This window comes from Aplidium turbinatum, chromosome 1, assembly GCF_918807975.1.
Source record: "Aplidium turbinatum chromosome 1, kaAplTurb1.1, whole genome shotgun sequence".
Classification (NCBI taxonomy): Eukaryota; Metazoa; Chordata; class Ascidiacea; order Aplousobranchia; family Polyclinidae; genus Aplidium; species Aplidium turbinatum.
In genome coordinates this window covers 28,680,135-28,734,362 of record NC_137472.1, presented here as the reverse complement: position 1 = coordinate 28,734,362, position 54,228 = coordinate 28,680,135, and the positions used below count along the sequence as shown (strand labels likewise).

General features: G+C 38.5%; 3 protein-coding genes and 1 long non-coding RNA gene across 4 annotated transcripts; 3 read left to right on the top strand and 1 right to left on the bottom strand.

Moving 5' to 3' along the window:
• The first annotated feature begins 14,103 nt into the window (after nucleotides 1-14,103).
• On the top strand, nucleotides 14,104-16,780 carry LOC145772739 (small ribosomal subunit protein mS29-like). Its single transcript, XM_082584618.1, has one exon. The coding sequence runs from the start codon at nucleotides 14,162-14,164 to the stop codon at nucleotides 15,458-15,460; it is 1,299 nt and encodes a 432-aa protein (XP_082440744.1). The 5' UTR covers nucleotides 14,104-14,161; the 3' UTR covers nucleotides 15,461-16,780.
• Nucleotides 16,781-36,222, top strand: LOC145772749 (galactose mutarotase-like). Its single transcript, XM_082584629.1, has 8 exons — nucleotides 16,781-17,049; nucleotides 17,249-17,403; nucleotides 22,887-22,930; nucleotides 29,774-29,936; nucleotides 30,174-30,261; nucleotides 34,720-34,864; nucleotides 35,643-35,814; nucleotides 36,029-36,222. Exons 1-8 carry the CDS (start codon nucleotides 16,863-16,865, stop codon nucleotides 36,104-36,106), a joined length of 1,032 nt encoding a protein of 343 aa, XP_082440755.1. The 5' UTR covers nucleotides 16,781-16,862; the 3' UTR covers nucleotides 36,107-36,222.
• A 53-nt stretch (nucleotides 36,223-36,275) lies between these two features.
• On the bottom strand, nucleotides 36,276-39,416 carry LOC145772759 (uncharacterized). Its single transcript, XR_014289318.1, has 2 exons — nucleotides 39,280-39,416; nucleotides 36,276-36,365 (listed from the first exon to the last, which is right to left on the bottom strand). It is a non-coding gene; the product is annotated as an uncharacterized LOC145772759 (long non-coding RNA).
• A 1,757-nt stretch (nucleotides 39,417-41,173) lies between these two features.
• On the top strand, nucleotides 41,174-41,629 carry LOC145764464 (protein CFDP2-like). The gene has a single exon (XM_082576081.1). The coding sequence runs from the start codon at nucleotides 41,174-41,176 to the stop codon at nucleotides 41,627-41,629; it is 456 nt and encodes a 151-aa protein (XP_082432207.1).
• Nucleotides 41,630-54,228: the final 12,599 nt, after the last annotated feature.

Sequence of the window (54,228 nt, the reverse complement as noted above, 5' to 3'; positions counted from 1 at the left end):
AGAATGCCGCTTCGCTGTCCGTCAACCATTTATCTACTTTTGCTGTGTAAAGTCTGTCATATAGTTGAGTGTTAGTAGCTGAAAATCAACAGACTTAATTACGACTTCAAAGCCGACATAACGATCTACTTTTATGTGAAACTTAAACGGACCAATGTCTTTTGTTTGAAATGTTTTTGTTTGCCCAGTTGCTTGAAGTAGGTCCATAGGCCAGCAACTGCACATGTTATTTAATATAGGCTAATAATAATTGTAGTCCTTTGGAATTGCTTTGAAGACGTTTTTATACGAAAGGAGAAATGTTCACTAAAATGACAAGCTATTTCCTATTAGTAATTTATTTCTCACGATCTCATAATCGGCCTACGTTGCTTTATTTTTGAAGAAGTATGCGATAAGTGGCAGATCTAAGCATAATTTTTGGAGGGCAACCACTAAGGCTGTTCGAAATCTTGTATGTGGCAAAGTTCCGTTACATCAGGGTCGATGTTTTGCCAGTAACTTAAACGGAAGTTTTTGCCAACTGTTTTATTCTGTCCACACCACAATGTCCCTGGTGAAGTAGTTGATGGACGAAGTTTGAACCTGCTGATCACAAAGATGGCTTTCTTGAACTTGCGTCATTGGCGTCGTGGCTTGACCTACCACAACGGTATAGCATAACCCTAGCATTTTTCTTGATTAGCCAACGTGCATCTGCACTAACTTGTCAACATGGCCTATAGCGCTATACTTTTCTTGGGGTGAGAACTCTTGTCGGGATTCGAATTTTGTGAACAGTTAGTGGTGTCGTGTCAAACTCCGTGTCCTTGGTGAGTGGCGGCTAGTGAGTTGTGAAAGTGGGGGTGCGTCTTTGCTGAAGGCGAGTAAAACAGGGGACTTTCCCCCAAAAAAAATTGAAATTTTTTTGGTGCATTCTGAGCGTATTTTTAGTTCTAAATTGTGATGAAAAGTCAAGACAATAGTTTCATGTTTTGAACTTTATTATGCAGAGACAACTCAAAAAAAATTAGTTAAATTAAGCCGATTTTTTTACCAATTCCTTTTCACCGTTTTGCCAGCCGCAAAGGTAAGCCCTAAGAAGTGTTTTCAGACAAAGGTAGCAATTTTGTTGGGGCCGACAGAATTTTGCGAGAATCTTTTCAATCTCTTAATCAAAAAAATCTAAGAACGTTCTTTCAACAAGAAAAAATACAATGGAATTTTAACCCACCAATAGCCATATTGGAAAGAATAGTTCGTTCAATCCGCCGAATTTTTAGTCCCAAACTCTTACAGATGATGTTTTACACACCTTATTCCTTGAAGGTGAGAAAATTCTTAATTATCGTCCTTTAGTTACTATCACTTTGACCCAACCGCCCACAAGATGCTTACGCCAAACCACTTGTTATTAGGCTACTAGATCCAGGGCCGGATTTACCATTAGGCTAGGCAGGCTGAAGCCTAGGGCCTCAACATCCAGGGGCCTCGAAATTCGGTTTCGAAGTTTGTAATTCTTTTAAAAACTTGACAAGTTGACAATATTCTATATCAAGCTATTCAGAGTAGAAAATTCTATATACAACTGGTTTCAACCACGTTGTAAACAGTCATTATTACGTCAAATACATCATAATAAAGGCAATTATTACGCGCATTCTGCTGGAAGCTTCTATGAGAATCTATGTTAAAGCACCGTAGACTTCTCTGCAAAATCTTTCTCAAGGCTCAAAAGCATCAAAAATAAACTGAGATCGACAATGTCTCAAGAAAGGTTGTCCGCACTGAGCATTCTGTGCATTGAGAGTGACACACTTAAACAGATAAATTTTGATGAACTTTGCATGATTTTGCTTTGACGAAAGCTAGAAAAAAAATTGGTAGCCTAGTCTTACTCTATTTGATGGCTGTAACTATTTCTTATGTCCTCGTAAATAAACTTTACGATTATTGTAACGGTTGTTTCAAAGAAATTAAAATTAAAAGCAAAACTGCCTTAACTAAATTTTTATTCTTTTAATTAAAAATTTGCACCCATGAATGTGGAAAATTAAAAGAACGAAGAGTTTAACCCTCTGTCTACAGTGGGGTCCAATGGACCCCAAAACAAATTTCGCTCTGCGATTTCTCAGGACATGTAGCAGATGCGATATTGATATGCCTTAACTTTTCACAGCTTTGCTTGATCTTTAGCAGAATATAGTAATTATTGATCTCAATCAGTGGCGTAGCTAGGGAATGTGCCGCCCGGGGCGGATTCAGATTTTGCCGCCCCTTCAAGAAAAAGCATGTGAAAACGAAATGCGTTTTTTATCAGATTATAATCAAAATCTAAAATCGTAGTCTGAAAGTGCCGCCCCCAGACGTGCCGCCCCCCGCTCCCCCCTAGCTACGCCACTGATCTCAATCAAAGGTTGGCAGCATAGAAAAAAATAATAGCATCTTTTACCGTGGGGTTCAATGGACCCCAAGCCTGCTGCATTCGAAGTAATCTTGTATTACAACAGCATTGAAAGAGGAGTCAACACTATTGACAGAATGCTTAGGAAATACACTTCCAAAAGAATGACGAGAAGATGGTCGATAGCTATATTTTACAAAATGATCGATGTCACTGCTTTTGTGACATGGCATCATTTGCAAGGCGAAAATAGCAGCACAAAAATCTGCATCAAAGAGAAGAACACTTTAGATCCAACTGGGAAAAGAGCTTGCTAGATTACCAGCTTCGACTTCAATACCAACAAGACATCCAACTCCGCAACAAAATAAAAGAAACATCTGTTGAAGATCAGGCGCCACAATCAAAGAAGGCTAGATGCTATTTTTGGGAAAGACACAAAGACTGAATATGCAGACAATAATATTCTGTACTAGGCTACTTGGAACTCAACGTTTGCCAAAAACATTTGCAATGAATGCGATAATATATAAACTCACATTATTTCTTGTGAACTATTATGTAGACCTAATAGATGCTTTTTTTAGCCAAATCTCTCAACAGTTTGACCATTGCTCAAGAAACCAATTCCGTATCAGTTTGGTTTGCGCATGGGCTACTGTAGGCCTATGACTTGTTCGTTAAATTTCGTGTATTTTTGTTTTTTCTGCAGTGTTTATAAGTTATGATTTTTGTAGTCTGTTACGTCCGACCTTTCCTATTGAGCTTTAATTTCATCATCGGAGGTGTCATTTTTTTGTCCAAAACAAGTAGGCTACTTTAAAATTTGGGGTCCAATGGACCCCAAAGGTAAAACTTGGCATATTTTTTTCAGTAGACAGAGGATTAATGCACTCATATTTTTAACATTAAGCAATGACATGTGATGTTGTTTAGAGAGAAATTCTGAGCTCAAAAATAGGGAGGGGCCTCACAAATGGAATAGCCTAGGGCCTCTCATGGTCTAAATCCGGCCCTGACTAGATCCATTTTTTTTCTGATCTAAAAAAAAATTTTTTTGACTTTATTTTTGTCAAATTTTGATTATTTCAACCTAACGAAATTGCTTATTTGTAGACGCCACAGTTCTTTCTTGAATTGATACCAGATTACTAGTTACCCAAACATAGGCTAATATTTTGTCGATTTCAGACCCTAACTTGTTTAATAAAAGGAGCTTGTTCAATAAAAGTTTGCCTTGATTGCGATGCTTGTTGTCGCTCCAATCCAGCTTAATTGGTGGCATTTACTTTTCCTGTGGCTTTCAACAAAATACTTTTTATCTCACTTCACCACAAACTCGCAAAATTGCACCTTAAATCACCCCCGGAAGTCGCATTAAATTCATCAGGAAAATCTCGACAAAGTTGTTTAACTTTTGCTAAAAACGATTTAGCTTGCTTAGGCATTTTTGTATTACAGAATGTCAGTACGGTATAGACTATTCCTAAAATCCAAACTGTTGATCTTCAAAAAGACCACGTTTGTGAAGAGGAAGTGTTTTATAGCCTAAGAATAATTAAATACGTAGTTTATGTGAATACCGTACGGCAACGCGTACCTACTGGCAGTTGCGTACGCAGGATTTTCTCAAGGGGAGGGGGGGGGGGGCATTGAGAGTAGCGTAGCCAGGAATTTTGAAAGGGGGGTTTTTGACGACTGGCGGGCGAAGCCCGTTGCCGTTTTCTCATAAGAGGCCACCCAGCGGCGGGGGGTCTGGGGGGCCTCCCCCAGAAAATTTTGAAAAATTACTTTGAATTTGGTGCATTCTGAGAGCATTTTCAACAAAAATGTGGGTATGAATATTCCTGTAAAATGGTGCTGTCCGGTGGCATAGCAAAAGGATAAGATCATGTTTTCTTCGGGATTTTTCGGAAATAAAGCTAAGTCTCTATGTTTTCTTGTTGTTAATTCCTGGCTGAGATGTTTGAATGTTTGGTATTGGCAAAACTCGCTCTTTTAATGCAGTTTTGTTTAAAATTAGGCAATTTTTTTTTAGACTGAAAGCATCATTCCCAAGCATAAAGAGACTGAAAGCATCATTCTCAATATCGTGACGTCACACACGTGCCAAAGGGGGGGTTGTAACCCCCAACCGCCCAATGCCCCCCCCCCTGCGTACGCCACTGCCTACTGGTATTGTCTGTAATTTTTAGCATGGGTACAGACACCCCTACCCAAAAAACAGCAAATAATACAAATTTTGAGCGCTGGCAGACATTTTCAAGGGTTGTCAGACTATAACTTCAACTCATATCATAGTCTGAAAAGCTAGTTCGTTAGAAATTTGCCAAGTGAAGAGTTCGGTTTATCAGAATAACCCTAACTCGAAAGTGAGGTTCGGTTTATCAAGTATTATTTTAAGATACTTAGCGTGGTCAACTGTTTCGGCAACTCCAATCAAGGACTTCGGCACTTTATTTTTTCTCTCGACCTTTTCAAGGGAAAAATTTTGAAATGTTTGCGGCAACTCCGATTAGCGACTTCGGCTCTTATATTTTTTCCCCCATTTTTTCGGGGGACGAAGTGTTCAGGGGATGAAACAGGTTGCACCCACCAGTAGTGATGCAAACCACGCCGCGCACGCGGCCGCTTTTTGACTTTTTTGCCGCGCGCCGCGTGGAAGGTTGAAATGACAAACCCGCGCCGCTTGCCGTGTAAACTTTTTTTTTTGCTGTGTTTGTCAGAAATAAAAATAACTGAACTGAACATAAAACTTCAAATTTAAATTGGAAACCCTAAGCTGGAAAGCTATGCAAATGAACAAAATTATGTAAAAGGCAGATGTTAATAAGGGGTCCTAAAGTGTGGCATGAGGTCCCAGGTGATCTCAAAGGTCTTTCTCCAACTTCTTTTAAAAGAAACTTTAAATACTACCTTCTTGATTTAAACGCCACTGTTGAATAATAACTGTTTTGTCTATATAATTACATTATTCTATTTGCTCATCTCTTTGGTATACGTTGCTTTTTATCTTTTTTACTGATTAAAATTGTCGATTGATATCTTCTTAAAATAAAAGAACTTCTTCTTAAGAACTTCTTCTCTTAAACTCCACTCACAATTAATTCATTCAGTAGCACGGTAAACCTGCTTAGTTTGTTTGCTTTTTTTTTTTTTTCTCTTTTGCATAATGAAAACATGTGTATCTGTATCACCAAATGCTTGATTTTCTTTTTTTGTATGTGTGTTTGTGTATTTACTGTAGGCTATATATGTCATTTAGGCCTACATCACCAAGCTTGAGGTGGCTGCTGACTAGATGACCGTTTGGTCTTTTCGCAGTCTCCTCGTCATATGACACACAACCGATTATTATTGTATACTTTGTATTCTTTTCATGTTTGTGACAAATAAATAAATGAACTGAACCGAACTGACTTGACTAATGGGAAGGCACTTTAACATGCAGATATCCAATCTATGGACTTCTGTCCAATCCAAGTATCCAACCACGTACCAATGAGATGCTACGTTATCTGTCCAATTGTGACCATTCCAGCATTCAGCCAGAGAATTACATGTAATTATTACTTTAAACTTTTTTTGGTAATTACAGAAGAAAAAAGGGTGCTGGTTAAACATCAGCCGCCTTGGTCAGTGACGTCATGAAAATGTATGACGTCATGCAAACAAACGCAACTACTTTTATGAAGGGTGCAAAAACGCGGAATAGAAAAAAAGCGGAATGGCTATTGATTTTTAAATATTTGTAAGGAATAGTGCCTCCAGCTTTCTCATTTCTGCTTATAGTGCCTCCAGTTTTCTCATTTCTGCTTAGATCGTTGGAAAGCACGATGCTTCATCTACCCGAATGAATTAATTGCCAAGGCGATTCGATCATTGTTCATCATAAGCCGCCACCCGTTTGCTGTGATCGGTGAATAGTGCCTCCACCAAATATGCTGTAGCTTTCTCATTTCTGCTCGGATTTTAACAATTTTCCTATCGTTGGAAAGCATGATGCCTCATCTACCCGAATAGAGTAATTTCCAGTCTAAAGTAGGCATTACATTTATGTAGCGCTAACTTAAACTTTATTATTTTGTACCAATTCTTAGCAATTCAATTTTTAAAATAAAAATACCAAACCAAAACAAATTAAAAGAGTATGTCTTGCTTTATTCATCTGTTAACTTTCACGTTTATATGTTATCTACAAAACGAGAAATCGTTGTTCAAACATAACCGCTCAACGAAGCTTTTTACCAAAACAATGCAAACACAAAGCGATCAATTTCGAGTGTTCATTATACGCCGCCCACAGTTTGATGTGATCAGTAAATACTGCCTCCACCAAATATGCTGTAGCTTTCTCATTTCTGCTTGGATTTGAGACATTTTACCATCGTTGGAAAGCACGATACTGCATCTATCCGAATTCATTGGTTGCAAGTTTAAAGTAGGCTATGCATTATATTGATCTAGCGCTAATTTAAACTTTACTATTTTGTACCAATTCTCAGCAATTCATTTTTTACAATAAAAATACCAAATCAACACAAATTAAAAGAGTATGTCTTGCTTTATTCATATGTTGTTAACTTTTACATTTATATCTAATCCACAAAACGAGCAATCGTTGTTCAAACGTAACCGCTCGACGAAGCTTTTTTCCAATGCATTTTTCAAGGCGATTCGATCGTGGTTCAGTATAAGCCGCCCACAGTTTGCTGTGATCGATGAATACTGCCTCCACCAAATATGCTGTAGCTTTCTCATTTCTGCTCGGATTTTAACAATATTCCTATCGTTGGAAAGCATGATGCCTCACCTACCCGAATGGATTAATTGCCAGTCTAAAGTAGGCATTATATTTATGCAGCGCTAACTTAAACTTTACTATTTTGTACCAATTCTCAGCAATTCATTTTTTACAATAAAAATACCAAACCAACACAAATTAAAAGAGTATGTCTTGCTTTATTCATATGTTAACTTTTACATTTATATCTAATCCACAAAACGAGCAATCGTTGTTCAAACGTAACCGCTCGACGAAGCTTCTTTCCAATGCATTTTTCAAGGCGATTCGATCGTGGTTCAGTAGAAGCCGCCCACAGTTTGCTGCAATCGATGAATACTGCCTCCACCAAATATGCTGTAGCTTTCTCATTTCTGCTCGGATTTTAACAATATTCCTATCGTTGGAAAGCATGATGCCTCACCTACCCGAATGGATTAATTGCCAGTCTAAAGTAGACATTATATTTATGCAGCGCTAACTTAAACTTTACTATATTGTACCAATTCTCAGCAATTCATTTTTTACAATAAAAATACCAAACCAACACAAATTAAAAGAATATGTCTTGCTTTATTCACCTAACAACTTTCACGTTTATATGTTATCTACAAAACGAGAAATCGTTGTTCAAACGTAACCGCTCGACGAAGCTTTTTTCCAATGCATTTTTCAAGGCGATTTGATCGTGGTTCAGTATAAGCCGCCCACAGTTTGCTGTGATCGATGAATACTGCCTCCACCAAGTATGCTGTAGCTTTCTCATTTCTGCTCGGATTCTAACAATTTTACTATCGTTGGATGGAATTATGCTTCATTTACCCGAATGGATTAATTGGCAATCTGAAGTATGCATTATATTTATGTAGCGTTAACTTAAACTTTACTATTTTGTACCAATTCTCAGCAATTCATTTTTTACAATAAAAATACCAAATCAACACAAATTAAAAGAGTATGTCTTGGTTTATTTATATGTTAACTTTTACATTTATATCTAATCCACAAAACGAGCAATCGTTGTTCAAACGTAACCGCGTAGTAGCTGTGATCGGTGAATACTGCCTCCACCAAGTATGCTGTATAGCTTTCTCATTTCTGCTCGGATTCTAACAATTTTACTATCGTTGGATGGCATTATGCTTTATCTACCCGAATGGATTAATTGCCAATCTAAAGTATGTGACTTTGGCCACTTTTGTATGATGTTAATCAACTTTTTATCGTTTATTACAGGATATTAGTTGTGTTAGTGATCCATTTTCTTCAATTTTGGCTTGATGGAGTGCAGATTAATATTTCAAAAATTGACATGCCTATAGGAAATACAAACGGAAACCAGGTGCCAGGCCATATATTAGTGGTACATTTTCGTTCGATTAACTTGATATTTGATACATAATCACGAGTGCTGATTGTTGAAAGTATTTTAAAAACTCTAAAAGGGGCCAGTGACACCCGTTTTTGGGGTTGGCAATGAGCATGTCTTGAAAAAAGATTACTGCTTATAGTTTTTTTTAAAACACTGGAGTGAAAACCACTTATAGTTTTTTTTTTTTTTTTTTTGATACTGTACGCATGGATCAAATGACTTCAAACTTGGTAATATGTAAGGGCTCTTGATAGCCCTCAATATCGGTCATAATTAAAGTTTTCTCCCAGAACCATTGTAAAATTAAAGTAAGCGGTGTCTCATAATTAGCGATGTTAAACTGCTTGAAGACGTAAAATTTGATGCTGTTAAGAATACTGATTTCTGCATCATTAAAGGGTTTCTTTTGTTCAAACTTGAAAACTGGTGTTGCTGCGTTTGGCTAAATGTGTAGCCTACTATTTTTGCTTGACCAACTGAATCTTGACTTCAAAAACTGCGTAGGCCCAGCACATTGATCCAACATGTCTGGAATAATTAAAAATGTTCAAGCAAGATTCAATTAAAGGGAATTAGTAAACACTTTTTGCCTATTGTCTGCTTATGGACATCATTGCTTAAGTCTGTTTGGAGTTCATGGTATTGTCCAAATGTCATATCACTTTCGGAGTAATTGATGTTATAATAGTGAAGTTTAAGTTAGCACATAAATATACTGTATACCTTGGACATGTAACCAATTGATTCGGGTAGATGCAGTATCGTGCTTTCCAACGTCAGTAAAATTGTCAAAAAAGCTTCATCGAGCGGTTACGTTTGAACAACGATTGCTCGTTTTGTGGATTAGATATAAACGTGAAAGTTAACAGATGAATAAAAGAAGACATTTGTGTTGGTTTGGTATTTTTATTGTAAAAAATGAATTGCTGAGAATTGGTACAAAATAGTAAAGTTTAAGTTAGCGCTACATAAATATAATGCATACTTTAGATTGGCAATTAATCCATTCGGGTAGATGAGGCATAATGCCATCCAACGATAGTAAAATTGTTAGAATCCGAGCAGAAATGAGAAAGCTACAGCATATTTGGTGGAGGCAGTATTCATCGATCACAGCAAACTGTGGGCGGCTTATATTGAACCACGATCGAATCGCCTTGAAAAATGCATTGGAAAAAAGCTTCGTCGAGCGGTTACGTTTGAACAACGATTGCTCGTTTTGTAGATAACATATAAACGTGAAAGTTGTTAGGTGAATAAAGCAAGACATACTCTTTTAATTTGTGTTAATTTGGTATTTTTATTGTAAAAAATGAATTGCTGAGAATTGGTACAAAATAGTAAAGTTTAAGTTAGCGCTGCATAAATATAATGCCTACTTTAGACTGGCAATTAATCCATTCGGGTAGGTGAGGCATCATGCTTTCCAACGATAGAAATATTGTTAAAATCCAAGCAGAAATGAGAAAGCTACAGCATATTTGGTGGAGGCAGTATTCATCGATCGCAGCAAACTGTGGGCGGCTTATACTGAACCACGATCGAATCGCCTTGAAAAATGCATTGGAAAAAAGCTTCGTCGAGCGGTTACGTTTGAACAACGATTGCTCGTTTTGTGGATTAGATATAAATGTAAAAGTTAACATATGAATATAGCAAGACATACTCTTTTAATTTGTGTTGATTTGGTATTTTTATTGTAAAAAATGAATTGCTGAGAATTGGTACAAAATAGTAAAGTTTAACTTAGCGCTACATAAATATAATGCATACTTTAGACTGGCAATTAATTCATTCGGGTAGGTGAGGCATCATGCTTTACAACGATAGGAATATTGTTAAAATCCGAGCAGAAATGAGAAAGCTACAGCATATTTGGTGGAGGCAGTATTCATCGATCACAGCAAACTGTGGGCGGCTTATAGGCTACTGAACCACGATCGAATCGCCTTGAAAAATGCATTGGAAAAAAGCTTCGTCGAGCGGTTACGTTTGAACAACGATTTCTCGTTTTGTAGATAACATATAAACGTGAAAGTTGTTAGGTGAATAAAGCAAGACATACTCTTTTAATTTGTGTTAATTTGGTATTTTTATTGTAAAAAATGAATTGCTGAGAATTGGTACAAAATAGTAAAGTTTAAGTTAGCGCTAGATCAATATAATGCCTACTTTAAACTTGCAACCAATGAATTCGGATAGATGCAGTATCGTGCTTTCCAACGATGGTAAAATTGCTCAAATCCGAGCAGAAATGAGAAAGCTACAGCATATTTGGTGGAGGCAGTATTCACTGATCACATCAAACTGTGGGCGGCGTATAATGAACACTCGAAATTGATCGCTTTGTGTTTGCATTGTTTTGGTAAAAAGCTTCGTCGAGCGGTTACGTTTGAACAACGATTGCTCGTTTTGTAGATAACATATAAACGTGAAAGTTAACAGATGAATAAAGCAAGACATACTCTTTTAATTTGTTTTAGTTTGGTATTTTTATTTTAAAAATTGAATTGCTAAGAATTGGTACAAAATAATAAAGTTTAAGTTAGCGCTGCATAAATGTAATGCCTACTTTAGACTGGAAATTACTCCATTCGGGTAGATGAGGCATCATGCTTTCCAACGATAGGAAAATTGTTAACATCCGAGCGGAAATGAGAAAGCTACAGCATATTTGGTGGAGGCACTATTCACCGATCACAGCAAACGGGTGGCGGCTTATGACGAACAATGATCGAATCGCCTTGGCAATTAATTCATTCGGGTAGATGAAGCATCGTGCTTTCCAACGATCTAAGCAGAAATGGGAAAACTGGAGGCACTATAAGTAGAAATGAGAAAGCTGGAGGCACTATTCCCTACAAATATTTAAAAATCAATAGCCATTCCGCTTTTTTTTCTATTCCGCGTTTTTGCACCCTTCATAAAAGTAGTTGCGTTTTTTTGCATGACGTCATACATTTTCATGACGTCACTGACCAAGGCGGCTGATGCTTAACCAGCACCTTCTATTATATGCTTATGTTTTGCAAGCTGGACTTAATTCAATTTCTTACGAAACCTCGTATGATTCATTTCGATTTCGAAGCTACTGTTCAATCCACTGACATTAAAATTGCATTATTTTGTTTGTTTGTTTATCTTTATCCTGCATTGCGGGAAAGCGGACTTGAGCGCTATGCATCGGTGTACGTGTACGCCTTCCGACATACACCTGACCCACGCTGCAGCCGACGGCAATGTCTGTTTCCGGTTGTCTACTCTACTTATGACGTGAATTCGGTACTACCCATTACTCGAAATCGATCACTGGGTAGAGGCAATTATCGTAAAGTTTCTTGCCCAGAGAAACAACAGCAAGTGCGGGTGGCTGGAGTCGAACATGCAGGCTCTCGACTGCGAGCCCAACGCGCTAACCACTCGGCCACGGCTGCTTACAAAAAGTGTTCAAAAGTCCTGATGCTGGATCCAGGAACATTCTATTTAAAAAAGCATGATGTCTTAGAACTTAGATGCATTGCTGATAAAACAATATGAGCTGGTTTAAATTCCTACTTATCTAATAGACAACAATGTACTAAAATACTTGGAAATACATCTGATTTTGAACAGGTAAAATGTGGTGTCCCTCAAGGCTCTGTTTTAGGGCCATTACTCTTTCTGTTATATGTGAATGACTTACCAAATGCAACAAATTTTAAAACAACATTATTTGCTGATGACACCAATTTACATATGACAGATAAAGACTTAACTTGCCTTCAAAAAAGAGTAAATAAAGAAATGAAATTTGTCGATATTTGGATGAGACAAAATAAGCTGTCAATTAACTATTCAAAAACTGCATACATGATAATATGTAAAAATCCTTTTAAAGCCAAATCCTTTCAATTAAGTATTAATGGAAATCCTATTCAACAAGTAGATTCAATTAAATATCTTGGTGTTACCCTTGACAACAAGCTATCATGGAAATCACATTTAACTTGTCTTCGCACAAAGCTAAATAAAACTTGTGGAATTTTATATAAGCTCAGACATTTTGTACCACTTAGTACATTGCGTGTTGTTTATTTTGCTCTTTTTCAATCTCAGTTACAATATTCATTAATAAATTGGGGTAGGGCTAATAAATCTATTTTACATCCCATAGAAGTTATTCAAAATAAAGCTCTTAGAGCATGTTTATTTTACCCTAGACATGCCTCTTTAAATTTATTATATGTTAAATTTGATGTTCCCAAGCTTAATGACTTAATTGAAATTGAGTATGCCAATTTCATGCACAAATATAAAAATGGACTTCTACCTGATTGTTTTAGTGCTTATTTTAATGATTTAAATAATATCCATCAACATAATACTCGCCACAAGATAAAATCCCAATATTTCTTACCCAGAACTAATAATAACTCCGGGCAAAAAATGCTACAGTACTTGGGACCCCAAGCATGGGGTAAGGTTCCTTCAGAAATTAAATGTTTGTCTCCCTTTTCATTCAAAAAGCAATATCAAACGCACTTGGTCGGTTGTTACTCTTGCTAAATGCAACTCTGTTGTGTATTTTTCAGTGAAATTGATCTGACATGTCTGACAACTTTTGGGATCTAATTTGTGTTTTGTTTGATTTCTCTGTTTTTGTTTTGTTTTTTTATGTTATGTTCATATACAATCTTCTCATATTTTGGCTTGCATTTACTAACCCCCACATTGCGATTGTAACCTTATTCAACGTTTCATTATTTTCTCTAAGTGTTTTCAGTATAATTTTCATTGGTAGTATTTTTTTGTAAAATACGGTACTGCCGCCGGGGTGGAAGCTGACTTGGTGACCTCATAAGGTCTTTCGCTTCCTTCCTCTCTCACTTCTATGTAATGTACCAATGTATTTGTCGTGATAATTTGAGAAAAAAATAAACCAGTGATTGATTGATTGTGATTGATTGATTGGTTAGCCTAGTCAATTAGAGCACAACTCTACCGGTAGGTTACCAGCTTTGTCGGCAGCTGTGGCCGAGTGGTTAGCGCGTTGGGCTCGCAGTCGAGAGCCTGCATGTTCGACTCCAGCCACCCGCACTTGCTGTTGTTTCTCTGGGCAAGAAACTTTACGATAATTGCCTCTACCCAGTGATCGATTTCGAGTAATGGGTAGTACCAAATTTAAGTCATAAGTAGAGTAGACAACCGGAAACAGACATTGCAGTCGGCTGCAGCGTGGGTCAGGTCTCAGGTTTACGTCGGAAGGCGTACACCGATGCATAGCGCTCTAGTCCGCTTTCCCGCAATGCAGGGTAAAGATATGAAAAACAAACAAACACAAACAGTTATATGCCATAGGTGCTTTTTGCCACAATAGACTTTCTAAAAAATGACGCATTAAAATATTTTTTGAAAATTTTTGTAATTTGCGGTGTGTGATGCAGTGTCAAAGTTCCAGATAAATTGCTGTGTGCGGATAGGTGATTCAGTTGCGATGCGGTGTGCGGATAAAAATTTTGGGTTTGCTGCATCTCTACCCACCAGAATGCAGGTATTGATATTCATCCACTACTTGTTACAGGTTGACTGTGTTGTGATTAATTAATCCAAACATATTTTTAATGATCTGTGGCTTTGGAAAAGAATGAATTTTATGCATGGAAAAAGTTGTGTATGGTATATCAAGACATTGCTCAACTTTTCAAGCAAAAACAATTTTTCCAAACTGGCAAGTTTATCACATATCAAACGATGCAGTGCATCTACTGTTGCGAAAGTGGATAAATCAGATGCAACTCCTGAAACAAATAGTAGTCAGTCAAGTTTGTTAGAAAGATTTCGTAGCGAAAAAGAAAATCCTGCTGAGCATGGGAATGAAGATTTAAATTTGATGTACACCATCCCTAAAGAACATTATCAACGCATCGTAAACAGTGACTTTAATACAAAAGCTTTTCCACTCAAGTATCAACATCTTGCTAAGGTGTTTAATGAGGCTTGTGTCATGGTAAGAAAACCTGGTCTAGAGGTTGTAAATTATTTAAAAAACACAGATAAAAATGCTGCAATTAATCGATATTTATTGTATGGAAAGACTGGGTGTGGTAAAAGTACAACATTGCAATATGCTGTTCATTATTGTATGAACAGAAATTGGTTGATTTTGCCAAACAACCACATATGGGAGTGGATACATTATCGCAACCGATATAAAGAGCATCGGAAACAAGAAATTCTGAAATCACAATATCATGCTGGGAGAGTTGATCAACCTGAAAAATCAGTTCGATGGTTGGAAATATTTCGGTTGATGAATCACTCTCATTTAGATAAACTTCATACAACCAAGAAATACATTTGGTCAAAACATGAATTCACAGATGAAGGAGCGTCATTTGGCAGTTTGGTTGATCATGGTATTGCTCGTCCTCGCAGTGCTCCTGATGTTGTTGGTTGTATTATGAAAGAAGTTCGTGAACAAGATCACACAACAATGCCTCCAACGTTAGTCTCTGTTGATTGCATAAATGCCCTCTTTGGTATTACAACATTAAAAATAGAGCATGGTGTTTATTTGCACCCTCATGAGCTTTCCTTTTTTCATAATTTGAAGAAACTTGTGACAAACACTTGGAAAAATGGTGCTGTAGTTGCTGCTTTAGATTCTCAAGGAATGCCTCACCACACAAAAAGAGTTAAAAAAATTACTAATGAACATCCATATGATTTATTAGGACATGAAGGATTCGATTGGTTAGATCCTCATATACCTATAGACATTCCAAATTATACTGACCATGAAGTCTTGGCACTTTTGGCTTATTACAAAGATCGGAAGTGGCTCACAGGAAGGAGTTTAACCCCACAAGCAGAAGCAGAGATTATGCAATTATGTGGAAATAATCCAAAGGATTTGATAGATTTTTGCGGAGGATTATACTAAAAATATGGTTTATCAAGGTTTGGTTTTCTTTGGGCCCTTGGCTAGTAGTGTGTATTCTGAATGGAATTAGTCAGCTTTCAAAAGTATTCCTATTGGCTGATCTCTGTGTTTGCTAAGTTGCATACTGTTAAGATTATTCCTTCATCTACTGTGGAGGTGGAGTGTACCGACTACCGACCATAGTCTTGATATGACAAAAATGAATAAGACAAAATGAACATGTTGTTTTTTGCTATCTCAGCTTTGTCATAAATTGTGAGTTTTGTTGCAGAGTATGTGAAGTTCCACAATGCTTTAAAATGTCATGTAACTGACAATTCTGTATGCGGTGAAGCTTGTACTAATTTCATAATTAAACGAGGACAGTGACAGACACTTTATGTATTTCTATTTTATGTCATCAAAAAGTTACTTAATCATAAAGTGAATTTCAATCAACAGATGTTTAACAAGGAATTCCAGTTTGAATTTCTTGCCATTTGGTTTTTCTGCTGCTGAATTATTTTTGTTTGGCTACGTGAAGTCATCTCGGTGATGCCTCGATGGCCTGCTCTGATTTTTCAAGTTTGTCATACCGTATTGAGCTTGATTTGAAACAACTTGTTTAAGATTGCAAGAATAAAAAATATATCTTCTGTATCTCCTGATGTATATACTGTCTTCATTTACTGTATTTCATAAGCTGTAAGTATAAAGCATCTTTATACTGGTGCTAAATGATTTTAATCAAGTTGATCTTGGACGTATGTAATAATCTTCCTCAAATTAGATTACGGTTTATTTCTGAAGATACCCTCATTCGAAACCAAAATCAATGTCTTGGTAAACATGATCAAACAAACATGAGAATGTATTGTATTTATAATTATTTATCGATGTCTTACAATTTGGTAAATTGATATTTTTTGACCAACCACAGTTGCTTTCAGTGAAGGTTATCATGTATATATATGTACTGAAAATTGGCAAATTATAGTTAAATGTTTTGACTTGACCTTTTCTGCATTTGAGCTTGTTTATTGGCATTCCATCTATCAATATGATTTAACATCTCTTGTTCCATGTATTGCAAGGGTTTGATGCCAACAAATCGATACTGACAGTGTATTATGCTGAAAAACTAATCTTGGAAGACTACCACAATAATATGTCAATAAGTAGTCACTTTTTTTAAGCAAGGCTTACTGATGATGAACCTAGATGAGAAATGTAGAAACTAGTTTAAGTCTATTCTTAACTTTGTGTGTTTTTTTTTTACTTTTTATACTTGACTAATAATCAAGAATAATTAACTGTTTTTCCGTTGCATCGTCAGAAAATTTAATGAAAAGGCTTTATAGTCATTAGTCAATAGTCATAACATTGCTCGTTTTGATATCAATTAGTTGGTTGCATGTGAACAATGACAAAGGTTGTATCTTCTAAGTTTGGTGAAACCAGTGATGGGTGCACTGTGAATATATTTAAATTATCTTCAAACAACATTGAAGTGGGTGTCATTAATTATGGAGCTACAATCGTTTTTCTGGAAGTTCCTGATAAAACTGGAAAAATGGATGATATTATAACTGGATTTGACACATTATCTGGTAAATTAAAGTTTTGTGAATATTGTATTCTTTTCTGTAAAGGGATAAAAGATTGGTAATGACAAAATATTTTTTGAATTATGCATTACCTAATTAGTTGAATGTACGGTATCTTGAAAATATACAAAGTGGTAGGCTATAATTGCACATTAAAAAATCGTGTTTGTTTCAACATTTATACATGCACTTTTTTTTCTAGAATACATGGACAAACGTACTTTCTTTGGAAGTACTGTAGGAAGAGTGGCCAATCGTGTTGGGAATGGAAAATTTTCTATTGATGGGAATGAGTATGCTTTACCAATTAATAATGGTCCAAACTGCCTACATGGAGGAATGAACGGTTTTGATAAGGTACCACCAGTATTTTTATGGCATTTTATATTACTGGTAGTTAGCTCAAGATATAGTGTGGGAAGCACTGGACCTCTCTCGGTCTCTCTCCAGTCTCCAATGGTTGGGAAGGTGATATCACCTTAGATCTGTCACTGAGGAGCAATTATTTTCTGGCCTCAGTTTTTTAGTATTATAGTTAGTAAATTTCTTGTCAGAAAACATCCAGTCTGAATTAATAACTTTCTCAAATTCCAGAAAGCTTACTATTGCTTCACAAAGTGTCTTGTGATAAATGTGGATTATATACACAGGCGTCGAAATTGAGTGGGCCGGGTGGGCGCCGCCCACCCGGCCGTGAAACGAGGGTGGGCAAAATATGTTTCGCCCACCCTGTTTTCATGCGGAATGGCCCGTTTCGGCTAATCCGATTCGGCGAGAACCTTTTACGGCGAGTGCCCTATTCGGCGAGTTTTTGAAATTTTATTTTTGAAAGGGAATTATCGGGTACCGTAGCCTAACTGTTTTCACATCGTTTTAACGTCGCTGAACGTGCAGAAAGGAATAAAAGTAAACTGTTTGAACTATTAAATTAAAATTCGTCATGTCAGTTCAGTTATTTTTATTTCTGACCATCATATCAAAAACAATACACGTCAACATGGCAAAGGTAGAAGCGACAAAACGCGAACGCTAAAACGTGCTTGAATTCGTCATGTCCGTTCAGTTGTTTTTAAGGTAGAAGCGACAAAACACGAACGTTAAAACGTGCTTGTGACCGAAGTAAGTTATTGAGTTGAAAGAAATTTGGCAAGGTCGCAACACCTTCAGAAAAATTTAAGATGTGAAGGGAAAATAAACAAAAGAAAATCTTACAAAAAAAATCATGTTTATATCTATAAGTTAGTACTTTTGAATAGTTAAAATGATTAGTTTGAATCAACAAATGTGTGGCCTACAGCTTGGATTGAAAGGAAATTATCGGGTACCGTCGCCTAGTTATCCCTACCAGCAACAATTTGTTCCAAGAACCCAGTTAGCCTAACAGTTTATTTTTACATTGTAGTAACAGAATGAAAAGGCTAACCAAATGTGTGGCCTATCGTTTTAACGTCGCTAAACGTTGAAATCGTGTAGAAAAGAGAACTTTGATGACTAGGATACGTTGCAAGCCTTAAAGCAGCCAGCGGCCATGGCCGCTAAGTAGTGCTTGAATGACCGCCTGTGCTACCTCCTCCGTCGGCCAAGTTTGGCCGCCGGTTTCTTCTAGCCAATTATTTAATTTCGCAATAGAATGATTTGTGAAGGTTGGTGTACACCAAGGATCAGTTTTGTCACCTCTGATATTTGCTATTGTGGTTGACGTTGTAACTGAAGGAGTGAGGGAGGGCTTATTGAGTGAAATTTTGTATGCAGACGACCTGGTCTTGACAAGTAATAGTATGGAGGGGCTGGAGAGAAAGTTTGAGAAATGGAAAGAAGCATTTGAAACCAAGGGTATGAAGGTGAATCTTGAAAAAACGAAAGTGATGGTGAGTGGAGCAGAAGGAACAGTTGTTGAGAGCAAAGTAGATCCCTGTGGAATATGTGGCAAGAGAGTGATGAGAAGTTCAATGCAATGCAAGGAATGTGGAAAGTGGGTACATGCAAGATGTGCTAATGTCAAGAGAGCCGCAACAAGATTGGCGAAGTGTTTTGTTTGTGGGAAATGCAGTAAAGGAAGGAATGAAGTGGAAGGCCATGATGATGAGTTCTGCCATGGCATCGAAATAGTGACAGACTTCTGTTATCTGGGTGATCGGATAAATGGAAGTGGTGGATGTGAAGCAGCGGTGACAACAAGGGCAAGATTGGGCTGGGCAAAGTTCAGGGAATGTGGGGAAATGTTGTATGGCAGAAAATTTTCACTAAGGATGAAAGGAAAAGTATATCGGAGCTGTGTGCGGCCTGCAATGCTATATGGTAGCGAGACATGGGTATTGAGAGAGAGTGAACTGGCAATCCTGAGAAGAACGGAAAGGTCAATGGTGAGAGCAATGTGTGGGGTGAAAACGAGAAAGGAAAAAAGGACTGAAGAATTGTTGGATATGCTTGAGATGAGAGAGACCATAGACCAAATGGCAAGGGCAAATGGAGTAAGATGGTATGGACATGTGATAAGGAGGGAGGAAGGAAGTTTTCTTAGAAAGGCACTAGATCTAAAGGTGGATGGGAAGAGGAAACGCGGTCGTCCAAGAAGAACGTGGAAACAACAAGTGAAGGATGAATTTAAAAAAGTCGGACTGAAGGAGGAAGATGCAAGGGACAGGGTGAAATGGAGAAAAGGGATTAAAACAATTGCTGCGCGGAAACAATCGGCCACCCCCACTAGTGGGGAACAAACCGACGATGGATTATGATGATGAATGATCGTGGATTAAATGTCAAAAATATGTAGTATCAAAGAGTGACGCAGAATTAGGTCAGCGCATCATAGTCACTACTGTTGTATTGAATATATCCAGCTGCGATCACCAGCGCTGTAAGTCTTGTTTGCAATTCCCGATGTTTATTTTAACGAAGTGTTAATCCGAAGTGCTAATTTACATCGGCTGGCAATATTGTCGCTTTTATATCGATTCAATGTTGTCGGACATTGAATCGTTGTTAAAAAGGAGAACTGGGTTAGTTGGCATCCGTGGGTAAAACACGTGTCTGCATAGTTGAGAACGCTGTGGGTTAGTGACTTCACACCCTCAATGGTGACATCATAATGGAATCAATGGTCAGGTTTTATGAAAGGCGGTATGCAGTTGAAACAATTTACTGAGCTGCGAGCAGTGAAAACAATTTAGGGTCGTTAGATGGTCCCGCAATACCGGATTACAATCCTGATAAAGCATTTAATGCGTGGTACAACGATTCTATTGCAGGACGTCGCCCAGACTTCAACAACGCTAAGTGATTATTTTAACATTGTTGCAAGTTTAATGCTATTTACTTGTGCTATCGTTATTGTATTTTGGCCTCCAAGCACGCAGATTTGGCCGCCGAGAAGGAGCTCTCGGTAGGCCACGATGGCTGCCAGAAAAAAACACGAGTTTTAAGGCCTGCGTTGAAACTGAGAAACATTCACAGAAACCCTTCGATACGTTGCATTTTTAAGATAATGTATTCAGACGTTGAATCAATGTACAAATGAACTGTTAGGCTAAATGGGTTCTTGGAACAAATCCAAGGGCTTCTGTGAATGTTTCCCAGTTTCAACGTATCCTAGTCAGCAAAGTTCTCTTTTCTATACGATTTCAACGTTTAGCGACGTTAAAACGATGTAAAAACGGCAATTTCTGCTGGTCGGGATAACTAGGCTACGGTACCCGATAATTTCCTTTCAATCCAAGCTGTAGGCCATCCATTTGTTGATCCAAACTAATCATTTTAACTATTCAAAAGTACTAACTTATAGACATTAAACATGATTTTTTTGTAACATTTTTTTTTTTTTATTTTCCCTTCATTTCTTAAATTTTTCTGAAGGTGTTGCGACTGTGCCAAATTTCTTTCAACTCAATAACTTACTTCGGTCACAAGCACGTTTTAACGTTCGCGTTTTGTCGCTTCTACCTTTTTCTACAACTTTGCTATGTTGACGTGAATTGTTTTTGATATCATGATTAAAAATAAAAACGACTGAACTGACATGACGAATTCAAGCACGTTTTAACGTTCGCGTTTTGTCGCTTCTACCTTTGCTATGCTGACGTGTATTGTTTTTCATATGATGGTTAGAAATAAAAACAACTCAACTGAACTGACATAACGAATTTTAATTTAATAGTTCAAACATTTTATTTTTATTCCTTTCTGCACGATTTCAACGTTTAACGATGTAAAAACGGCAATTATAATTAGGCTACGGTACCCGATAATTCCCTTTCAAAAATAAAATTTCAAAAACTCGCCGAATAGGACACTCGCCGAAAAAGGCTCTCGCCGAATAGGGAACTCGCCGAATCGGACTCGCCGAATAGTAGCAGACCCGTTTTCATGATACGTATGAAGTGTTTGTTACAATTATTTTCGTTTTTTTACCGCACTCCTCTCTTCTAAAAGAACATGTCGTACGTTTCCTCTATTTACATATTGAATATTGTCGCGGTTAGAAACAAAAATCAGCATCCGCAAACTATTTTCAGTACTCACTGCATTGTTGTTGCTACGGCAACTGTCACACGCTGGCAATTCCTAGTGAGAGAAAGCCACGTTTAATCTTTTCTCGGAATGGTCTCACTTTCGTTACGTCACAATCAAACTTCAGTTCCGGGTCAGCGTAAGGGAATATGAATATGACATCATAATGAACATGACAATAAAACAACCGATACAAACTAAACCGTACTGAAACAATCGCTTTTTACAAATCTTTACTCACAAACTTGTTACTGGGTATAAATTGGGGCACCGCGCGATGTTGTCATTTCATTATTGAAAAGTTAAACATGAAGCAAAGTCAAACATCTATTCGCGCATTCTTAAAACTAGCTTCCAAAAGACGTCGAGATGATAACGCTGAAGAAGCCACGTCCAGCACGAATGAACGTAGAGATGACATTGATAAAGAAAACAGTGCTTCGAGGATGGACAGTGGTGAAATCAATGTTTGCAGATTGATTTACTTTCAGTTCCACGGGTCCGTCGCACTACTACTGAAGAAGAAACTGAGAATTTCTACGTGAATCTGTTCAAAAGTGTTTTTAAAACCGCAGCAAGCTCTCTTCGTCGTTTATCAGTCACGTCCGCTGCAGGTTTCGAATGCATTGCGACGCCTTCTGGAAGATCCAGACGTGACCTGGAATATGGCAGACGTTGTGTGAGAGCGCCAGCTTCTATTTGCTCAATGCAAAAGACTTGACCGACCAATCTCAGTGCAAGAAGTTTGTGAACAAATCCGCGAAAATTCTGCTTTAGCCGACATGTCTCCAAATGTCATCTCAGCATTGAAAACTTACATTGTTTTACCAAGTTCTGCGTGCGAAGCGGAGCGTTCTGCGCAGATTGAAAACATATCTGCGTTTCACACAAACGCAGCAGCGCTTGAATGACCTGGCAATTTTGAACACCTATCGTGAACATGCTGAAGCACTTGATCTCGCCGAAACAGTTAATGAGTTAGTTTCTCGAACCCAGTCGCGTCGCAAAAAGTTTGGATGGACTACATTTGTTTAGTTTAGCAGCGCTCATAAGATCGCAAGGCGCAAGAAAGCAAACATCAAACCTATTAAAGCTTAATTGCTGCAGCGACGCTAAACGCAGTCTTTGTGAGAAAGACTGGCTAAATTGCGAATTGCGAACATACACATTCAATGACATCTGTTTGAAAACTCTCGCCCACCCAGAATTCCTCTCTTGTAAGATAAAATCGACGCCTATGAATCATATATAAGAAGCAAAAGAGAAAAGACTTTTCATCATTTTAAAGCTTACTAAGTAAAAGCCTTATTAATATTTTGTTTTTTAATTTTTAGAAAATCTGGGAAGGAGAAATAGAAGGAGAATCTGTTGTTTTCAGGTTAGAAGTGTTTTACTTTTTAGTCTTCACCATTTGTCAGCGTGCTGAGAAAATTGAAGGAAATATATGACATACAAATTTTCTTCTGTGTCTTATATTTGCAATGAGGTGCTTACATACAAGTTCTAAATAATTGAGCGTGATCATATTACCAGAGCGGTGATAGGGTATAACAAAGTTTGTTGCATTCAAGATTTCATCGTTTTTGGTTTATATTATAATTTAAAATCCCGGTATTGCAAAATATTTTTGATACTGAACATCGATTCAACTCCTTGCAGGCATTTAATTATATATTCAATTTATTTTTAAGTATGATGTTTTAATTTATTTTTATTTGTGTGTTTTTTGCCTTACGGTATCTTTTAATTTTAGTAATTTTTAATTTGTATGCAAGTATCCACGTCCAGTTTAAAATTATGCATTGTGAAAGTTACACAGCAAGTTGAAACTGTGATATGTTTTATTTGGGTCTGCTACTATTCGGCGAGTCCGATTCGACTAGTCCGATTCGACTAGTCCGATTCGGCGAGTGCCCTATTCGGCGAGTTTTTGAAATTTTTGAAAGGAAATTATCGGGTACCATAGCCTAATTATAATTGCCGTTTTTACATCGTTTTAACGTCGCTAAACGTTGAAATCGTGCAGAAAGGAATAAAAATAAAATGTTTGAACTATTAAATTAAAATTCGTCATGTCAGTTCAGTTGTTTTTATTTCTGACCATCATATGAAAAACAATACACGTCAACATAGCAAAGGTAGAAGCGACAAAACGCGAACGTTAAAACGTGCTTGTGACCGAAGTAAGTTATTGAGTTGAAAGAAATTTAGCACGGTCGCAACACTTTCAGAAAAATTTAAGATATGAAGGGAAAATAAAACACAGAAAATGTTACAAAAAAAAAAAAATAGATCATGTTTATGTCTATAAGTTAGTACTTTTGAATAGTTAAAATGATTAGTTTGGACCAACAAATGTGTGGCCTACAGCTTGGATTGAAAGGAAATTATCGGGTACCGTAGCCTAGTTATCCCGACCAGCAAAAGTTTGTTCCAAGAACACAGTTCATTTTTACATTGTAGTAACAGAATGAAAAGGCTAAACAAATGTGTGGCCTATCGTGTTAACGTCGCTAAACGTTGAAATCGTGTAGAAAAGGGAGCTTTTGCTGACTAGGATACTTTGAAACTGAGAAACATTCACAGAAGCCCTACGATTTGTTCCAAGAACCCATTTAGCATAACATTTCATTTGTACATTGATTCAACGTCTGAATACATTATCTTAAAAATACAACGTATCGTAGGGCTTCTGTGAATGTTTCTCAGTTTCAACGTATCCTAGTCAGCAAAAGCACCCTTTTCTACACGATTTCAACGTTTAGCGACGTTAAAACGATAGGCCACACATTTGGTTAGCCTTTTCATTCTGTTACTACAATGTAAAAATGAACTGTTAGGCTAACTGGGTTCTTGGAACAAATTTCTGCTGGTCGGGATAACTAGGCTACGGTAGCCTACCCGATAATTTCCTTTCAATCTAAGCTGTAGGAGTGTAGGTCACACATTTGTTGATCCAAACTAATCATTTTAACCATAGGCGCCTAAGCCGTGGGGGCCAGGCCCCTACGCATATTTCCGCGTGGGAGCAACTTTTTATGCGGCATTGATACATAAAACAATAGATGAACTAGCGATCGGCAGCAGAAAAACATTTTTAAATGCAAACCGCAACAGCTTCGCAGTAAATAATCACTAGAACGAGTAGCGATGCTGCAATCCCACCCGACAAAAAAAATCTGTCAGTTTTACGTTGATTTAACGTCTGCAGACGTTGAATCAATGTAAAAATGACTGATTTTGCTGCTTGTGACATAGCAAAAATCTACCATTTTGCGTCGATTCAATGTCATCAGATGTTGAATGCACCCAAAAACAACATAATTTGCTACGTTGACGCAGCGTGCGTTTAACTTAATGCGCTTGCAAACTGCCTCGCTGTCGCTTTCGAAAGTCGAAACCTCTGCAGAGAATTGTCGCGGCAGTGAATCGGTTGCTGTGAAAATGAACTTGAAGTCTCGGCCCGAGGTTACCACTAACCAACGTAACAAGGGCTGGTACAAACCGCACTGCCCACAGTCGCACAAGCGGCATAATCAACACAACAACGGACTCGCGCAAACTGCATGGCGCACACACGTCCGTTGCCATAGAAACCCGATCAAAGGCGGGGAATATGCGCATCTTTTGTTTCATCTGCAACACGAAAACGGGTGTATTACAGCGAATTGAAAGCTGGTCAGTGGTCAGCCATAAGTTACGATATTGTAGTGAAAAGGGAGCAATGTCAAGTCGAAAACTTAATCAAACGTCTCACTGTAACTATTTTTCAAGGGCTGTTTACGGATGTCAGCAACTTTTAAATTTATTAAAGGTGACGTGCTGTTGAATTGATGTAAACATGAATGATTTTGCTTTCAACAGGTATACAGTATTTTCAAGCATATGATCAAGTTAGTATTTTCATTCCATTTACAGTATACCTTTTAGTAAACCTTTTCGTCTCTTGTTGCATGCTAATAAATCTAGTTCGTTGCTAAACTTTATGTTGCGCTTAGCTTAAAGAGTCGCAGTCCATCAACCGCTAGCCAACGCAGACGCATAGCATGTGTTTTGGTCGAGCTTTGTTTATAATAATTAACGGTAGGTCGAACGTAGCGATAACTCCGAGTGTGGCAATAAAAGCAGTCCTAGTGTGACGACATAATTACGTCATCCATCTGCGTGACATTTCGCTGAATTTACGTTGCTGCTGATGAAACACGCTTTCGCCCCCACGGCCAAAAAAATAGTTAGGCGCCTATGATTTTAACTATTCAAAAGTACTAACTTATAGACATTAACATTATTTTTGTTGTAACATTTTCTTTATTTTATTTTTCCTTCATATCTTAAATTTTTCTGAAGGTGATGCAACCTTGCCAAATTTCTTTCAACTCAATAACTTACTTCGGTCACAAGCACGTTTTAATGTTCGCGTTTTGTCGCTTCTACCTTTTTCTACAGCTTTGCTGTGTTGACGTGAATTGTTTTTGATATCATGATCAGAAATAAAAACAACTGAACTGACATGACGAATTCAAGCACGTTTTAACGTTTGCGTTTTGTCGCTTCTACCTCTGCTATGTTGACGTGTATTGTTTTTGATATGATGGTCAAAAATAAAAATAACTGAACTGACATGACGAATTCAAGCACGTTTTAACGTTCGCGTTTTGTCGCTTCTACCTTTGCTATGTTGACGTGTATTGTTTTTGATATGATGGTCAAAAATAAAAATAACTCGTCGTCCGTCGTCGTCTGAGCTTCTGGGGCCGAGGGTCTATCCTTTTACCACCCCAGATTCACGATGTTTCCGGACTACACTGGAAGGCTGCTAGAGAGCAGCCAGTCTTTAGTTTCATCATTCATGACGCGCAGACCTTCCACTCCGTTAGGTGGCTTGAAGATGGTACAGTCATTGATGATGTGGTCTGCGGTCTGTTCCTCGGCACCACATTCACAGGAGGAGGAAGAAGCCATTCCCCATTGGTGCATGGTTGAGCGGAAAAGCCCGACGCCCGTACGGAGACGGTTGAGGCGCACCCATGCCTGTCTCTGTAGTGTCAGGCCGATGGGGCGTGTGTCGGCGTCGGGGATGAATGAATGGAGTCTGGTGGTGCTTGACCTCCATTCAGAATGCCATTTATGGTCCGCCCAAGTAGCCGCAGAGATGTCTTGTTCGTCAGCTTCGTTGATCAGAAGTCGAGCGGCTGGCACGAATGGGTGTCTTGATTTCAGTCGGCGGGGGTGCCCGTTTGGGAAGGCAGAGATCTTGTGGTGGAGAAGATGATTAGGCTCCAGTGCCCGTCGACCGAGGGACAGAGTGGCTTCTTCGCGACGAAGCTCAGCAGGTTGGATGCCAGCGAGAATGGGGAGATTGTCCAATGGTGTGGGACGCAGGCATCCGGTCACTGTGCGCAGGGCGCTGTTTATGGCAGTGTCGATGTTGTGGCAGTGAGCACTGCGGCACCAGACAGGTGCACAGTACTCTGCTGAAGAGTAGACAAGGGCTAAGGCTGCTATTCGCAAAGTGTCAGCCCTCGCCCCCCAGCTAGAGCCTGCCAGGCGCTTCAGTAATCAGTAATGCAGCGCGAGATGTCAGTTTCTTGCGCAGTGACACCAAATGGTGGCGGTATGTGAGCGATCTGTCTAATGTCACCCCAAGATACCTTGGCTCGGGGCAGAAGGACAGAGGTTTTCCGTTGTTGTGGACATGTAGCTCACGATCAGCTTCCCGATTGTGTAGGTGGAAAGCTGCCGCCACAGTTTTGGTTTCGCTGAGTTTCAGTCGCCAGTTCTGGAGATAAGCTGAGATGGTTTGCATGTCCTGGCTCAAGGTGTCTTCTAGATTTTCCCACGACTTTGTGGAGTGGAGAATTGCCAGATCGTCCGCATAAGCGTATTTTGCGGAGACCGTGGTTGGCAGGTCGTGGGTGTAGATGTTGAAAAGAAGTGGAGCCAGGACCGATCCCTGTGGGACGCCGTGTTTCAGGCGTCTCAGTCTGCTTCGCCGTGGGTTGCCGGTGGTGAGGGTGAAGCTTCGATTCCTGACAAGTTCCATGATCATATGGACCATATGTCGGTCAGGAAGCAGGCGAAGCAGCTTGTAAGTAAGGCCGCGATGCCATACAGTATCGTAGGCAGCTGTGAGATCTAGAAAGACAGCGCCGGCCTTCTTTTTTGCCTCAAAGCAGTCCTCGATGTCCTGGGTCAACAGTGTGACCTGATCTACAGTGGATTTTCCGCGCCGAAACCCAGCTTGCTCTTTTGGAAGGAGCGGGTCGATGATTGGGTTGACGCGGGCATAGATCAGTCTTTCGAGGATCTTGAAAGGAACACAGAGGAGGGATATCGGACGATAGCTCTTTGGGTCCTCTGGTGGCTTGTGAGGCTTAGGGATCGCAACTACTAAAGCTCTTCTCCAGATTTTTGGGATTGTGAGGTGGTGCAGGCAGGAAGAGAGGAATCTACGTAACCAGGACTTTAGGGCATGGCCAGCATGGAGCACAAGCTCAGGGCAGATCTTATCGGGCCCAGGAGACTTGTGTGGTTTCACTAGGCGGAGGGCGGTGGCGAATTCCTCTGGAGTGAAGTCTCCAGAGATTGTTTCTTCTGGTGGTGTTTCCACTCGCCATAGGGCAGATACTTCCTTGGCAACAAGGCAGGATGCCTTGCGGTCCTTTGTCTTGTACACCCCGTTCTGCACTAGCTGGGAAGCGATGGCATTAGCAGAAACGGGGCACTGACGAGGGGAGTTTGCTGAGCGCCCAGTGAGGTTGTTGATGATGCTCCATGCTTTGCGGCTTGAGTGTGAGAAGTCGATGGTTTGGACAGCTTCGTTCCACCGCTCAAGCTTCTTTGTGTCCAGCCGCTCAAGTAGTCTGGTGGCGGCGGTGTTAGAAGCAGCACCACTTGTGGCGGCTAGGTATGAGCGGTAGAGAGCTTCACACTCAGAGTCCCAGCATGGTTTATAGCTGGTTCGATGGCCACGTGGTATTGTGGCCTTTGCCGCAGTTATTATGGCATTGCAGAAGTCCTGGTATGCCTCGTCTGCGTTGCATGTTTCAGTCGGTGGTAACTTTGCAGCAGACTCATTGGTCAGGAGGCTGTATTGATTCCAATCGGCTTTTTTGAAGTTCCATCGCTTCACCGGTGAACTCGGGACAGGAGCCACAAGTTTTGGGGCGATGATGAGGGACGGCCGGTGTTGGGACCGCGGGAACTTCTCAAGCACACGTCTGTCTGGAAGAGAGCTGTCGACACTCGCGAAGGCCAAGTCAGGGTTTGTCCCTGTTCCCCAGCGGCCGGAGTGAAAACTGGCTGGTTCCTTTGGATTGAATAGGAGGGCAAGATGGTTTGTAGAGGCCCAGTCAGCCAGCAATTCTCCGTCGCTGCTTGTGTTGTTGTAGCCCCAGTCGATGTGCTGGCAGTTGAAGTCGCCAGCGTAGAGACTGGGGGAGGGGAACGTTGGAAGGGATGATGGCAACATTCGCGAGGGTGGGGGCTTGTAGATGTTGACGATGTTGTAGTCTGAGATACATATGCACACCCACTCAATCTCGGCATCAGTTGGAGATTGGTCGACAAGCGTCCACTTAAGGCTCTCATGCACAAACGTGGCAATGCCGTGCTTCCTGCTTAAGGTAGACCCGGCTAGCGTGTAGTTGGGAATGGCTAGCCTATCTGCAGAAGTGCAGTGGGTCTCCTGGAGGAGGATGACGAGTGCCCGGTTGGTATGGGCAAGCTGCTCCACAACTTTGGTCTTGCTTGTTGTGTAGCCTTCTATGTTGAGCTGCAGAATGGTGGGGCGTCTGAACTTATCAGTTGCCCCTTGCAGCTGTGCCGTCCGGGTGGAGGCTCTTTGTTGACAAATTTCGTTTCTCATCTGGTTGAAAGCAGATGGTACTCACAGGATGGGGCACGAGGAGCCATTTGTCGTCCATCCCAAAAATAACTGAACTGACATGACGAATTTTAATTTAATAGTTCAAACATTTTATTTTTATTTCTTTCTGCACGATTTCAACGTTTAGCGACGTTAAAACGATGTAAAAACGGCAATTGCAATTAGGCTTTGGTACCCGATAATTTCCTTTTAAAAATTTCAAAAACTCGCCGAAAAAGGCTCTCGCCGAATCGGACTAGTCGAATCGGACTCGCCGAAACGGGCCATTCCGGTTTTATTTATGTACTCTTTAAATTCGTCAAAACTAAGTTTCCATTGTGACAAAAATTTCAGGTTGACAAGTCCTGATGGGGAGGAGGGCTTCCCAGGAGAAGTCACTGCTGTTGTTTCGTACACTGTAGTAGAGAATGAATTGGTTATTAAATATCAAGCTACTTCTACCAAACCTACACCTATCAATCTATCTAACCATGCTTTTTTCAACTTGTCTGGTCATGTGAGTTCCATCAACACATTTTTTTAATTCCATTTGTCGTGGTTCTTGTAACTTATCCTGTTTTACAAAATCGTTAAATAATAATTTTGGTTGTTTAGACATCAGTTTTGGTTGTTTAGACATCAGTTTTGTGTTTCTAGATCTTTAGCTTAGAAGTCATTCATATTATAACGGTTTTTATACAATGATTTATTATAAATACAAGATGACAAATTAGTTGTATTGTTGTTGCTGCAGGACAGCTGGGATGCGGATCTTTCAAACCATGAAATTATCATCCCTGCAGATACATACCTTCCAGCTGATGACAACTGCTTTGTAACCGGTGAGGTCTCCATGCAGAATCACTGACCTAATACTTGGTTTTGGAATTGCTATTTACGAGGTCGGGCTAAAAAGAAAGGAGGCTGGTGAATTTTAAAGTTTATTAAAACCCATAGCAAGTGAAGTTCACTTTGAATATGAAGTACAACTCATAGGCGCCGACTTTGCAAAAAACCTTGGGGGGCGAGATAGGTGATGACGTCATAACCATAACGCTATTTTACTCAATTAAAATAGTCTTTGATTAAGCTTAATGTCTTGTTTATATTGACACATAGGTCGCAAACCGAATTTATTAGAACCGCTGCTTGAAACGATTAGTTTTACGCATGCAGTAGGCCTACGCCTAGTAAAATTTTTGATATTGTTAGCTCATAATTGGAACAGTTGGAAAACAAGCCGATCCATTTCCTTTTCGTAACGATCAAAGCACTGAAGTTATCGAAATAAAACGCAAAAAATCATGATCTCAAGCAGAGTGGAAACCCGCTATCAGTTTTAGGCTATTAGCTTCGTTTTGCTAATTACTTACCTTCAAAACGTTAACAACAGCAAAGTGTTTTCTCTTCTGTTTTTTATCGAAAGTCTTTATAGTCTTTTATCGAGTACCGTGTATACTCGAGTATAGGTCGAGATGTTCGCAAGTGATTATCACCTCAAAAAGACAGGTTCAACTTATACACGGGCATAGACTGCTGCGGAAAAATCATTGCCGACGTAGATTACGGAGTGTGTAATGGCGTCGGCCGGACTAAAAGTTTTGAATACGTTTATTTGCAGTGATTCAAATTTAATAATTTTTTGTCAATTTTAAACTTTATGCACTTGTTGAGCAATATGCAAAGCTTACGAGACAAAACAGCAGAAAGAGCTGTTTTAAGAGATCATTTTTTTTATTTTTGCGTGTAGGATATAATCGTTCTTATTACGTAACATTCCATGATCGTTGAAGTCGATGTCAAACCTTAGCGGCCGCATAAAACAATGATGTCAGGTTGGCTAGGTGATAATAGCGGTAAGAGACGTCGTTAATGCAGGCAATATCTGCCAGACTGCCACCTTTTCTTTTATCGGTTTTCGATTTAATTCTCACACATTGCAAACAAAACAATGCGTTCTGTTGAATTGATCTCACAGCGGGAAGACCTCGTTGAATATAGCGCGTCTAAGTTAGCTGGTTTACCTACAGCGTAAGTTACTCTACCATCTACGTTTAAATTTCCATACCGTATGAGACAGCCATGCGATCAACTGCTGTTTTGCGGGCAAGAGCAACGTAGGCTATTTTTCGCTTTCGGCATTAAGTCCGTTTAAATGATCTAAATCTCTTTCGCGAAGTGTTTTATCTTTGAAACACCACTTGTAATAACCATTTTTGTTGCCCCTCAACCATAAATTTACGGGGAGCGCCGCCCCCCGGCCCCCCCGGAAGTCGGCGCGGATGGTACAACTCTAATGTGACCTCTAACGGTCACCTTCAAAATATTCGCCATCGGCTTCCACGCACTTTGTCATTCTTCTTGACCTGAAGCATTCTTCAAATTCCCCTTTTTCTATGGATTTGTGCCATCATGTTAGTTTTGATAACATCAACCCCTTCAAAGCGTGTTCCCTTGATTATCCCCTTCAATTTTGGAAACAGAAAAAAATCACAAGGAGCAAGGTCTGGAGAGTAAGGTGGATGGTGCAATGTGGTGATTTGCTTGGAGACCAAAAATTGCTTCACCATGAGGGATGTGTGAGCAGGTGCACTGTCATGGTGCAAAATCTAGGTTTGCACCATGACAATTCACTTCCTTCAAGTCCTTCAGACAAATTTTATTGATAATTCGACTTAGCATTTCTTTATAAAAGTGCTGATTATCCGTTTGTCCTTGTGGTACAAACGCATGGTGGGCTAAGCGTTAAGGCCTTCCTGATTTGGGATCATCATCCACATCCTCCATGCCCTCCACAAATCGCTTAAGTGCCATTCAAACACTCTTGCTCTCGACATGCAAGAATCACCATAAGCCTCACGCAGCATCTTCAAAGTCTCTGTTGCTGTTTTTCCAAGTTTAACACAAATTTTGATATTGGTTCTTTGTTCAGTTGTCATTTTGCAAAATTGAAAACAAAATCACTTTATTCAATAAAAAAGTTTAATGGAAATTGTTAACAGATACTTTACCACCTTCACTTAACTCTCCCTAAAAACAAACGCAACAATGTCATTGTGACAACACATCTGTCGAACACTCAACAGATGTTATGAAACTCTGTGAAAGCATTGATTCGAGTGAGACTTTTGTATTATGCAATCTGTGGCGTCAGTCTCGTTTCTTTTTAGCCACACCTCGTATTCAATAAAAAAATCTTTTTTGGCCAAAGCAGGGTTGGCATTGACATAGGGCCTAGGCCTTAAAATAAGGACACCCAGAAAATTAAATTTTCATACAAAGCAAACGTTTTTGAATAAATCTTAGCATTTATACGAGCCATGACATTCACATGTCTTGTTTTTTTGCCAGAAACAATTTATTCTAGCAACTCGTTGTTCGTAGAAAATACGGTGTGCATTTCACGACAGCTCAGGTCTAGGTTTATAGTTTCCTAAGTCCGTTTCTTTTCTTCGTCCACTGAGCAGAAAAATGAGAGAGGATGATGCTAACCAGCTTGTAGATAAATGGTAAGGAGTCGTCTCCAGTAAAGATCTTGATCCACTTGTCCTCATGTTTATCCCTGCGAAGCACATCATCTGAAATCTTCTTGAGCAGAGCATTAATAGTCGAGACCTCATCGAACAACTCATCCTTTATTGTCATTGGCAGATCAATTTGCTTTGCCAACCTCTTAAGTTTCTTGTACTCAATTGTTTGATCTCTTAGCAGAGTCCAGTTGATGTGCTTTGGATGCTTCTCCAATTGATACCACTTATATTGTAGATATATTCCAAAAACTGGAAGTTATGTATTGTAATTGTTGAAAATAAGACAAAAGAAGGACATTTTTAAGAAATAAGGACGATATGGTTATAAATACAGTACTGCTAACTGTTAATTGCTACTTGTCGTGTTAATTGCTAATTGCTACTTCTTCATGGCTGCACGATGAGGCATTGCCAATCTAAGCTACTACAAGTCAAACGAGAGAAGAAGAAGAACTGTTAATTTATGTCGAATATACTACCCTGTTTTTAGAAATATAGTTTTTTATACCAGTGTTTACAAAATACTGAATCATTTTTGTATCCTCTTTAATTCTGCGTAGTATAACAAGGTTGGTTAAAAGCGTTGGAATTAAACACTACAGACAGATATTTTTTCCTATTGATTTAAATAGCCTACAACAGGAGTTCTTCATCCCCGACACCAATAACCAGGGGTGTCCAATCTTTTACCCTGGCGGGCCAAATTTGCTAATGCTTAAGTGCCCGCAGGCAAACAATCTATGATAATCTTGTTTTGCTTGAAAACTGTTGCATTATATTGTAATACTGTGTCATTTAATATCATTTTTATACAACAAAGTAATACGCAGGTTTAAGTATTTTGTGATATAAGTGACATATCACGGATGTGATGAGTTAAGTTATTATAAGTTATCAGCTTTTCTATGATAAAGTAAAATATCCAGAAATTTTGTGAAATACAGCTGGAGCTAGGAGGTGAATCCGGCCACCCTCGGTAACGGGGACATCACCGGATTAAAACTGGACTGCTACCGTACTACAGCTGTATTGATGTGAAGGATGAAACTGACGTCTTGATTTTAATACCAGATCAAACTTGGTTCGAGGTTAGGAGTAGACAAGCATAAAATATTACGTATGCGAGAGTCGCTCAGTTTTGATCTCAAGCGGCTTTTGTTTAAGATCATAACCGAGAATATATTGGGCCGAACAAGCTCAACATTTCGTTTGCAAAAGGTTTTCATTTCTGGAATTTTTGTCCAGCTGTTAGTAAAAATGCACGAGGGAAAGATGTTGCTGTCGACATCAGCGTCGCAATGAAGCTCAATTAACTGCTAGTAAGCTGGAGTCTCATCAGGGTTCACGCTGAAAGAAGTGAATAGCAACAAGTCCTTCCAAAAGGACAATAATAGTTCATTTTGCAACTATAATGCAACAAAGGTTTTAAATTTTCTCGCCCACTTTTCTCTTGGCTGTGAGAAAATGTTGTCGTAATTTGTTCTGCTTTTTAAATGCAAGCTGAATTGGTATGATTTCTGTGTGTCTATGAGCCAAAAATAACACATTGTGAAACAGCAGGCGCGGGCCATACAAAAACGTATCGCGGGCCGGACTTTGGACATTCCTGCTATAAACCTTTTAACGGCATGTCTTATTGAGATACCCCTTAGCGATACGGAAAAAACTGTGCTCCATCTTATTGCAGAATTAAACACTATTACCATACTTTGTCAATTTTTTTTTTTGAGATTAAGTTTTCTCAATTGTGTGGAACGTGTTTTTTTTTAGGTGAAATCAAAACCGTAGATGGCACAGTGTTTGATCTTCGACACCCTGTTACGCTGACTGAGGAGATGCTAGCAAGGGCGCCCGGTCTTGGAATCGACCATAACTTTTGCCTTCAACAAACCAAGAAACGTCATCTTGCAGCCAGGTATGTCTGATGTAGCAATACTTGCCAATTGTTGTTTTACTTTGAGCGTCTTCGGCAATCGACAAGCTTCATATTATTGTACAAATATTTAACGCAATGTCAAGGCAAATCAAAAACAGTTAACTGAATTTTTAAATCCCAACGGTTTGGTTACTATTCTTTGTTGAATAAACAGAAATACTGCTTTGAGTAGTCGACTCTTTATTATTGTTTGATTTCTTATCAGTTCAGTTTATTTATTTTTATTAGCAAATAAACAAAAATATACCACACAAAACATTTGCACAACTTGGATGGCAGCGAAAGACCAAAGCTGCCACCCAAGCATTTAAAATTTAAACTGACAACATAAAAATGTTTGGAACATTAATTAAATACCGACAATAATAGTAAAATAACAAAACAAGGCAACATAAGACTATACAAAGATATAAGTAAATGATAGTTTTAGGAGTGATTGTTGATCAAATTCTTTAAAAAACATTTACTGTATATTGTATTTAAATTGGACTTTGTTGTACATTTATTTTGGATAAATAAAACTTATGTTGCCTTTTGCGCATTTTATTATATATATCTATTCTTGATACATAACGACTAACGAGTGTTACACATTATTGCACAATTACGTTTAAGGAAGATTTTCTGCTAAATTTTCACACTATTCAATGTTCATTGTTCATATAATGTAAAATATGTTTAAATGAATTTTTTGAATATTGTTTCGACCTGGGTTGGATTATGCTTATGATATCTTCATAATGTATCACAACGACAGAGTGAAACACTTGACCAGCGGCCGAACAATGACAGTTGAATCCACCCAACCGGGCGTTCAGCTTTATACCGGAAACTTTCTTGCTGGGGTGTCCGGAAAGAAAGGTGTCAGCTATTCGAAACACACTGCTTTTTGTCTTGAAAGTCAAAACTGGCCGAACGCGATCAATCATGTAAGTCTGATTTGATCGATGTTCGAATTAGCTCAATCATAATTAACACCATTTGAGCAAATGATTTTCAATGACTGTGACCTTGGAAAGCTTGAAGAATGTTTGTAATCTTTCATGTCGTTTGTTTAACGTGGTAACTTAAGGCTTATCAATGATTCTATCCAGCTACTGTTTGTTTTGTTTGCTTTTACTCTTAAGAGCCATTTCGTTGCAGAAAGAAACTTTTCCTGATTGTATTCTGTTCCCCGGTAACCAATACAATCACTCGACGTGGTGGAAGTTCGAAGCATAGTCCGCGCGCACATTCCGGTTGGCAATCATGCTAAACTTTTGTTAATCCTGCAATTTGTTTCATATCAACGCACGCAAATATTAATTTTTGGAGCGTACTGAAAAGTGTATTTAGAATGTGCTAGTCATATATTGGTGCTTTTATACGAAGTTTTTTTTTGTTATCATGCTGCTACATTATTTTGTATCTTTGGTTATGTTTTTTGACATCTTGTGTGTTAAATTTTATTGTTTCGTCACCTCGTAACCTACCAGGCTACCTTTTAGGGTGGAGTGAAAATTTTTTTTTCTTTCAAATCAAAAAGTCTAGTTTACCAAAATTCGGTGTTGACCCCAAAAACACCTTCAAACACAATTTTGGGTCGGTGCCCCCCAGGGGGTGCAGGCACACCCCCCCTAAATTCGAAAAACCCCAATTTTATAAAAAAAATTAATATCTCATTAACCACAGACGATAGAAAGTCGGTTGATGGCTCAAAATCATCAGAAGGTACAAGTTTATATTACTTTTAAGAGAAGTGTTTTTACTAAAAGCACTATAAAGTGGTCATTTTTGCAATAATGTAATTTTAGTCGTAAATTTACGTCAAATTTGGTCGATTTTGTAAATTAAGTTAATCTTTGTGCTTAGTATACTGTGTCATAGAAGTGAAAAATCAAGCAGATTCATTGTCATTTAACAATATGAATATCATAAAATGGTAACTGTAATGCAGCGTTCGCTCTAAGGTGCAAAGTTGAGAAATTATTTGAGCAATTTTTTCCTTGATTTGAAAAATGTGAAGATAGATTTGTGTGAAGTTTTGGCATATTACTTCAAAAATTCGTGTGTTGAAGTAAAAGTATGGGCAAAATTTTTCTAAAGCAGAAAAAAATACGTTGGGCAAACTTGTACTTTAATCTACTTTGGGAAAATACTTACTTTACAATTTTCTTAGCGAAGAAAACTGCTGTAAGAAATGCACTTAACTACAGTGAGCTGATGTAAAAATGTTCAATTACGTGTAAGTTATACGACCAAGTTTAAATTTATCATAAATCAAATTTCAGCAAATTGTTCATCAGACATTAAATTGATTTTTGGTATTGAAGCACGGCATTAGCATACGAGACTTAATTTTTTGTCTGATCATGCCATCTCGTCTGTGAAAACCTTCAACGCTTGCAGCAGCTTCAGTTACCAAGTGCACATGCCTTTACACTGCCTGGTTATGGCAGGGATGGTTTAGCTCAAGTTTATCTGTGATAATTTGTTGCACAGCTTCATTCGTCATGTTTCTGACTGCAGGCGGCTCGTGAAAATCGGAAAGGTCCAAACTTGACATATCGTAATAGGCTTTGGCTCCCGCATCTAACTTCGGAAGAATGAACTTTCGTATCTTAGCTGAACCACTTTCTTGATGGATGCTTTGAATTCTGCTTTGAAGAATTTTGTTTATTGCAGTGATACGAACGCTTCGGTCATCATCTCCCAGCATTGCCAAAATTATGTTTTCATGGTGGGCAAAAAAAGCATTGTTTTGCAAAACTTTAAGTCCAACATTGTTTACCAGTACATTTGGAAAATGAAAAATGGCATTTAGCATAAAGAAAAAAATTTTGGACTTGTCTATAATTCTATGATGATATTTGATGCGGAACCAACAGGGAAAATAGACTCGAACAAGGTATTCAGTCAAAGTGCGCGAATTCTTTGAAGGCCTCTTCTTTGAAACGTAATAACGTAGGATTCGACATCCTAAGGTCCACCAACGGGAATGGCATTATCCACCAACTTCAAGGTATTTCAAATCCTGTGTAACAACGCCTGTCATAACAGCTTGACACATTTGCATAGCATAATACTGATCACTGCTGAGACTTTCAATTACTTCATCAGGAAGAATAGGAAATTCGTCATTTAAGATAGGCAGAAAATTCGCCACAGCCCAAGCTGACACTTTTCCATTCAATTGCTTGCCAATTGTTCCAGAAAACGATTCTGGACCACTTGTTGAACCATCTAATTCTTGAAATATATGCCTTAGAACCAGAGGGAGCTCATTGAGATGCAGCAAGCACACCACCCATTGCAATGGACGCCCAAGCTTTTTTCAAGGGAAGTAATGAAACCAGATTTTTTCCCTGTCATAGTTGCTGTTCCGTCTGTCCCAATGATGTTTAGCTTGCTTTCCATTGCTGTGCCTTCAATTGCACCATAGCCTACACGGCTTGAGCAATTTGTTGACTAGTTCCATTTTTTGGTGTGATATGAGTGATGTAAAATTCAAAGGGTTCACCGACAACTACATAGTGCTCTTCAATGATTCTGGTTCGATGATAGTTGCTCCCTTGTTTCACACTGGTAATGGTGGCATCCTTTCGTCCATCAACATAAAGTCCATCCACAATATCGAACTGCAATTCTTCTTCCTTCTGAATTTCTTTTCTCTACTTTTGTCGTTCTCTCCTTAATTTACTTCGGTCAATAACTTGTGATTTATCAATGTCAGTTACTATACCAAATGCTTTGAGAGTGGCAGTAGCAATAGCAGCACCTGCTCTATCCGAAATTCCAAATCTTTCACAAGTTATTGCTACTTCTTTTAGAGATGATCGGTTTTGTGTGGTAGATTTGGTTGGCAATATTGACAAAGCTGAAGAACCTCGAGTACGTAATTAATCTGAACAAGTGAACATAGATTGAAATAAACTTACAATTATTGAAGCTACATCCTTGCCTAATCATAACAGATTAGGACTAAGGGAGTCATTAACAATGCGGTTTTGTAGCCAAGCGCCACTGTACGCATTTACACCGTACTAAGCTTAAAATATCAACTGAATATACAAAAATCGACCAAATTTGACGTAAATTTACGACTAAAATTACATTATTGCAAAAATGACCACTTTGTAGTGCTTTTAGTAAAAATACTTCTCTTAAAGGTAATATAAACTTGTACCTTCTGATGATTTTGAGCTATCAACCGACTTTCTATCGTCTGTGGTTAATGAGATATTAATTTTTTTTATAAAATTGGGGTTTTTTGAACTTTAGGGGGAGTGTGCCTGCACCCCCTGGGGGGCACCGACCCAAAATTGTGTTTGAAGGTGTTTTTGGGGTCAACACCGAATTTTGGTAAACTAGACTTTTTGATTTGAAAGAAAAAAATTTTTTCACTCCACCCTAACCTTCATATGTAAGAAACATCCATATTTCTTCAAGGTGCGAATGAGATATTAATTGAAAGCTTCATGGAGTCTAAAACGAACTTTTATTGTGACAAATACATGTATTACGAGTCAGAAATAGGCCTACATAATTCTTCCATCGACATGGCGAACATATAGAATATTTGTTTTTGTCTCGTCTGTTAACCGGCTAATGCACAAATTATTTAGACTATGCAGACAATCGATTTTCCAAAATTTATGCAATGATTGATGTAACGTTATCTGTGACATAGTTTTGTTGTAAATTCCCTCATGCATAAAAGTGGACAAGATACGTTAAACTTAAAAATGGAGCAATTTTAAACATTCATTGCTTTGCAACACATTTCTTTTGCATTTCAACACGATTTGTGCAAACGAGACTGCAGTGTTGTGGCAGAAGATTTTCATGCACTGATCAGAATACTCGTTTTCGCTTAAGTAGATTACATACTTACATAGGTACTAGGCAGACATTTGCTTTATTTTTTTTTTCTGTCCCGATTGAGTAAGTTAAACTCGTTTAATTGGATGCTATAAAGATATACAATACACATACCGTAGCCTACAGTAGTTTTAAGTTAGGAAAAAACTTTATGTGTTTAAACCTTCTCCACATAGCCTACCTATAGTTTCAAATCACTTATTTTGTATCTTTGTGTATATGCAATTATGCATGCATTTTGTTGTCCGACTTACATCGTAGTCATAGTTACGAGACATTAAAACGTAAAAAGCTGTCTTTAATGTTATTTTATTATCCGGTTTACTAAAAATATAACGAGTTTAATAGCTATTAATATCCGGATAAAATCTAACAAAAACCAATTATGAAAACCTATGCATCTATTCTTTATATTGTATATTTACTTAATTCATTATATAGCAAATACATTTGGACTGGCATTATACATTAATTGATAAATAAAGGTTACCACACATTGAAATTGAGCAGCAGCCATTTCAGGGATTTTAGACAATGGCTTCACAGCACTTGCTTGAACATATTATGGTGCAACATTGGGCTATGAGCAGATTTCATTTTAAAACCGAATTCACGTCAATGTAAAAAAATCATTGATTGCTTGCTGGGCATGGTTTGACGAATGGTTCTTGCACGGCTGTTGTCTTTAGATTGTGCATGTCATGGCCAAAAAGATCTGTATGAAACACGGAATGATATGAAACCTGGTACGAAACAGATGATTATTCAATCATGACTTTTCATCTTTATACTCTTGGGTTTGACTGTGACCAGCAATGACATTTATTCCTGTGATTACTACAGAAACTTCACCTCTTACAACGTCTTGATTCCCCTGTATTTCGACCACTATAAAGAATAATGTAAAAAGTTTTGAAAATGTGGCGAAAGTGTAGCATCATCATCATCCGTTCAGTCGTTTACGACTCTCGGTCACTCTATACGTCATCTTTCTCCACATCTCTCGATCCCACGCAGCCTCCTTCAATTCATGCACTCCCATGCCACTGTCATTTACAATCGTGTCAAGCCATCTTGTTTTCGGGCGCCCCCTTCCTCTTCCTCCGCTCACCAAACCAAGCATGATGTCTTTTTCCATTGATTTGCTTCTCATTATGTGGCCAAAATACGAAAGTTTCTGCCTGACGATTCTAGCTTCTAGGGATATGTCCGGTTTAATTTGTTCAAGAATTTTCTCGTTTGTTATTTTGGCTGTCCAAGGAACACGCAGTAACCTTCTCCAAGTAACCTCCTCTTCCTAAGTCCAACCGTTCTCCTCAACGTGGTGGAGAGGTGGCAACAACGTATGTTATATACGTTGGCTAAACGGCTCTGGCCTGGGGAAAGACCTGGCAACCTATCCCAGAACTTTTGCCAAAATACTCTATGATGACAAAACGAAAAAGTGGAGACGAAATGGTACCAGAAAGTGGAACCTCCAGGCTGGATGGTACCAATCAAGCTACTGGAGAAGAGCAAAGAGAAGGTCAAATGAACTCAAGTACTAATGACGTGAATAGGGCAAAGCCTTTTGGACCCCTAATTGCTGAAACGGCTTGCAGTGAAATTACCACTCTACGCTTCACTAAACCATACAAAATTGGAACATGGAATGTCAATGGACTAAGTACAGGAAAACTGGAAATCATAAAAAACGAAATGAATCGACTCAATATTATCATCCTTGGGTTAAGCGAAGTGCATTGGATTAGCAACGGTTTTTTCAACTCTGATGAACACATTGTTTATTACTCAGGCAATGATACAACAAGACGAAGAGGGGTTGGGTTTATTACAACGAAGAAAGTGTCTGAAATGCATCGAAAACTATCAGGTATTCAATGACAGAATAATGACCATACGAATTCGAGGAAAACCTTACAGTGTTACAATCATCCAGGTATACGCTCCCACAGCAGATGCTCTAGAACAAGATTTGGATAACTTCTATGAGGATCTACGAGTAGCAATCCAGCGTATAACCACAAAAGTAATCACATGTCAAGGAGTTAGTTTGCATGATTGCTGAACAACTTGCACAGCAAATTCAGGAATAGCAAATTATAGCCGTCTGATCACAATTGACTTGAAGATTGAGGGATAGATTATTAAGCATTTGCCAAATAAAAACCGGGCAGAATACTCATGCTTACTTTTAGCTTAGTTGCTATTCTTGAAAAAGCATTGTGGCCAAGATGGCAGCAAAATAAGACAGTTTTGAGAAAATAATTACAGACAACCATTTGTTGAAGTGATTCAGTAAAAGAAGAAAATTTAAAAAAAAAACGCCGTTTGGCAATAGCCTACAAGAAGTAAAACTGCCTTAGTGTAGAGCGAAGTAAGATTTTAGGGACCCTACTCCCAAGGACGTGTGAGCACCGCCTCGGGCCCGCCCCCTGATATCTACTAGTGGGTCTTTATGTTTAGTGATTGCTTTAAAAATAGGACCAGAAAGCGTTTAGGGCGGCAAACTTTTTTAATGTGGGGAAAAATTACGTTCATCATTTTAGCAAAGAAAAAACAACTTTTAAGATTTTATGAAAAAATAGGCTATGCTATGCCGATAATACAGAAGGGAATCTAGAAAAAAGTTTGCAAAGAACCAGAGTTTTAACAAAGTAAAATTTATAACTTGAATAAACAATGCAATGCAAAACTTAATATCCAAATACTGTAGTTTAAAGGGGTGTGGGGGCTTGACCTTCAAAAAAGTTTGACAAAAATATAATTTTGTTTGAGTCACTTTTTAGACATTTTTAGAGCAATATTTTTTTTTTATCAAAATGTAGCCTACACTAGCCAAATCCATCAAATTAACATTGGATTGGGGTAGAAGTTTTGGTTTAAATTTAAGATAGCCTACCCTACCATTTCAAAAAAATTATTCGCAGCTACAGAACGATTTTAATAATTTACTTCTTGAAAGTTTGTAGGCTATGCAATTGCAATATCCTACCCTAATTTATGAGCAAAGGCTCGTGGATTTTAGTATCGAATTTGTTGAAACATTTCCGTACAATTCTGATACTCCAGGGATGGTTTATTGTTTGAACAAGTTTGGCAGTCGAATGCAGTAGGTAGCCTCCTATCTGCTAAATGTGTTCACACAATTTTGCGTAATTTATGTGTGTTTTTTTTATTGCGCAATTAAGCGTCATGTGATTTTGCCTCTCCTCTGCCTTGTCGTTTCATTCTAATGCGTTTATTTTTTTTCGATTTCTGTGTAGTCTATGTAGATTAGTTTTGTTATTTCAATTTATGTAAAAGTGTAGAATGTTGGTTTTTGAAAAGGGCTAACACGAGTAGCCAATTGACCAAATATGTTTGTGATTTTTAGTTTATTTTCATGTTAATATATTATGTTAAATACAGTGTTTGGTCCGCTCTGTTATCGCAGTGGTTACGCACCCGGCTCAAGATCACGCGGCGCTGGTTTTGACTATCGGGGTGTGCACTTGAGCAACACATTTCAGGACTGCTTTACATTCAACGACACTATGTGGATGGAATAATTCCCCGGCAACAACACTTCAACAATCGGAAAACTTCACTCTGTCAATCTCGGTAACCGACCCTGCTTCAAGACCCTCTACAAGTACCGGTATGCGAAAATACCAGGAATACCCTATCAAGGGTTTGTCAGTCTGAGGATAAAGATTCAAACCAACCAACCACCCAGCAGTGTGCTTGTTAGGTTTTATAATATGTCCACAGTTCAAAAAAATCACTTCTTTACCAATTTTTAGATTTTAGATCAGCATTTTTAGATGGCAGTGGCTATTTGACCGGCTCTGGTCTTTTAATCTAAAACACTATTTGATCGGTCATGACGTATTTTTTTCTTTCACCTTTTCTTTCAAAGCAAAAAAGAAAAAAAGTGCAGATCAATTGCTATTGCTGGTATTCACAAGGGTATGAGTTCGATAGCCTACTACCCGGAAGCGTTTTATTTTAAACTAAATTGCCTGCTAAAAACACTGCCTAAAAGTAAACTGAACATTGATGAAACAGGCCTCGAAATTCACGGCGGACATGTCCACCGTCACAGCATGTGATATCTGCGGGAAGTACCATCTAGATCGGTCATATTTGTCCGCCGAGAAATGGCACTGGAACTAGCGATACAAATCATCATTGCATAGCACGAACAATAGGGTCCACGTCTTTTAGGCGCTGACAGTTAGGCGCTGGTCTAATAGGCGCGCACACTGTGGCGTCTGGATATTTAGGTGCGGAGCACTGTGGCGCCCGTTCATTTAGGTGCTATTCCTAGTAAAGTCTGTAGATTGTATCAGCTTAGCAGGTAGGGGCGTAGGGCAATGCTTTTCACACAAAATATTATATTGAACAGGAAAATATATTGTTTTGTTAATGCGTGTGCGTTGTTGGTCATGGCTTCAGTGAGTGAAGTTGCTTAAACTGCCAATGCTTTTTCACACAAAATGTTATATTCAACAGAAAAAATATATGGGTGAAGCTGCTTAAACCGGGAATGATTTTCACACAAATTGTTATATTGAAGAGAAAAATATGTCATGGCTTCAGTGAGTGAAGCTGCTTAAACCGGCAATGATTTTCACACAAAATGTTATATTGAACAGAAAAATATGTTATGGCTTCCGTGAGTGAAGCTGCTTAAACCGGCAATGATTTTCACATTAAATGTTATATTGAACAGAAAAATATGTTGTTTTTTTAATGCGCGTGTTCCGCATTTATTTCTTGTTAGTCCAGGTTTGCGTCGGCGAAAGCTTTATCAATAAATTATTCAAATTTCCGAACATGTATGAGTTCACTTTTAGTTAGGTCAAATAATAACTACACTAAACATCAGTAAAAAATGTACCGTAGCCTGTATTCAACCGAGCGGTAGGCTTAAGTGAAGAGTAATTTAGTTTTCCGTCAAAACCCCGACTAGGTTTAATAACGAGCGAAGTCCCACCATTATGCTTGCAACTTGTAGCCAAGGTGTAGCCTATATGCCCTGTAGAAATGTATTCATGTGAACAGTAGTAGAGCGTCTTACGCGTTCTCGTCACATGGCCAATCCATCCCGAACAAAAGTAACTGCGAAAGATAACAGATTAAGTAAAGTTCCATCTGGCTGCAACTTGTGTTCAGGATGCATTGCAAATGTCCTGTAGAAATGTGCTAATATCAAGAGTAGTAGAGCGTTTTCACGCACCTCAACTCCACACGATCTATCCGTCTCAAGTAGAAGTAATTATTAAAGGTAACAGATTGCACAAAGCTGCGCCTTTAAACCGGCAACTTCTACTCCAGAAGTACGTGTCCTGTGGAGATCAGGTGGTCTGCTGGTCTAATTGCCCTGCATATAAGCCGATGTTGGACCTGAGCACTTCATTTGCACCGAAAAGTTTGGTAAGTTTGCCACATCATAAAGCAAAGATTGATATGGCAGCTTCGACTATTTCAACTTTACGTAATCGTGAAAAAATTGCTGCTGATGGCTTCATGTATACGTTGCAGTGTTTGATTGCGCATTTTTCGTATTTATTAATTGTTAATAAAAATCTTCATCCTTCCACCTCGTGTAGCCTAGTAGCCTACCTTCTCAAACAAAAGAGCTTGCTGTGGCTTCTTTGCTGTAGCCTAGGCTACTTGCAAAGTCAGGCACTGCACACCAAAATTTTAACCACCCGCTTCAATGTAGACTGAGGTATGATTTTTTTACTGATGTTTAGTGTAGTTATTATTTGACTTAACTCTTTCGCAACCACCGAGGTCAAGACGTTTAATCTAAATAACCAGACATTTTTCACACAAATCTGTTGTATTTACGCCGTAAAAACATCTCATGTGATCGACGTAGACGCACAATCTTGACATCAAATGAAAGCATACATCTTCAGCTATCCGAAGATGCAAAGCTTTGCAATAAAATTTAAAACATTCAATGTACGACTAGCAACTTTCCATACGGTGTTTTTCTAATTTCTAAAAAAATTAAAAATTGGCAGAAAAGTGTACTTCATTATAATCTTTACTACCCAAGCATGATAAAATAATTTGAAAATATATGTAGTTTAATCGAATGCCAAAACAATTCTGCACATGAGAAAAATTTTACTTCGTTTCTGCGCGCAATGCTTTAGGAGGTACAGCAGAATGATTATGGAGAAACTTTGGAAAATTTTAAGCAAAAAGTTTACGTAATTTAGCCTACAGTCTTTTTGATCGAGAAACGGGAACGCGCCAGAAAATCAACAAGAGAAATAGATCAGTGTCGCATTTATATCATTTGCCTTGATTTACTTCATTGTTGGAACGATCACACAATCGTAGCAATATCGCCACTGGAAGGAACTCAACAACGGCTTAAGAACAAAATCAGTAGCATAAGATCATCACCCGCAATAGTACCAACAACGCATCTACATCACACAATGACATATATCATCAAATACTTCAAGAACATACAACTTATTATCACAGCAACAGAAACTACACATTAACTGCACAAGACCTTATCTAATACAACTACATTAACTGCCTAATATCAAAATCGACTGCTTAATATCAAAACCGACTGAATAATATCAAAACCGACTGACTAATATCAAAACCGACTGACTAATATCAAAATCGACTGACTAATATCAAAATCGACTGACTAATATCAAAACCGACTGACTAATATCAAAACCGACTGACTAATATCAAAATCGACTGAATAATATCAAAATCGACTGAATAATATCAAAATCGACTGAATAATATCAAAATCGACAGAATAATATCAAAATCGACTGACTAATATCAAAATCGACTGAATAATATCAAAATCGAGTGAATAATATCAAAATCGACTGACTAATATCAAAATCGACAGAATAATATCAAAATCGACTGAATAATATCAAAATCGACTGAATAATATCAAAACTGACTGCTTAATATCAAAACCGACTGACCAATATCAAAATCGACTGAATAATATTAAAATCGATTGCTTAATATCAAAATTGACTGCCTAATATCAAAATCGACAGAATAATATCAAAATCGACTGAATAATATCAAAATCGACTGAATAATATCAAAATTGACTGAATAATATCAAAATCGACTGCCTAATATCAAAATCGACTGAATAATATCAAAACCGACTGACTAATCTCAAAATCGACTGCCTAATATCATAATCGATTGCTTAATATCAAAACCGACGGATTAATAGCCTATCAAAATCGACTGAATAGTATCAAAATCGACTGCCTAATATTAAAATCGACTGCCTAATATCAAAATCGACCGAATAATATCAAAATCGATTGAATACAATCAAAACCGACTGACTAATATCAAAATCGACTGCTTAATATCAAAATCGACTAGTCGCTTAAAAGATCAAAGTCCCAATTGGTGTACAATAGAAAGTCCATGCCAAGCTTTTGCTCGCGTTAGGCTAATGCGATAAAGCAATTATCCTTTGCTCCTCCCTGAAGACAATGGAAGAATTGCACTTGTATAGCGGATTAGTAGGCCTACAGTTTTCCTAGAAAACTGCCTGATTGTTTGTTTTCGTTCCAACTTTGGAAAACTAGTCCAGCTGTGATAATTATACAATGGTGAGGTAGGTGCTGAAAATACCGTAGCCTATTAAATTAATAGATAAGTTAAAGTATTTGATTAAAATTATTGAAATTGTTTTAATACGCTTTAGCTGAATAATACAGTGGTATAGCTAGGGGCGGGGGGGCGGACCGCCTCGGGCGTCACGTCTGGGGGCGGCACTTCCGACTACAATTTTTGATTTTGATTATAATCTGATAAAAAACGCATTTCATTTTCACATGCTTTTCCTTAAAAGGGCGGCAAAATCTGAATCCGCCCCGGCGGCACATTTTGTCACATTCCCTAGCTACGCCACTGGAATAATATTTAGGAAAAGTCAAGAAATCTCGTAGTCGTAGCTTCAGTGCTTTTAAAGATACAACTGTTGATACAAAAAAGTTGAATTGACATCCCCCCAACCCAATGGCGTAGCCAGCCTAAAATTTTTGGGGAGGCCAAATGTTTTGACTTTAAGCAATTAACAATACTTTGTTTAAGGCACCGCCCATCCAAGCACATCACGACAAAAAATGCTTAGTTGGCAAACTAAGTTACCGTAATAATTAAGCTAAGTCGCTATAAATTTCATCAACATAAAATCCACTTTTCCAAACAATTTTTTTGGGATGTAAAACATGACAAATGTTTATGACGCCAGAAGCAAATATCACTATGATCAAACCTCCATTCGTCGCTTTCCGCCAACTAAGCTTGTGACAACTCGATTGATCATCTCCTCATTGATCCTTTCACGATGGCAATGAAGCACACACAAGTCGGAGAGGCGATCAGAAATCATCGCTTAACAATAACACAACTATGTCTTCACTTGTTTCATGCACGAAAAAGACCTCTCAGCCTCAAAAGTTGTTGCGGGTGACGCCATGATGATTTTGATTGCGTTACGCACGCTTGGGTAATCCTGAGCGCTCAAAAGAAGCTCCTGTAAACATTTTCTGTTGGCTTCAGCGCCCAACGAAGATCTCCACAAGCTTACTTCGCTGTTGAGGTTGTCCAAAGAATACAAGCGCGCAATGTCATCTATCTTGATTGGTTTGTTTGGATGAAGGATTTAACAGAACATAAATGAAGGGTTGTCAGTGAACCGTTTTCGAATAGAGTAACTCAAACCGTCGATGTATGAAAGACATACGGAACGCTGGAAATACTGTGAGGCCGACTCAGCACAAGCGTTTTCACGATAAACTGTACCTCCACTATTCTGGGCATTTTCAAGTCTTACACCAGGTATTTCACAAGCTTCTTGATGAAAGTTTGACGCAATGTTGTAGTCGATGCGTTCTTAATTAGGAACGCTTTGAAAAGTAGAAATGAGGCTTTTCACAGATCATAGATGGCATACTGACTCCGATAGTCTGAAGCTTGGGTGCTAATGGTTCTGTGGCCAATCAAATATCGGCCAACCAAACATACAGCATAAGTCACACCAAACTTCTCTAGAGTAGATTTCAAAGAAAAAACCTTCGCTTTGGTCTGACTGCTGGCATCTCTCATCATAAAGCTAAGAGTATTAAGTATACTCTTAAAGTTACATTTGAAGATTCGGATGCTCTTGTCTTTTTCGGACCACCAGGTGGAAGAGAACAAAGGAATGTTAATTCCCAGACTTGCGCGCCGTTAAGGTCTTTCCTTGAAGAAACGATTCCTTAATACTATCACAGGAACTTCTGGTGATCAGATTCAATGTTAGTCACCTTCCTCGACATTATGATACTCGGAAGGGTGATCAGTGATCACCAATAATAATGTAGAACTCCACTGTTGTTTTCCTACCACCAAGACCAAGGTCTAAGATCTAGGCTTCCTAGTTCCTACTACTATAAATTGCAAATATCTAGCGATAAACTGTGCTGTTGAACCGAGCTTATATTGAATCTACAATTAGAACAGTTACGGGTATTTAACGAAGGAGCTGAATTGCAACTAATGACAACCAACGGTTTCATCCGGCCAAACCAGCACGTGTGCACAGTTTAATATCAGTGACATAACAGACGCAACTGTGATGATTGAGATGACAAAATAGAGCATTTTGACAGCAGAGTAAATTGATAACGTCGTTTCGGAGAAAAATTATTCCTTTGAAGAACAATGCTACAGTTTTTACACCGATTTAACATCTGGCGATGTTAAAACGATGTAAAAGCAGTGGAAATTGCGGTCAGACTTTTGCTGCGAATGAAGTTCCTCACAGGTTTGCGCGATTTACCTGATTTATAGCACTGGGCTACGAGTGGCAGGCTGGAGACAAACGGCGCGGCTGGACACTTTTGCTCGTTTAACGGCGAATCAACGTTGTTTAACGTTGCATGAATGTAACAATGGCAATAATTGACGAAAGCTAATCGCTTAATTAGTAGGGCCTATCGTATGGTGACAAAACTCTGCGAATAACAAGAGATTAAATATAGCCTACTTTTGTTTTATATCTTCTAATTTGATTTTGATATTATTCTGTCGGTTTTGATATTGTCAGTCGGTTTTGATATTAGTCAGGCGATTTTGATATTATTCAGTCGATTTTGATAGTCAGTCGGTTTTGATATTAGGCAGTCAGTTTTGATATTAGGCAGTCAGTTTTGATATAAATCCGTCGGTTTTGATATTAGTCAGTCGATTTTGATATTAGGCAGTCGATTTTGATAGTCAGTCGGTTTTGAAATTAGGCAGTCAGTTTTGATATTAATCCGTCGGTTTTGATATTATGCAGTCGATTTTGATATTGTCAGTCGGTTTTGATATTAGTCAGGCGATTTTGATATCAAGCAATCGATTTTGATATTAGGCAGTCGATTTTGATATTATTCTGTCGATTTTGATATTGGTCAGTCGATTTTGATATTAGTCAGTCAATTTTGAGATTAAGCAGTCGGTTATGATATTATTCAGTCGATTTTGATATTATTCAGTCGATTTTGATATTATTCTGTCGATTTTGATATTATTCAGTCAATTTTGATATTATTCTGTCGATTTTGATATTGAGCAGTCGGTTATGATATTATTCAGTCGATTTTGATAGTATAATGTCGATTTTGATATTATTCAGTCGATTTTGATATTATTCAGTCGATTTTGATATTAGTCAGTCGGTTATGATATTAAGCAATCGATTTTGATATTATTCAGTCGATTTTGATATTATTCAGTCGATTTTGATATTAGTCAGTCGGTTTTGATATTAAGCAGTCGGTTATGATATTATTCAGTCGGTTTTGATATTATTCAGTCGATTTTGATATTATTCAGTCGATTTTGATATTATTCAGTCGATTTTGATATTATTCAGTCGATTTTGATATTATTCTGTCAATTTTGATATTAGTGAACTGATTATTTCAATCATGTGTTGATATTGGTGATGTGATGGCAACGACGCTGAGATGGTATTCATATTGCGATGATACTGTTGTGGTGGTGATACAACTACTAGGATGGTATTGACACGTGGCTGATATAAGTAACGTTTAGGTTATGTTCCTTCATTGATATTGCTATGGTGTAGCTCTACGGCTGCTTTTGTGATTAATACCACGGATTTGATATCATTCAGTTGCTGTTTTCAGTCTGTTGTTGGTACTAATGGTGGAGTCCCGAGAAACATTTTGTGTGAAAAGCATTGCCGGTTTAAGCAGCTTCACTCACGGAAGCCATGATAAAATTTTCTGGCAAGCTGCCATGCTGATACAATCTACATACTTTACTAGGAATAGCACCTAAATGAACGGGCGCCACAGTGCTCCGCACCTAAATATCCAGACGCCACAGTGTGCGCGCCTATTAGACCAGCGCCTAACTGTCAGCGCCTAAAAGACTTGCTCCCCGAACAATAGACCTCCCCAATCCCCGGACTTTCTTTTGTTTTCATCTATATTGTGACTTTTCTGCATGGGTTTTGAATGCTGATTTCAAAAATGTGCATAAAATTTTTTTTCGATCAACGTCTGGGAAGTTATTCGCTGTTGCTTAGCAACAACTTTTAAAAAAAATTACAAAAATCCCCTTTAAAATCCCTTTACTTTTAACCCAGTGTGCTGATATTTAGATTATCTGAAAGCATTTCTTCTGCTGATAAATTGTAAAAAAAAATTATTAACAAGACATTTTTTAAGATAAATGCAGATTCTCAGCCATCTACCTCAGGACTTAATTTACTCTCCTCGTCATCTTCCCAGTAAATTAAGTCGAATCTGCACTGAGAATCTGCATTGATCTGTAAAAAATGTCTTGTTTATGCATCCGTATCAAAAATTAATAGGTATGTTATTTTAAAAATCATTGGGCTGTTAAGCATACTGGGAACAAACATACATCATACTTTAATGCCTTCATTTGATTTTTCAATACATAATTCTTGAAGCATTTCAACCTCTTTCTATGAAGGGGTCCAAGAGATGTTGGTTGGTTGGTTTGTTTCAAGTAATTTAAGAAACTGTATATCTTCTGCCTTATCTTCTGGTAGCTATGTTTTGTTTTTATTAATAAGATTTTCGGCATTCTTAGCAGATATCATAAATCGTGTTGTCTAAATAGCAGATATCATAAAATGATATTGTAGGGGGAAGATGTATAAGGAGTGGAGATGGGAAGTTGCATTTCAGCCCGGAAAGCAGAGGAGAAGTGTGGAAGGAACACATGGAAAATGTTATGAATAAGGAGAATGTATGGGATCATATGACAGAGGTTGATCTGGTGGAGGGTCCAGTGGGAAAGGTTACTCGTGATGAAGTGGTGGAGGCAATGGGGCAAATGAAACTGCGTAAAGCAGCCGGTCCATCAGAAGTGAGCGTAGAGATGATAAAAGCAAGTGGAGAGTTGGGAATTGAAGTAATGCTACAACTTAGCCAAAGGGTATTAGATGGAGAGGGAATGCCGGAGGAGTGGAAGCATAGTACTCTTGTTCCATTGTTCAAGAGAAAAGGGGATGTGAGAAGTTGCAGTGCATATAGAGGTGTAAAACTACTAGAGCATGGAATGAAAATTGTGGAGCGAATACTAGAAAAGAGGTTGAGAACATTGGTGAAATTAAATGATATGCAGTTTGGATTCATGCCAGGAAAAAGTACAGTGGATGCTCTGTTTATATTGAGAAGAATGCAGGAGGAATACCGAGAGAAGCAGAGAAAACTATATATGTGTTTCGTCGACTTAGAAAAGGCATTTGACAGAGTACCAAGGAAAGTGATGGAGTGGGCAATGAGGAAAAGAGGTATACCGGAGGTATTAGTGAGAGCTGTGATGTCTATGTATGAGGATGCAAGAACAAAAGTGAGAGTTGGATCAAATTATTCAAACGAGTTTTTTGTGAAGGTTGGTGTACACCAAGGATCAGTTTTGTCACCTCTGATATTTGCTATTGTGGTTGACGTTGTAACTGAAGGAGTGAGGGAGGGCTTATTGAGTGAAATTTTGTATGCAGACGACCTGGTCTTGACAAGTAATAGTATGGAGGGACTGGAGAGAAAGTTTGAGAAATGGAAAGAAGCATTTGAAACCAAGGGTATGAAGGTGAATCTTGAAAAAACAAAAGTGATGGTGAGTGGAGCAGAAGGAACAGTTGTTGAGAGCAAAGTAGATCCCTGTGGAATATGTGGCAAGAGAGTGATGAGAAATTCAATGCAATGCAAGGAATGTGGAAAGTGGGTACATGCAAGATGTGCTAATGTCAAGAGAGCCGCAACAAGATTGGCGAAGTGTTTTGTTTGTGGGAAATGCAGTAAAGGAAGGAATGAAGTGGAAGGCCATGATGATGAGTTCTGCCATGGCATCGAAACAGTGACAGACTTCTGTTATCTGGGTGATCGGATAAATGGAAGTGGTGGATGTGAAGCAGCGGTGACAACAAGGGCAAGATTGGGCTGGGCAAAGTTCAGGGAATGTGGGGAAATGTTGTATGGCAGAAAATTCTCACTAAGGATGAAAGGGAAAGTATATCGGAGCTGTGTGCGGCCTGCAATGCTATATGGTAGCGAGACATGGATATTGAGAGAGAGTGAACTGGCAATCCTGAGAAGAACGGAAAGGTCAATGGTGAGAGCAATGTGTGGGGTGAAAACGAGAAGGGAAAAAAGGACTGAAGAATTGTTGGATATGCTAGAGATGAGAGAGACCATAGACCAACTGGCAAGGGCAAATGGAGTAAGATGGTATGGACATGTGATAAGGAGGGAGGAAGGAAGTTTTCTTAGAAAGGCACTAGATCTAAAGGTGGATGGGAAGAGGAAACGCGGTCGTCCAAGAAGAACGTGGAAACAACAAGTGAAGGATGAATTTAAAAAAGTCGGACTGAAGGAGGAAGATGCAAGGGACAGGGTGAAATGGAGAAAAGGGATTAAAACAATTGCTGCGCGGAAACAATCGGCCACCCCCACTAGTGGGGAACAAACCGACGATGGATTATGATGATGATGATGATCTCCAGTAGTTGGTCTAAATTGTCCTTCCTTAAAATGTTTTAAAGGCTGCAAATTACCAAGCAAACCACCATTGTTCATTTTACTCTTCCTCAGCTCCATGATGGATACATGAATACACACGGAATATTAGACAGTAGAAGTGCATACAATACGTTATATACAGTGACGATCGGTGAGGGAAAGCAAGGAAAGCAGTGCTTACCTGAGCGAAAACTATGCAAAATATAATGACTGAATTCTAGGTTTAACTTCTTATTGTTTTTATCAAGTCTATTTTAACTTGAAAATTACTGCGTTCATGACTAGAATTACTCATAACGCTTGTGATTAGTCTAAGTCCTCACCAAACCGCATGTCTTGCCTATAAATGCCAATTAACGCAAACGCTTTTGTCAGAAACCATCACTGAAGCTCCAGGGAAATCAACTT

Bases quoted from the DNA above. Each gene is read 5' to 3' on its own strand.
- LOC145772739 (XM_082584618.1), top strand. From the start codon at position 14,162: ATGAATTTTATGCATGGAAAAAGTTGTGTATGGTATATCAAGACATTG.
- LOC145772749 (XM_082584629.1), top strand. From the start codon at position 16,863: ATGACAAAGGTTGTATCTTCTAAGTTTGGTGAAACCAGTGATGGGTGC. The intron at 29,937-30,173 runs GTGAGTTCCATC...TTGTTGCTGCAG, and splicing joins TTTTCAACTTGTCTGGTCAT to GACAGCTGGGATGCGGATCT. The intron at 30,262-34,719 runs GTGAGGTCTCCA...GTTTTTTTTTAG, and splicing joins TGACAACTGCTTTGTAACCG to GTGAAATCAAAACCGTAGAT.
- LOC145764464 (XM_082576081.1), top strand. From the start codon at position 41,174: ATGACAAAACGAAAAAGTGGAGACGAAATGGTACCAGAAAGTGGAACC.